The 64,258-nt window shown below is 50.4% G+C and overlaps 1 protein-coding gene across 2 annotated transcripts; it reads right to left on the bottom strand.

Annotated features, from left to right (window-relative positions):
- Window positions 1-7,039: 7,039 nt before the first annotated feature.
- On the bottom strand, window positions 7,040-43,592 carry FSCN1 (fascin actin-bundling protein 1). 2 transcript variants are annotated; one of them, XM_033167218.1, is made up of 5 exons: window positions 42,582-43,592; window positions 12,547-12,703; window positions 10,499-10,623; window positions 8,692-8,859; window positions 7,040-8,091 (listed from the first exon to the last, which is right to left on the bottom strand). In XM_033167218.1, the coding sequence occupies exons 1-5, from the start codon at window positions 43,405-43,407 to the stop codon at window positions 7,889-7,891; spliced, it is 1,479 nt and encodes a 492-aa protein (XP_033023109.1). In that variant the 5' UTR covers window positions 43,408-43,592; the 3' UTR covers window positions 7,040-7,888. The 2 variants fall into 2 exon arrangements, with proteins under 2 accessions (XP_033023109.1, XP_033023110.1); XM_033167219.1 differs by having other exon boundaries at window positions 10,499-10,620.
- Window positions 43,593-64,258: the final 20,666 nt, after the last annotated feature.

Here is a 64,258-nt window from a genome sequence, read left to right as displayed (position 1 = left end):
TTGTTTGTGGTTCTAGGTGGCAAAACATCTGAACAGCCGCTGCAAGAACAAGACTCTGGACAAGGTGGGCCATTGGTCTGATCCAAGAGACTCGTAACTATGAAATCCTGTAGCTTCCTATACGGGAAATGTTCTGGGTTATTTTTGTCCTGATTTCCTCTTGCCATAACCCCTCTGGAGAGCAACAATGCCGGAACAAACTGAAGCAGGAAAAATCTGCCAAGGATGCGCTATCCATGTGCCAATGACATGTTGAAGAAGGTACCCATAATGTAACCATAATAACCAGAGTGTTTGCAGAGTAGTACAGTTCTTCCGATTCCACCCCTAAAGCCCCAACTCCCAGCACTGAAATCTCTCCATGTGGATGCAATCCATGCCATCATTTGGAGGGTTAGATTGTTCTTTCTTACAGGCAAATCTCTTTCTCTCCCTCCCTCACCACGTGGGGAATTCTGGCGCATCCTCCATTGCAAGAATTGGAGAGGAGGGCAGCGGATCTGGCCACTCACCTTGGTTTGCCAGTCTAGGGTAAAGTGCAATAGGTTGTATCATGGCTACGTGCCTTTCCTTCCCTAGGAGGAAAGAGATCTGCCCCCATTAAAGGGATGTGCAGCTGTGTGTGGATGAGTGGCAGGCACGTCCAGCAAGATTAGCTCCAAGGGCAGGAGCACCCGGCATCCCCCCCCCCCCGCCGCCAGCCCTGATCCTCTGCATAATACGGCTGGAGAGAGCTTATTTCAGGGTCTCGCCTCCATCAGCCCTGTTTTGATTTCCATTGGCATCTCTGCCTTATTTCCAAAACCCACCTCTTCTAAGCTGAAGCCAGGCCTCTTGACGTGCCTGTGACAGGTGATGGGGGGGGGGGGGCGCTAAGGGTGTGTGCAAGGGAGCTGCTAGGAAGCAAGACCCCAGCTCACCAGGCTTCTTCAAATAAGCAAAATGACAGTTGCAAACAGATCTGCACATCGGGAGAAATTCGCTGATGAATTTTCATCATTGACAAATGGCCCGCTCTGTTGCTCGTTCCTCTTAACAGGAGTGGCACACATCCCTCCCCCCCCCCAACCATCCTGACATGTCAGTTTTAGCTTGATCTGTTGGTTGCTGGAGCCTCCACTGCTGCAGAAAGCGTTTTTCTTTGTGTGGAGAAAGGCCTGTCTGGGCTAGTGGGTGGGAGGCTTGTCTTCTTTCTTTCTGCCTTTCTCTCCCTGACCTCTTCAAATAAAGGGGGTGGGGGTGGGGGAGGTGAAGGGGAAAAGAGGAGGGAGGACAAGCCAAGCCCCCCCCCCAGCTCCTATTCAGAGCCAAGGTGTCCCCCTCCCTCCCTGCAGCATCAAAGTGTCAGGCGGCCCCTCTCCATGGTCAGAGACCCTTCCCCTCTTCAAGAGAACAGGGGCAGAGTTCAGCTCAACTGCCTTGGAAAAGGGGGTGAGGGGGGGGGCGAGATGCAAACTCCATGAACTGAGCGCAGGGGATACAGGAGAGGTAAAGAGGGCAAAGGCCGCCTCTCTTGCCTGGCCAGGTTTGGGAGATGTGAAAGGAAGCAGCCCTCGCCTTCCATTTTTAACAAAAATCTTGTCTCTCACATTATTTCTGTTATCGACACAACCCAGTTCCCTAGAAACTCCGCATGCCCAACTGCACAAAAACTTGCTTCACACGGCACTTTTATTTTTTGACAACTGCACAAAGTATTTGTCCCGCTGCACATTTAGAATATAAACGCAGTATCTGGGAAGGCTGCCTCAGTTAACCCAGTGGAAGCGCCATCAATGGATTCATGCAGCAGTTGAGATGGTTGGAATTGCTTAAGGAACCAGTTTGTTACTCGCATGAATGGGAGGCTCATGGGGGCAAGCCTGTCTACTCTCAAGCAAGCCCCCATTGAGCTCAGCTGGGTTTGAGCAAAGTTTGTTTTAAGGTTACCCCCGAGACGAGGTTTCCAGCCTCATGCATTTGCAGGTAACACTGAGCCGCTTCGGATCTCACAGTCCTGCTGGCAAAAGGGGTCCAAATGCTTTGCTTAACAACACTGGAGCAGAACAGAGCCTACAGGATTAGCCCCATTACTTCTCTAATCCAGCTTCCTGTTCTCATGGTGGCCAGCCAGATGCAAACCAGGGAGTCCTCCTCTCCCCATCCCACCCCCCTGGTTTCCATCAACTGGGATTCAGCAGCACTGCTGACCAAATGCTTGTTAGCCAGGATGCCTCCAAGGAGGGCGGCTCCCCCCTTACAAAGGCTGGGGGGCCACCCTTTCTCTCAGGCAACAAATCAGAGCAAGGCTGCCCTTTGTTTCCCAGAGGGTGATGGAGAGGCGACCCCCCCCCTTCCTTTTGCCTTCATCTAGCCTTGCTCCGCGGGGAGAAAAAGCAGCAGAGCCCAGAATGGATTCCTGCCACAAATGAAAGAACCTCCAGCAAGTTGCCACTGGCAACAAGGACTGGAGCACCCGCCTGCAGCTTCTTCTTTCCAGACACCTCTGGACCGACTGTTTTCACACACCTGCTGCAGTCTGGAGAACAGCACTGTAGGAGACCCCCCACCCTGGGGAAAATGCATCCGTCCGTGTCTCCCTTTTCACAAGCTGCTGCACACATAATTCCCAACAGGCTGCTCTTGTCACACTCAGTTCTGTGCTGGGACAAATGTAGGGATTCCTCCGGATTCCTGCAGTGTTGGAACTGCCTCGGTGTCGGCCCCCTGGTCCACCTTGCTCAGCATTGCTGAAACTGAGCACCAGCAGTTCTCTGGTGTTTTCCTGAGGCTTCCCTCCTAGGCAGACGTCGGATGGCCATCTGCCAGGGATGCTTTAGTTAGGATTCCCAAATTGCAGGGGGCTGGACTAGATGACCCCCCCCGGGTACCTCCCAACTCTGCAATGCTATGGTTCTGTGGTTCTAAGCATTGCGCCATGCTGTCTTGTGCTCTTCTGCTTTCTGCATGAGGAGCTATTAAAATGATCCACCACATCCCATTGCTGAGACTAGGGCTTCTCCTCACCACCTGCTGGAAGGAGGCAAAACCAGAACAGTAAATCATGCAGAGATGCAGCAGCCAACCTCCTATCTGTGTGTGGATGCTGTAGTTTTACAGAAGACCTTAATCTGAATATTGTTATTTGCTGCACCATAGTACAAGATCCCGCAAGCAGGATCCAAGCACAGAGCAACCCCCCCCCCCCGCAACTGGGATTCAGGAAAATCGCTGCCTCCAACTGTGGAAGCCGAGCAGAGCCATGGTAGCTAGTAATCTGTGTGAATTAGTCCAATCCTCTCCTAAAGCCAGAATCTGTGATCATCCTCTTCTGAGGCCCTTCATGTGCCTCCTCCATGAGAAGTCCAGAGGGTGGCAACACGAGAACGGGGCCTTTTCCATGGTGGCCCTAGGGAGCTTCGGATGGCACCTTCACTATGTATGTTTTTAGGCACTAGATGGAAATGTTCCTCTTCTCCCAGGCCTTTGGGTGATTGACATCTGATGCCCTTTTAAATGTGTTTTTTGGGGGGGAGGGGACGACAACTATTGGTTTGTTTTTATTTTTGCTATGGATTTTGTGGTTTTAATATTGTACATTTTATGTTGTGGACCACCCTGAGATTGGTGGATGAGGAACGGTATACCAATTTAATCAATGAAGAGGATGAAATCTGTTGCTGGAAACCGCAGTAGGGGAGTGCGCTACTGAGCTGTGGTCCCTGCTTCAAGATTTTCCAAAATACCGTATTTTTCGCTCCACAGGACACACCGGACCATAGGGCACACCTCGTTTTTAGAAGAGGAAACAAGGAAAAAAATATTTTTCTGGTTTTCCTCCTCTAAAAGCCATGGTTTTTTTTTGAGGATCAGCTAAAAGTTTTGCAGCTTTTTTTGCAAAGGGGGAAAAGCAAAGAGGGAAAGCCCCGTTTTTATGGAGTTTAACTCACATTTCTGCAGCTGCTAAAGGAAAGGGAGCCATTTCTACAGACAGATAATCTAATCAGCCAGTCCCATGTCGCTGGGGAAACAAACAACCTCCCTCTGCAGCACATTCAACAATGGAGGCCTGGGCAAGGGGGCGGGGCTGAAAGGGAGCCGGGACTCTTATCTCTCTCCCGATCTCTTGCTGATCAGCTGCTGAGCGGGGTCCTTTCAACACCCCCTTTTCTCTTTGTGAAATAAAAAGCATGATCCTCTTTTGGCCCCTGGGCAATTCAGCTCCAGGGACCACCATTCACTCCATAAAACGCACAGATATTTCCCCTTAATTTTTAGGAGGAAAAAAGTGTGTCTTATGGAGCAAAAAATACGGTAGGCACGGTGTTGGCACCTTTAAGAACAGGATGATGGACTTTTGGGGGGGGTGCAGCCCTTTGGCTTGACCCAGCATGCTACTAGTTCTTCTTGGAACAAAGAGGTGAGGGGGGGCTGAGCGCTTCCTCTTGGGGCAGGAGATGCTTATGGGCTGGAGGAGTCCTTGCAGCAGCCAGCAGGATGGGATCCTTTGTGTACATCTTTTAACAAGCAGGCGTGCTTAGTCAAACCACAAACAGGTGGGGTCTGCAATAACCCCCGGAACGCTCTGCCTCTGGTGTTTAGGAGTTCACATCTAATGCTTACGGGGTCAAAATTGCACAAGGGAAGTGATCTGCAGTCTCCGAGGAACTCGGGATTCGGCATTTTTATTGTAGGGAGAAAGGCCCAAACACATCGTAATGTGAACCAAGCATGTTCAGCGCTCACCAACCGAAACGGAAAGCTAGGACAATGGAGCGCTGGGGTTGCTCTTCCACTGCAACAGGATTTGTCCCATGTGAAAGGTGTCTCAAACAGAGCCGGGCTGTGGGTCCATCTCACTCAGTACTGTCTACACCAGCAGTTATTGGACTACAACTCCCATCATCCCTAGCCAGCAAGGTCAGCCTGGGTCAGGGATGATGGGAATTGTAGTCCAAAAGCAGTTGAAGACCCAAGTTTGGGAAACCCTGGTCTGTACTGACCCCCAGCAGCTTTGTAGGATTTCTGAGGTGTGCTTAGTCAAACCAGAAACACTTAAGGCATATATTGGAGGAGTTTTTTGGGCGGGGGGAAGAGAAGAGAAATGACACGTTTTTTGTTCCTTATCTGAATGCAGGTTTTTAATTTTGTCTCCATTTGAAGCTTGTTATACAAATGGCACTTACAAAAAAAATATCAAGGGACAAATATACCAGAACGTGAGTTGTTGTTTTTTCAGAGCCACAACAGCCAAGGAAGGCAGGCAAGGAGGATTCTCGGCTTATAAAAAATCATTACATGGGAGAAGCCAGCTGGGGTTACAAGTTTCAAACAGTCATCCATGAAATAAGGGGTTTTGGGGTTGGGGCGCAGCATGAAGCGTGAAGGCCAGCAAGTGTTGCAAGGATTTTTTCGGGGGGTGGCAGACACTCAGCAACCCCCCCCTGGCAGCCCCCCCCTGGCAGCCCCCCCCCGTTCCCAAAGCTCTGTGTGTTTCCCTTGAGAATTCCCCGGACTTCACCACTCCCGAAATGTCCCGATAAATCCACGCAGAGCTCCTGGGCCATCCCAGAAGTGACCCTCCTTTCCTCGTAAGGCAAATCATTCCAGTTGCTTCAGAATTTAGCACCAAGTGCAGAAAAGGCCCCTGGAGGTGGCAAAGGGTGCGTGGCACGTTTAAGGCGTGTAGCGTCCTCCCGCCTTGAGCAGAAGGAGGGCTGGTGCTTTGAATTTTGGCAACAGGAAAACCCAAGCGGGCTCCAGCCATGGCTGCAGGGGTGCCGATGGTCAGGTGGAGTTCAGTCACAAAGGGAATCTTTCCCTCCCCTCTGCATTGCATGAGAAATTGGGGTGCTGGAACAGGCAGAGGCTGCCCAACCAAAGAGCCACAGCCGGCGCCATCCAGATGTTTTTGGACCACTTGCCCCAGGCAACGTGGTTGAATGACGTTGCGGCAGATGGGAGCTGGGGTGCCAAACCTCTGGAGGGCCCCGGGTTGGCCGACGCCAAGGGAAAGGCGGGGACCACCCCAAAAAAGGCACCCCAGAAGAACAAACCAAGGTACACAAGACTTTTTTCCAAACTCCCGAACAGTTAAGCAACACGCTACAAATGGATTATACAATACTGCAAATCTAGTAGAGACAGTGGAGGTTGGCTCCTCGAAGAGAGCATATATAAATAGACAAGAAACGCGCTGTTTGGTCACCTTGGGTGGCCCCAGGAACCCCGCAAGCAGAGCTGGGGGGCAAGAGGGGGTTCAGAGCAGCCTTGCGGGGAAACCCTGGCACGCGTGGGGCTGTGGGGGGCAGAGAAGAGGTAGCCCCCAAGCCGGGAGAGCGATGCCTCCATTCTGAAAAACCGCTTGAGGAGTGCTTAAGGGGTAGGGCAGAGATTCCAGTTATATTTTTTTTTGGGGGGGGATGTGCTGTGCAAAGGCTGCTAATTTTTTTTTTTTTTTAAAAAAAAGCTGTCTATTCCTGTGAACCGAGAGTGGCAACTCGCTTCCCCCGCCACAGTTGGAAAGCGTAGAGAGCCCCCCTTCTCAAAGACCTCTGCAACGTGGGTGTCACCCCCCCATTTCACCACATTTCCAGGCCTCTTCCTCTCCCCCCCCTCACTCAGCCCAAAGCTCTGCTTCTGCACCCACACAAATACAACTGAGATAAGACTCTCCATGAGGCACAAAGTCCCAGCCAGGAGAGGGTCACTTAGGAAGAGGGAAAGGACACCGCCCGTGACTCTGGGGCCAACCACTCCTTTTCGGGAGGCACAGAGGAGGAAAATAAAGGTCTTTCACGGCCCCCACCCCTATTAGAGGCAAGGAAGAGGGACTGGTGCTGATCAGGTGTGCAGTTTGACATCTATCAGATGCTGTCATGGACAGGCAACAATTTCACAGGTAGCTGTGATCCCTTCTATCATTATTATTTCGAGATACCAAAGACAGAAATATAAAAGAGGGGAAGAAAGGGGCTCTGACAACAACTTGCAGCTCTCAAGGGACGCAGAGAAAGGCAGTGGCACAGCTTGGTCAGTGCGGTTGTTTCAGGCCTCTTTGCTCAAGAGATGCTCCCTGGGCACTTAAGAGCAACGGAGGGCGAGCTCTTCCTCAAGCTCAGCCCCCGATGAGATGAATCACTTAGCAGCTCGCTAATTTTTAAAAATGTGGGCAAAGCTTCTAGTCCTCATTAACTGTACTTAACTCGCTGGCTGAAGTCGGTCTCTAAACTAACCCTCTGACTTATCCCACACACACCATCCATCTCGCTGTCCCCCCTGACACTTCATGGGGGGGGGGGAGACACAAGGTGGCCTCTCTGCCTGAGTAAGGAAAAGGAAGTATTTATGGGAAAGCCAGAGAGGAAAGAGAGACGGACAGATCCTGACCGGCTACAGAAGAAGGGAGACCGCCCCAACCCCCTTTTCAGGCTTATCCACATGGCCAGCATTGAACCAAGAAAGCGGAAACAGCAGAGGGTTCGCTTGCTTCTTGGCTTAGGTCAATTACTAGAATCGCCCCAGATAATTGGCATCAGGGGAGATGCCAACAGAGGGGGTGGCAGGGGCTGCTCTACTTTAGTGGGATTTATTCCCTTTTAAATTCAGAGGACCAGGTTTGGTATTCCGACAAAGCAACACACACACACACACACACCCCGCAAGAAGTGCACCGTTTTCTGCAGGTTAATTCCATTTTTTTTTCCAGTTTCAAAGAGACAAGATCAACCCAAAACTTCTACGGCGGGAGAGAAGCAGCAGGACAGCTGGAGAAGGAAGGGAGCCTCTCTGTTTTAGGAACGGAGGCAACCGAACAGGAAAAAACAACAGAAATTGGCAACTGAAAGTGAAGAGGGGAGACACAGAGAGAGGGAGGGAGGGAGGGAGAGAGGGAAGTGCTAAAGTGCTTTTAATACTCCCAGAGGGTGGAGGGGTCAATTGTGTCGGCAGAGGCTCGGAGGACCCCGGCATGGTCGCCTTTCAAGTATTTCCCGTTCACTCTGATGGCCACCTTGTTGTAGTCGCAGAACTCGAAAAAGAAGTCCACCGGCGTGTCGCTGCTGCTGGAGACGGAGGACTCGTTGCCGACCGTCCAGTACTTCCCAGTGGAATCTGGAAGCAGAGAAGGGAAAGGGGGTCACGCTGCTCTGCGGGGGGAGAACCTCCCTGAAACACAGAGCACCAGGGGGCGCTAACATGGCAGCCCCCCTGCAGAGGGGGCTGGGAGGAAGAACTCCAGTGCCCAGCGGGGCCAAGGGTCAGGTTGCTGGGAGTTGCAGTCCAGCAACATGGTACCAGAGCAGGCACGGCCAAACGTGGCCCTCCAGCTGTCTTGGGACTACAACTCCCAAGCTAACAGGACCAGTGGTCAGGGATGATGGGAATTGTAGTCCCAAAAACAGCTGGAAGGCGAAGGTTGGCCATGCCTGTACCAGACGTACCTTGGGGGACACGGAGAGCTAGAAATGCGGCTCCTCTCTTCAGAAGGAAAACAGACATTCTCGGGGAACATCAATGCAGCCCTGCCTACAGCCCAGAGTTTCCCAAACATGGGTTCTCTAGCTTTTTTGGACTACAAGTCCCATCATCCAAAGCTAGCAGGACAAGTGGTCATGGATGGTGGGAATTGTAGTCCCAATACAGCTGGAGGGCCAAGGGTTAGCAGAACCAAAGCCAAGCTTCCCCCCCCCCCCGGCAGGAGGAGTCCCCTACCTTTGATGTTGTAGGCCCCGTCGTTGAACTCCAGCTGGAAGACATCGTAGGAGGAGCGGTTGGAGTCCAGGGTCCCCGTCACTTTCCGGCAGCCGATGAAGCCATGCTCCCCCCGCAGAACGATGATGGGCCGGTTGATCAGCTTCATGAGGAAGTGCTCCGTCTCACCTGTCCGTCAGGGAAGACAGAAGGAGGGTCATGGGCCGGGAGATGGGTTCGAATCGCAGCCAAGGAGACTCCAGCTAAACAGCAGGAAGGGACTTCCTGGCGGGAAAGGATCTTTGACAGCGGCAAACTCTCCCTCCCTGGAGGTTTTCAAGCAGAGGTTGGATGCTTGAGTTGCGATTCCTACACTGCAGGGGGGGGGGTTGGACTAGATGACCCACAGGGTCCCTTCCAACTCTATAGAGACTGTTGGGAAACTTCAGCTGGCGCAGCATTCAGAGGCCCAGCTCCTGACAGGAACGAGACTTGAGCGCTGGTTTTCGCCTCAAAGGCCTTGCATAGCTTGGGGCCTCAATATGCCTTTTCCCATGAGATCCTACCCAGACGCTTTGACCCTCAGAGGCTCTCTTCCGAGAGAAGTCCAGAGGGTTGTCACCTTCCTTCTAAGCAGCAGCCCCCTCCTTAACAGCCACGATGGGGAGCAGGGCTATGCTGGCAGGCGCTGATGGGATTTGTAGTCCCCAAACAGCTGCAGAGTACCAGGTTGGGGAAGGCCAACTCTTTTGCACACGCAAGGGGGGGTCTCCAGAGAGCCCTGGCAGTCCTAGACCAGACAGACCCTGGTGCGGAGTTAGAGGAAGGAAGAATACCCAGGATCATGGGATTCAGTTCTGCCAAGGAAGCTCTTCCTCTAAGTTTTGCATTCCCCGGCCTTCGATTCTGCTGCTTAGAAATTCCCCGCTTACTGTTATCAAGATACCATTTTTACTCCGGCTTTTTAATCACCTCACACAGCTTCGATACCTTTGCGGATAGAAATATACAAGCTTTTCGTATTCGTATTAGCCTCACCTCCCCACCACTCCGTAAGTACCCAGGGCGCACAGGACAATTTTATATCTCCCTGCAGCTGTCAGATCTCAATCCTGCTACAACATACAATGTTGTCGGATTCTGCACCGCAGCGCTCAAGATCCGACGGACGATGATGACCTGTGCCACAAACTAGATTTAATGAACACTCACATCAGAGTGCTCTCCAAATTGATAGTTGCAGTCTTTTGTATACTAACCTCCTTATCCTCTTTCATATCCGTTTAATGTTCCTATCCCTTCTTTTAGGTTCATATAGTCTTTTAGATATACCTTCTGTTTTAATACTTTTGAGCTTTCCAAAACGTTTTACAGATTCTAAATGACCGCCTGTCCTCCCCCCTCACTTATGCTGGTCTATGACCTCATTAAAGATTTGATTGATACAAGCTTTTTTAAAATAGTAATTAATACAGTACTCAACTGGAAGATCGCAGGGGTTGTAGCTTGAAGGAAAGGGAGAGCGTGCAAGGCTGATGGCGAACCTCATCTGCTTCAAAGGGCTGCGGTTTGAGGCAGGGGAGGGGCACCTGTAGGTGGGGGCTCTTGTTGCTGGGCCCCCAAACCCCTTGGCTCCAAGTTGTGTGGGCCAATGGTCAGGGATGATGGACGTTTGGGGGGGGGTCCAGCCTCATTTGGAGGAGTCCTGCAGGCTCCCCACCTCTGCTCTAAGGCAATAAAGGTGCTGCTCTCGTCTGTCACTCACCCTGGGCATCCCATGGACCTAAGCCCCCCCCCAACGCCCCCCCCAAAGCCAAAGTATCCTTACTGGCTGTTTCCACCGTGGCGGCCAGCTGCCCGTTCTTCTTTGCTGTCACGTATTTGCCGTTTGCCGCTTTCAGGGTGATACGCCGATCGCACCACTCAATGTCAAAGTAACAGTTGGCATTCCTGCTGTGGCAGAGAGAGTGCGTCAGCGTGAGAAGCAACAGCCCGGCCATTAAGGTTTTATTCTTTTGGGGTGGGGAAGTGTCTGCACACATTCCTTGTTTTCCTAGAGTGGACATGCAGGGGGATGTTTGGTCAAGCCAATCGAAAACTTCCTGTTTCCTCCTGGCCTGGAGCACCCTTCCTTTGCATGTGACTAGAGGTGGGCGTGACCCTACCTGTCCAGGTAACAAAAGGACAAGGCACACTGCACACACTCTCTTTTGACTTCCTTTGTCGTTGGAGCAGCTTTTTAGCTAGAAATGCTCTGTTGCTTCCAGCCAAGGACACTGGGATTATCCCCATATGGGATAGATCCACATGTATATACTTTGTAACTAAGTCTGCCTTCAGGGATCCAACTGTGAACTGAATGTGTGAGTAAACTTTTATATACTTTACACAAGATTGTGGCGTGTTTATTCTTTTAAGAGGGATAGAAGGGGACTTACCAGGAACCTAATAGTGAGAGGCTTACACAAGCCTGCAACCAGTTATCCGCTGTGCGTTTAAAAGGGGAATGCGAAGCTCTGCTAAGTAAAGGAACTTGCTAGCGCAAGTTAGGAAGGATATTAATAAACAATATATCCTCTCCTGCCTCCCTGAACATTCCCTCAGGGAGAAGTGGGGTCCCCTGCGCTCTGTGCAGCAATATGGAGCCACCCTCGATCCCCTCAGAGGAAAGCAAGTGGTTGGTCGGCACACGGGCAAGATAGTGTTGGATGGCAGTAGCTGGAATTGTACAAGCCACCTGGACCTTCCCTGGTGATCAGGTTTTCAGACTCAGGTAACAATTCCAAGGAAGCTTAGATTTCTCTTTCCAGAGAGGTAACCCTCATTAGCAGGGACGCGGGTGGCGCTGTGGTCTAAACCACTGAGCCTCTTGGGCTTGTCAATTGGAAGGTCAGCGATTCGAATCCTCGTGACGGGGTGAGCTCCCGTTGCTCGGTCCCTACTCCTGCCAACCTAGCAGTTCAAAAGCACGTCAAAGTGCAAGTAGATAAATAGGTACCGCTCCAGCAGGAAGGTAAACGGCATTTCTGTGCGCTGCTCTTGTTCGCCAGAAGCGGCTTAGTCATGCTGGCCACATGACCTAGAAAAACTGTCTGTGGACAAACGTTAGCTTCCTCGGCCAGTGAAGCGAGATGAGTGCTGCAACCCCAGAGTCGTTCGCGACTGGACCTAACAGGGGTCCCTTTACCTTTACTCCTCATTAGCCTCTCGTAGCAATGACACCAGCAAGAGAGTTTTGTGGCATCTTCAAATACTAACTTATTATGGCATATGTTTTCATGGACTTCGCTTTGCATTTGATGCAGGAGACAGTAATCAAGAAAAGATTATGCCAGAAGGATGATAATTCTCTAAGGTGCCACAAGACTGTGTGTGAGAGAGAAACCCACATTCCCTATCCATAAATTGGGAAAGGGATTGAATTCAAAGGCTCTCCTCGTCCCGTGGTTCGTCTTATGCTCACTGAGACCAGGGCTTTTAGTGTGGTGACACCTGCCCCCTTGGAATGAGCTTCCAGCAAACACCGGGCAGGAACCTAACGTCTTGCTTGAAATTCACCGGCTCACTCAGTCTTTCCTGGAAGAATGATCTGGTTCTGCTGATGCCCTACTCCCCTCTATGGATTTATGATGCATTTCTTATTTGTTTTATTGACATAATGTTGTGGTTGATTTTGTGTTGTTCCCCACTACGATTAATTTTATTTTTAAAAAAGAAAGGGGGCATAGAAATTATGGCACTCAATAAATAAAACAGCAACGACGGCACATCCCAACCTTTTAAAAAAAACCAAAACCTCATATCCTTAACTATTTGCAGGATGACAAGGATGCCCCCAAAGCTCATTCAGTCACATCTGCCTCAAAGAGGACTCACTTGGTGGAGGCAGTGGATTGCACCCCCCCATTGGAGGTCAGGGTCCAGTATTTCCCAGTGTAGGTCCGGAAGGTGCATTTCTTCGTATCTTTGTTGATTTCCAGTTGGAAGGTTTCCTGGTCGCTCTCCTCATCCTGATTGGCAGAAAGGTCCATTCCTGAGAAAGGAGGGAAGGGAGTAAGACAAAAAGAAAGACAAGAAATTTGGAATATATATGAAAAACCAGTGCCCGAATATAAAAACTTGGATCCATTTCTAACATTCTGTATTGGTAAAAAAAAGGGAAGGAAAGACAAAAAGTCGATAAATTCACATGAATTTTGGTTAAATGATTGGATAACGCAGTAACGAGTAAATTAAGCAACCCGGGAGGAGGGCAGGCGGAAGCCTAAGTCAAGTTTACAACTAGGTATTATGATTTATGATTAACTTGGATCGGTTATGATTTATTTATTTAAGTAATGAATTTTGATATTTTATTAATAGATAGCATGATTGAATGAATGAATATGTATGATTTGTTTTGTTCAAATTTCTTTTTGATGTATTATGGTTATGTGTGTGTGTGTGATGTTTGTTTTGTTGTGTATTGTTTTTAATGTATGAATGTTACAATTCTCAATAAAGATTTATTTATTTATTTATTTTTTAAAAAAAGAAAGGCAAGAGAAATGGCCTCCGTCAACCATGAAACATATTGGGAGGCCTAGATCCCTGTACGCTGCTTCTTGTACTGAGTGGAACTGTGCACACTTGCCTCCGAATTGCGGTACACCCAGGCGCAACTATAGCTTGCTGTAAAGACCCTCAGAGCTGGAAGGGACCCCCAAGAGTCATCTAGACCAACCCCCTGCAATGCAGGAATCACAGCTGAAAAATCCCCAACTCAAGCCACTCTGACTCTCGCCAGCTGCTGCAGAGCAAAGAGGATTTCAGAGGAGCCTGGAGCCGCCTAAAGGATGCCTGGCAAAATGAAACCTCAGCTGTTACTTTCAACGTTCCCTTACCACCCACTTTGGGTTGTGTTTGCAGCCAAGCTGACTCAGAGAAGACCTTGTCTGGGAGCACCAGGGGCCTTGAAGTCAAAAGATACATAAAAATTAAGACACCGGCCCAGAGGGGGCCCCATCCCGGAGCGTGAGACTTCAGGCAGTGGCTGCTTCTGGCTTCCCAAAAATGCAAGTCCTTGGTGCAGCCGGGAGTCTTGGAGGTTCTTGTTTGCTGCGAGAGCTAGACATAACAAGCAGGGCTCCCAGGAGAGAGGAGGAAGCCAAGGAAAAATTTGCTTCCTCAGCAGACGCAGGCTCCAAACAAAGCAAAAGAAAATGAGAGAGAGAGAGAGAGAACTGGGCAAGTCTCCACCTCCACACATGCTTTCCAGAGTTGCAATGCAAGCACCCTGTTCTAGAGCACATGCAGTGGAAGACGAGCGTTGGAAAATTCAGCACATAGTTAAAACTGTGGAACTCCCTCCCACAGGAACCAGCCTTCTTGGGGTCACTGGAATTTCTGAGTGAGGAAAAGGGCAACCTCCCCCCCCCACCTGACCAAGGGGTGGGGGGTTGTGCAAGCCACAGGGGAAGAGCTTGGGGTAGTAGTGTGCCCCTGGGCGCCAAGCTGACATCCCCTGCTGTGGAGCCTTCTTGGATTCCACTGGCCCTGGAGCTTTCAAGTACAGGATCCAGTCCCCTCGCATTCCTTGCTGTTACGTCATTGGTGACACAGATTCACATATTGGTTCTTTGCCTCATTCCCACACTGAGCCACCGCACCTCCACAAAACACACGCCTGGAATTAATTTTGGAGCCATTCTGATGCTTTGGCATTTTTCAACATGGAAGTCAGCAAAACCACGAAGTTTCACACAGACACTGAAAGTCCAGAGCCTCGTTTTGAAAGCAGGGAGAAGGCAACGGAACAGGACAGCAACTGTGAAGATCCGTTTTGTGGCTGAGAATGCAACCCTGAAGGAAGTGGAGTCAATGGTGTAGGGTTGCCAGGTAAGGAGCATCCTCGCCCCTGAGATTTTCGGGCCCAAACCTGATACCTAGGAGTGGCTCCAAGTGATGTCACGGGATGGACCCTGGAGACGGAGGTTAATTGGGAGAAGGAAGCAGAGGAGCGCAGATCTCACTGAGTGTTGCGATTCCTGCACTGCAGGGGGTTAGACCAGGCATCCCCAACCTTCGGCCCGCCCGATGTTCTGGCCTACAACTCCCATGATCCCTAGCTAACAGGACCAGTGGTCAGGGATGGTGGGAAATGTAGTCCAAAACATCTGGAAGGCTGAAGGTTGGGGATGCCTGGGTTAGACTAGAGGACTCTAGGGGGGCCTTCCAACTCTGAATCTAAGATTCTACGCTAGAATTTGCAGCCAGCTCCTGATCTGAAGGCTTGCAAGCAGCAATACACAGTCTTCTTGGCAATTTTTAAATTCTTATTTAGGGCTTTCTCACCCACCTGAAGACTTCAGGTCAGAGCTGGAGGTCTGGCAACCCTAAAGAACACAGGAACCTTTTCATCTGCCGAATCAACTGGGGAGAAGCCACTCCCAACCACAGCAGCTGGGCCCCCCCAAACCTGCTCTCCCTGTGGCTGCAGAGACGCAGTCCCCCCCACCCCACCCTGCATGTGGCTCCCCACCCTGTGGACACGAGCTCCTCTCCCATCCCCCAAGGCAGCCCAAAGCTGCCTTTCAAGTTCCGTCTCCACAGCTGGGGCTCATTCACATCTGGGAGCTGGAATTTCTGGGCTGAGTAGGCCAGTCAAAGAATGCAGAAGTCATGTAGAAGGGAGGGAGGGGGGCAGGGGAGAGGCGGATCCTGCCTGGTGTCTCATGTAAATGGGATGAGGGGGGGGGGGTCCACTGCTAGGGGCTCCACGCAACCCGGAACGGATGAGCTTTTCCCAAAAGGGCTTCGGAAAAAAGTGTCACTGCTGAAAACGATGCCCATTGCAGAGATGGGTAAGGAACCAAAGCCTCTCTCTGGATGCCACCTGGGCAAAGCTGGCCATCTGCTCTGCATCTTTCTGCCAGCAAAGCCAGGAGAATTATGTCCCTAGATTTCACTGGGTGGCCACTTAAGACAAAAAGAGCAAACAGATTCACATCTTCTAATTTGCACACAGGGGTGCAAATTTGGGAATAATTACTACCAATTCAGAAAAGAAACATGTTTCGCCCTAGTAGGGTGCCCCACCGGCTCCCCATCATGCTTGCAGCTAGTTCCTATTTGCAAGGCTCGCCCAGGGAGGTCTGCGGTTGAGGACACAGCAGAGTTCTTCTGCGACTGGCCCCCCCCCCGGCCCCTTAAGGCAGATGCGCCTGAACTTGCCTTCTCAACCAAGGGGGTAGCAAGGGGGCTTCTCTTTCTGAAGCCACATGGCTAGACGCCTGGTGCACACTGGAGAGATTTCTCAAGACTGAAAATGCCATAATGACCAGGTGGGGCCCATTTTTGCAAATCCTATTAAAAACCATGGCCAGATTCCACTCGTTTTGCTTCACCAATCAGGTGAACGGCTGAATATTTCCTAAGCGCCCCTGCTGGCAAATTCCCCGTCTGTTTGAAGCATTTTAGTTTAGAGAAAAGGCAAGGACGAGGTGACATGGAAGAACTTTATAGAGTGATGATGCATGGCACAGAGAAAGCGGCACCGGTATTTTCCTCCATCTCCCCTAACACTATTACCGGTAACTCGGACACCCAACAAATCTTCGGGGCTGATAAAGTCCTCCTTCATGCAGGGCAGAGTTAAACTGTGGAACTCCCTGCCACAGGAGGCAGGAATGGTCTCCAACTTGGATTCGCGGATGACTCTGGGGTTGCGGCGCTCATCTTGCTCTATAGGCCGAGGGAGCCGGCGTTTGTCCGCTAACAGCTTCCGGGTCATGTGGCCAGCATGACTAAGCCGCTTCTGGCGAACCAGAGCAGCGCACGGAAATGCTGTTTACCTTCCCGCCGGAGAGGTACCTATTTATCTACTTGCACTTTGACGTGCTTTCGAACTTGACATTCAGAAAATACCTGAAGGCAGCCCTGTTTAGGGAAGTTTTTAATCTGTGACATTTTAATGTATTTTGATATTTGTTGGAGTGGCTTGGGGGACCTAGCCAGATGGGCAGGGTACAAATAAATTTATAAATAACAACAACAACAACAACTGCTAGGTTGGCAGGAGCTGGGACCGAGCAACGGGAGCTCACCCTGCCGCGAGGATTCGAACCGCCAACCTTCCGATCGGCAAGCCCAAGGCTCAGTGGTTTAACCCACAGCGCCACCCGTTAGTGGATTTCCTAAATAGCATCTGGTTGGTCCCTGAGAGAAGGGGATGCTGGATTAGATGGGCCCCTGGCCTGACCTTGCAGGCTCATCTCTTGCTAAGGGGGAAGGAGAGGGGCGTAAGGAGACAATCTGGGATGCAGGAGAGAGGCAGCCAGGAACAGCTTTGGGAAAGGGAAGCCGAGACAAGAGCAGACAGCTGCAATTGGGGGGGGGGAGAGAGAAGACCTGAGCCGTTCCCACAGCACCAAGGCAGCTGCTGGGTTGCCTTGGGAATAAGAGGAAGCCAGAGAGCTTTAAGGAACAGGAAGGTTGCTCCTCGCTGTTCCAGCAAGTAAAGAAAATAGGAGGGCAATATCACTGACTCAACAAGTCTCCATCCTTGACTACTGGTCTGTATGAAGCGGCAAAGCTGCTATGGCTGTGCTGAGCTGTTAACAGCACCCACCCACTGGACACAAAGGGCCGCAGGTGAGCATCTGTCCTGTAAGCAGCCCTGGCATCTGCAGGTAGGGCTGGGGAAGACCAAAGACCCCAGAGAGGTGCCACCAGCCCCCCATGGGAGACCAGGGCTGGGGACCCGGCGGCCGTCCATATGGACGGCAACTCCTATTGTCACCCCTGACCATTGGCCATGCTGACCGCTAGGCAGTGCAACATAATCCAGAAGCCACTATGCTGCTGCTCCTTGGCGGAGAAAATATGGAGCTAGACAGAGCAGCTTCCAATGTTCACCCACATGCAAGAAGATCGTTTATTGTTCTGCGCCTTTCAAGGTTTTTATTTACTGCCCGCCATACTGGTCATCCCAGAGACCAATTTGGCATATGGCCATTTGTCCACCGAGCCGGTACCACCAAGAAATGCCAGATTCTCAGACAACTGACATTGTGTTGTTACACACACACACACACACACACACACACAATTTTACTCTAGAACGGGCACCATAACAATAGCAAGTTTAAGGCCCTTCCCTGGGCACTGTTTATGTGCACAAAATTTGGCCGTTATCCTGTACCGTTGCTTTTTTTAACTGTAAAAAGTCCCACTAGAAAAGGACAGATGATTATACTGGAAAGAACAAGATTACTGGCAAGGTCACATAACCTCCAAGAGAACAAAAGTGCAAGGTAACCTTTTTTTTTTTTTTGCAAATATTATCTGCCAGAGAGCTCAGTAAACCACAGGACTGGCCGCTCCCTTCAATGACCAGGGTTACAGAATTGCAGAGTTGGAAGGGGACCCTGAGGGTCATCTAGTCCAACCCACCGCAATGCAGGAATCTTTTTGCCCAAGGTGGGGGCTCAGACCCACAACCCTGAGATTAAGTCTCGTGCTCTGCAGGCTGAGCTGCCCCAGCTAAACCAGGAGATACAGCCCCCCCCAAAAGAGTCACTTCTTTGTTTTGACTTTCCTGCGCATCGGCTGGTTTCATCTTAGAAAGTGCTTTGAGGGTATATTTCTGCCTCGTTTTATATCTGCCAGAGCAGAGACTCAAAGACTTTCAGAGGGACCCTCGCCTAGGCAAAGGGCCTGAAAACTCCCTCTTCACTCTCCCTACAGAAGAACAGACTGCAGTTCCTTGCTCCCAACTCCACTGTCAAGGCAGGCACCCCTGAGACCTTGGCACGGTGGGGGGGGGCTGTCCCGTTGGCCTGGGGGGGGGGGGAAGAGGCCCTGAACCACTCACAAATCCTCCAGCCCAAACCTTTGGTTTGCCTCCTTATGAACTGCTTTGCAACCCTGCCAGGTACAGCGGAACCTCATTTTTCGAGCGTCTCGGAAGCCGAACATTTCAGAACCCGGATGCCAAAAGGCCGGAAGTAATTGCTTCCGTTTTCGAATGGCTTCCGAGGCGAGTTTTCCCATTTCCCCCATTGAAAAGGACATTCTCCTCTTTATACTGCCTATAGCTCTTTGGGGAGAAAAAGGAAGGATATGAATGCCATGAATATCATTATTGGCAAAAAAAAAAAAAACAATTTCCCTAGCCATAGATAGGACAGGAAAAGGCACTGGAGATTTTTTCTGTTTAGTGCTGTTCAGGGAAGCAGTTTTTGCAACCAAGAATTTAAGGGATGCACCACTTTAGTGAGTAGCTGAGAAATAAGACTCAAGAGTGAGGCGGCAGGGAGAAAGGCTTCAGGACTCGCCAAGAATTTCCCGAGCCCCTGCCCCAAAAGCCAGCCGGGGAGTTGGGTTACATGGATTCATCGGAAAGGAATGCTGCCAGAACTGCTGCGAGCATCCTTTCGAAGGAGGCTGAAACTTGAATCTGTGCAGGAGAGTAAAATAAAAAAATCAGTCAAAAACCAGACTCTGCTGGCTTGCCGGCCTTTCATGGACCAGCAAGTCTGCACTGCTGGCTCTAGGCAACCCAAAAGGACCCCTCGCGGCAGGGTCTAGGGAGGTGAAGCCCCATGGAGGGTTTTTTCCAGGACTGGACACAACTCTTTCATCCAACATCAAGCCAGAGGTTGTGCCCTAAACCCCTAGGGACACAGAGCAAGAACCCAGAAGCTGGTCTCGCCTGGCTTCCTGCAGTGGTCAACCAGGTGCCCCCAAGCAGGACCCAAAAGAAAGGGTTACATCCTGGCTAACGGGTGTCACCAGACCCACGTTTTGCACCTCTGTTTGGGAGCTGCCATCTCCCCCTGCCTCGGAGAGCTTCACACACGTCCTGGCTGCCGCCTCCCCTCAGAAGCCAACGGGGGAGAACCCCAAAATGGCACCTCCCGCCACACGGGGCCTGATCCCCCGATTTTTCTCCTGCGCAAGCTCCGTCATAGTGAGCAAAAGCAGAACTGACTGCTGGAAGATGAGGCAGGGCACAGCTGCTGTTGCGCTCGGATCCTGCTTGCTGGTTTTGAATTGAAGCGTCCGGTTGCTACTGTGAGACCAGACAATGCTGGGCTAGATTCCCACAACCCCCCCCCCCACTTTGGCCTGATCCAGCTGCTGCAGGGCTCCTCTAAATTCCTTGTGATTCCTATGCAGAACCTCCATGGACGGGGCCAGTCTACCTTAGAATAGTGGAGGGGGCAAGTTTGCTTCCCTTTGGGGGCATCTGGCTGGCCACTCGGAGGACAGGAGCCTGGAATAGATGGGCCTGATCCAGCAGGGTTCTTCGTAGGTGTAGCTTCATGGCTAATGCACCCCAGCTGCCTCTGGCTCCAGGATTTTACCAGCAGGCAAACCTGTGCCTGGTGGTGTTTTTGTTCTCATTTTCATTATGTACAAGGTGTGACCGGAAAGTTCGGTGAATGGCCACAGAAATCGGAAAAGTGAGAACTATTCAAACATACACGCCTTACAGGCCTTCAAAGTAGACCCCCTCTGATACAATGCACCGTTGACAACGTTCGTAGAACTGTTGGAAACTTCAGGAGAAGTCCTCTTTTCATACTGCTTTCGGTTCCCTTGCCACTGCAGCTTGGACGTGTGAAATGTTGGGAAAATCTGTGCCCTTTCAGTGCTGATTTCAGCTTTGGAAAAAGAAATCCGGTGGGGCCAGAGAATATGGAGGGTGGGACAACTCAGTAACAATTTCACACAGAACAGGAAATTCTTCCGCCATCATTCGGACGGACAAACGCCGATTCCTCAACAATAACTCACAAACTCTGTCGACATTTGCCACCGTTCTGCTTGTCGACAGTCTGCCAGAATGAGGGTCATCTTCGATGGTTTGCCGCCCTTCGCGGAAACGCTTAAACCACTCATACACCGTCTTTCGAATTACAGCTTCATCTCTGTACACAACTGTGAGGATTTCGTGGATTTCTGATGCCGATTGTACGTCCGAAGATTTCTCGCTGTCCGATTTCCGGCCACACCTTCTATTTTCATATTGCAATTTTACATTGTGAACTGCCCCAAGATCTATGGGCATAGGGTGGAAAACAAATTTAACAGCAATATCAAACACAATTAAGAAACACTCGCTCCCGAGTTTCTCCTCCATTTCCCTTACACAGCAGCATCCCAATTGTTCATACAGCTTCTCTCCCTTCCTTCCTTCCTTCCTTGCCCCGGCAAACCAATTTTGCACATCAGACATTTCACAGCATCACCTCCAGCCTTCCACCTTTCCGTGAGGACGGGAGACTCATTTCCTGTCACTTCCTTTGGAGCACCAGAAAACCAGCAGAAAGGAAGGCAGCCGCCAGCTCCCCCCCACCCCCCCGTGTGCCTCGGGCACTTCAAGAAATGCGTACCGAGAAGCATCAGATTCTGAGGCTCTTAAACATTTAGCAACATCTGCGTATTATTTCTTATTTCACTTGTCACGGAAGGGCATAGGCGCCAAGCCCCAAATATCTGACTGTGCCAGCTTCCAATGTAGGCGTTGCTCAACGCCTTTCAGACATACCACGAGGACTAGCAGCTTGGTTTTAACAAAAGCAGAAACCTTAACGGGGGGAGGGGGCAACACTAGCTCACGCTTCATACAGAAAGGCCCCCGGTTCAGTTCCTGGCAGCTGTGGCCAAAAATGGCTGGGGAGCGGGTGATGGGAAGCCCAGGTAGAGGGCCTTCTCGGGGGTGGCACCCGCCCTGTGGAACGCCCTCCCATCGGATGTCAAGGAAATAAACATCTATCTGACTTTTAGAAGACATCTGAAGGCAACCCTGTTTAGGAATGTTTTTAATGTATGATGTTTTATTCTGTTTTTAATCTGTTGGGAGCCACCCAGGGTGGCTGAGGAAACCCAGCAGTATGGGCGGGGTAATAATAATAATAATAATAATAATAATAATAGACATAAAACCACTTCTGAGATGGGAAAATTAGTCTCATTGGCACAGCCAGAGCCACATTCTGTGCTGCTCCTGCCTGCAATGAAGGGATTATATATATCTGCCATGTCCATTTCTTTCTCGCCTTTCCCAACTAGCCATTCTTCCTCGATGGGAGTCTGAAAAGCGAGAGGTTCCTCGGGGGTCTCTCCAGCCACCAGCCAGAGCTGCTTCAATGCTTCTATCCCCCAGACAAAGAGATTTATGCCCAAGCAGCTGTTTCGGTCGTGATCTCCCAATGGAGTCCCCACCCCAAGCATAACTTGGGCCCAAGCACTTTAATGGCTGCAAAACACAGTTTTGAATCGGACCCAGAAATGGACCGTCACCCAGTGGAGCTCTTGCAATTGGCACACTTCTGTTCTCCCTGAAACCGGCTCCGATCAGCAATCGGACTGCAGCATCCTGGACCTGCCAAAGTTTCCTGACAACTTCCAAAAGGCTGTGCTCCCTTCTAGTCAGCACACCACAAGTGCACATCTGCAAAACACGTTCCTCGTAAGTGATTCACTATTCACTCATGAGTGGGTTTTTTCTTTTCCTCCAAGGAAATTTAAAGTATTTTTTTTTAAAAAAAAATGTACACAGGGAGGTGTCAGATCTTTGCCCTATCTAGCAGTGTGGCATAGTGGTTATTGTTGGACCGAGACCTGTGAGAGACCTGGGTTCGAATCCCCGCTCAGCCATGAAGCTCACCGGGTGTGACCTTGGTGGCTGGTTGCTGCCTCTCAGCCTAACCTACCTCACAGGTTTGTTGCAGGAATAAAATGAGGAGGGGGAGAAGCAGGTACTCCACACCTTGAGCTCCTTAGAAGGAAAGGTGGGATATAAGAATGCAACAAATAAATAAAATTAATAATTGATCAATAGTATTGCCTAGAGACTGGCAGTGGCTCTCTCCGCTGTTTCGGGGGGCAGGGGGGACACTCCTCTCCCTTGCCTGCAGTTTCTGGGGACTCAGCCTGCAGCCCTCTTCCCCTACAGACCTCCTCCAGAGCCATAAGTGCATTGTTTTTATTTCCCCACGATGCCTCTCCAAAGTTGGGTCTCCGGAGCTCATCTGGCGATAACAGCTGAGTCAATTACCCGTCTTTGCCAAGGTCAGGCGGAGCCTCCTGAGAAGGCGGGTGATTTCCCGTCTGGTATCCACGCAAGAGTGGCAATTAAAAAAAGAGAGAGATAAGACACTTAACTTGCCTTTATCAGTTTCTGAAAGGGGTTGAAGGAAGCTGTGGGAAGTGGGATTTGCAGAAAAGGGACAGGCTGGAGCATCGAACAGCAGCGATGGAAGGTACCCCCCCCCAAAGGGTCCTCTAGGATGCTTGTCTGCTGTGTTCATAGCGACACGTGAATTTCAAACCAGAAACCACATTGGGCCGGATCCTGGAGGGAAGGGCTGAGGGCCCAGCTGCTCTCCCCAAAATATCTGTCAAGAGCATCCCTGCCGGATGAGACCGCAACAGCTGGATCACCCTCCTGTGCAAATGGCACACATTGCAGGGGGATGGAGTAGGTGTCCCTGGGGGGTCCCTTTTCCAACACTACAGTTTTATGATTCAAGGTCCAGGCCTGCTCAGTGACTGGACCCCCTTTCTTGGGGACGGCTCAAGCACCTGCCCTGGAGGGCACCAGGTCGGAGGAGGCTGGAAGAAAGGTAGAGCGTCCACACAAGACATGGGAACTGCAGCCGCGATCAGCTTCAAGGCCTAAACTGCGGCTTCTTCTGGCAGTCCGGCTCAGCACCTTCCAAGCTGGGCTCCAGGGAGCAGCAGGAGACTGTCCAGAGTTTTTCAGCAAGAGGAGGATCAGTAGACAAGCTCCGTGGACCAGCTGGTGGGCTATCTTCAACGAAGACCAAGCCACGTGCATGGCAAGGGTCCCCTGGGTCCTTTGTTCGAATGGGAGCAGCAGCAGGATCTCCTAGGTCTGGTATGGAGAAGCAGGCGTCTCAGAAAGGTCTTCCCGACATGCAATGCCACAAACATGCAGAGGGTTTTCAGCAGACCCGGAAAGAGCTCGTGGATACTTTGGCTGCGATTCCTGCATTGCAGGGGAGCTGTACCGGATGACCCTTGGGGGCCACAGTTCTAAGATTCCCCCAGTGTGGACTAGAAAACAAACCCCACAGGGGCGAGATCAGCCAAGGCCTGTGCAGAACTGGAACGGGTCTCTCGGGAACGCGACTCGCAAGAGCAACAAGCCCTCTGGGCTCAGAGCTCTCCAGCTCTCCGCTTTGCTCCTAGGTCCAAATCGGCGCCCCAGATTTCCTCCTGAGTACAGCTCCTCTCAGGGGCAAGCCGTGACAAGTCTCTGGCAGCAAGGAGTGGCAAATGGCTCCGTGGGGCCATATAATCATATCCTGGAGGGAGCAAGAGGACGCAATCGTGCATTTGCATTCCATGGGGAACAGGACAAATTACAAGCCCAGCTGAGGAAGCCCTGCTGGTTACTCCTCAAAGCAAGGAGCACACAGGAGAGAAAACAAACTCAGCCGCCTCTCCGGAGTCAAACCGGCTCCAGGTTCCCAAAAGTCAATGAAGCAGGAACTTAAACCTCATGCATTTTTATATACAGTGAGAAGAGACCCCCTTGTCTGGTCACTCCTAAAGAAACCAGCCCTTGGACTGGAGCAACAGTCTTGCAGGTGCAAATGGAGAAAGATGGCACAGATTATTTAGATCTGTTCCAATCTGGGTTCAGGCCTCCCTGTGTGACCGAGTTGATTTTGGCCGCCCCTAACAGACCTCTGCAGAAAGCGGGGGGGGGGGGGAGTGCAACCTGTCTCCTGCTTCTCTGTAGCTTTCAATACCACTGACGATGGTGTCCTCCTGGAGCAGTTCTGTGGGTTGGGAGTTGGGGGCTCTGCGCTTCTGGCCCTACCTATGCAGCAAGCTATCAGCCATTTGCGACCAAGTGAGGATGCCAGGATGACACCCGACATCTCCACCACCTGGAGATTCATGCCAGGGGATCCTTGGATCTTGCCTGTTTCCCCCACACGAACAACACACCCTGCAGAATTCTGTATGTGAAATTTTATCTGCCCAATCAGAACGAATTTCAGGAACCAAAAAGCTGCATGGAAAAATACGACTTTCGAGCCGTCTGGCCCCAAAATGGCAACTAGGCGTTCCGTTTTGCCAACTGTAACCTTGGTTTAAGAAGCCATTTGGTGCCTAGCTTATATATCTAGGTTTGTAAAACTGTGCCTATGGGACAAAATCTAGAGAACTTTCAAAGATCTTTTGTTTCACCAAAGGCTCCCAAGACAGACTACTCTTTCGCCTTGGGTCAGCTTGCAGGGTTTTAAGGATTTCCAACAGTTGGTTGGTAACTATGTGGTGGAAGCAACTGCAATTCTGAGAAAATCCCGAGCGATTCCCCTGGGCCTGCCAGCCCCCAGGTCCTCCAGCGAAGCCGGCTGCTTCCCCTTTTTCCCAAGGCCTCGCATTCCAGCTCAGTTCACCCTTGTCAAGAGTGTCGGCGGCCCCTGCAGGGCTGGCATCTCCACCGATGCCAGCATCGAGCCAGCTGCGCGGTCAGGTGGATAATATGATAATTCACAAGGCTCATTCCCAGATTTGCGGCTCAGCCGAAATTAACCGGACAACAGCTTGTGGCCTGCTTGCCACCTGCCACTCACCAGGAGCCGTGAGAACAGCAGTGGCAGGAAATGGGGTTCTAGTCCAAGTTGGGCACATGGTGATTTTAAAAACACACACACACACACACATACAGAGAGAGAGAGAGAGAGACTGACTTCCCCCATCACATGCTTTTAAGAGACAAAGATTTTTAAGACATGCAGCTCACAGCTGCCACCCTTCATAGGTCAAGGATGGGGAGTATGTGCCCTCTAGCTATGCACAACATAGGAAGAGCCTGCAGGATCAGGCCCATGGCCCACCTAGTCCAACATCTTGATCTCTAAGTGGCTGAAGGATGGCAAAGCAGGAACTAGGATTCGGACACAAGAGCACTCTCTCCCTTCCTGTGGTTTCTAGCAAACTGAACTACAACACCCATCATCCTTGACCACACAAGCGAGGGATGATGGGCTCTTGAGTCCAACAGCCTCTGGAGGCCTCTGTTCCTGCCTTCCTCGTCCAAGCCACAGTCCTGCCATCTTGCTCAAGCAAAGTCCCCAGTGCAAGCAAGTAGTCTGTGCCGGCTGGCCTCTTCTGCATCCTGTTAGAGTAGCCAAACGAGGGCGTTTGGGGTCCTCCAGCTGACGGGCAGCCAGAAAATTAAGCAAACTCACTGGCACATGAGATGGAAGGTGGCTTTCAAAGTGGGGTTAAGGCACGGAAGAGGGAGGTGGGTGCCAGTGCCACCCTGGGCTGAAAGGAACCTCCCCTGTTCAGAGCTAGCATGCTTCTGAATTCCACCTTCAGGGAACATATGTACCTGGCTGCAGGATCAGACCAAGGACCCCTCTAGCCCAGCTCCCCTATTCTCACAGCAGCCAGGCAGGCTCCTATTATGGAAACCCCCACAGGCAGGGTTCCAGCAAGAGTTCTTGGGGCTGCCTTGGGGCACCCAGTTGGCCATGGCGGGGGTGGGTACAGGATGCTGGCTAGGTGGTCTGATCCTGCTGCGGGGCTGCTCTTGTACCCTTCCATCTGCTTAGCATAGAATGGAGGTCTTGGGCAACCTGACAAGACCCCAGACAAATGTAAGGCAGGGAGAAGCAGCTGCACAAATTCAAGATGGGGGACGCCTGGCTTATTAACAGTACATGTGAAAAGGATCTGGGGGTCTGGGTGGACTACAAATTTAACATGAGCCCGCAGTGTGATGCAGCAGCAAAAAGAGCTAATGCAATTCTAGGCTGCATCGACAGGAGTCTAGTGTCCAAATCAAGAGAAGTCCAGGCACCACTCTAATAAACCACACCTGGAACACTGTGTCCACCTCTGGGCACCACAATTTAAGAAGGATATTGACAAGTTGGAAGGTATGCAGAGGAGGGTGAACAAGATGATCAAGGGTCTGGAAACTAAGCCTGATGAGGAATGGTTGAGGGAATTGGGTATGTTTAGCCTGTAAAAAAGGAGACTGAGAGGAGATATGATAGCCACCTTCAAATATCTAAAGGGCTGTCAGATGTTTTCTCCTGCTCTGGAACCAATAGCTTCCAATGACAAGAAAGGAGATTTCAGCTCAATATCACAAAGAACTTTCTGACAATAGAGCAGACTCCCTTGAGGGGTTGTGGGCTCCCCTTCCTCGCAGGTTTTTAAGCAGCGGTTGCATGGCGGTCTGTCGTGGATGCTGCAGCTGAGATTCCTGCATTGCAGGGGGCTGGGCTGGACGGCCCTTCCAACTCTACCGTTCCGATTCTAAGACTCACCTTTCCACATTTTGCAAAGGGGTCGAGGTGTGTTCCTGTAGCTCCCCTGTAGCTTCAGGGGAAAGGGCTGGGTGGTTGCAGAGTCACGCTCAGCTGCGCCGGGTGGAAACCGGCCGGTGCGGAAAGAGGGGGGAACATGCAACACCCTCTGCATCACGGAGGATCAGAGGAAGGCTGAATGGGGAGGGGGGAGAGGAAGGGAGCCGCTTTGGGGGAGAGCCCTGCTCCACACAGGAAGAGCTGGGGAGGGGAGGGCGGGGGGCAGAGGGAGGTGAACATCTGGCAAACGGACTCAGACAGGAACGCAGCCAAGGCTTTCCACCTCAGGGGATCACACAGGAGAAGGTGCCTTGCTGGAGCAACCCCCCCCCCCCAACAGCCAGCAAGGAAGGAAAGCCAACCTTACGAGTTAACACTTTCGTCTCAACCAGAAACGGCAAGCAGCGCCCACAGACTCCCATAAACCCAGAGAGCTGGAATCGTGGCACAAAGTTTCTGTTTCTGGTCCCTTGCAGCTTTTTTTTTTAATGTTTTAAATAGTTCCTCTAAACTGCATTTACTGATAATCAAAACAAAATCGAAAATTCTTTCTAGTAGCACCTTAGAGACCAACTGAGTTTGTTCCTGGTATGAGCTTTCGTGTGCATGCACACTTCTTCAGATACACTGAAACAGAAGTCACCAGATCCTTAAATACAGTGGGGGAGTGGGGAGGGGTATTACTCAGAAGGGTGGTGGGAATGGGTGATAGGCTGATAAGTGTGGAAAACCTGTTGACGACTCTAAACGGCTGCAATTAGTCTTGCAGGGGAAGGCAAGGGGTGAGATGGCTAAAGATGGCTTTGTTATGTATAATGAGATAAGAATCCAATGTCTTTGTTCAAACCAGGTTTCTCCATGGTTTTAAGTTTGGTGATTAGTTGCAATTCAGCCACTTCTCTTTCCAGTCTATTTCTGAAATTTCTTTGTATTAAGACAGCTACTTTGAGATCTTTTATAGAATGTCCTGGGAGATTGAAGTGTTCTCCTACTGGTTTCTCTGTCTTGTGATTCCTGATATCAGATTTATGTCCATTTATCCTTTGGCGTAGGGTTTGGCCTGTTTGTCCAATATAGAGAGCTGAAGGGCACTGTTGGCATTTGATTGCATACACAATGTTGGAAGATGAGCAATTAAATAGTCCTGAGATGGTGTGTTTGATGTTGTTGGGACCAGTAATGGTGTTATCCGGGTTTATGTGGCAGCAAAGTTGGCATCTGGGTTTATTGCAGGCTCTGGTACCAGTGTCCATGTTGAGTCCTGTTTTTGAATTATTGTGGGTGAGGAGCTGTTTGAGATTGGGTGGCTGTTTGTATGCGATGAAGGGTCTTCCTCCCAGAGCTTGAGAAAGAGAACTGTCATTGTCTAGGAGAGGTTGTAGATCTCTGATGATGCGTTGTACTGTTTTAACTTGGGAGCTGTATGTGATGACTAGTGGTGTTCTGTTATTTTCTTTTTTGGGTCTGTCTTGCAGCAAGTTCTCTCTGGGTATCAGTCTGGCTCTGTCGATCTGTTGTTTAACTTCATCAGGTGGATATTTTAGTTCTAAAAAGGTTTGCTGTAGATCTCTTAGGTGAGAGTCTCTGTCTGTAGAGTTGGAACAGATGCGGCTGTAACGTAGGGCCTGGCTATATACAATGGATTGTTTGGTATGTTTGGGATGGTAGCTAGAAGCATGTAGATATGTTTGTCGGTCAGTTGGTTTACGGTATAAGGTGGTGTCTATGTGTCCATCCTGTATTTTTATAGTAGTGTCCAAAAAGTGTATTTCTTGCATAGATTGGTTCATAGTTAGGTTGATGGTGGGGTGAAAGTCATTGAATGTCTTGTGGAAGGTGTCCAGGGTCTGTTGACCATGTGTCCAGATAATAAAAATATCATCAATGTAACGCAGGTACAAGAGAGGTTTGAGTGGGTAGGAGTTTAGGAAACGTTGTTCTAAATCTGCCATGAAGATGTTGGCATACTGTGGGGCCATGCGGGTGCCCATTGCTGTGCCGTTGATCTGAAGGAACAGGTCCTCACCAAATTTGAAGTTGTTGTGGGTAAGGACAAAATGACAGAGTTTCGTAGCAAAGTCTGCTGTGGTTTTATCTGAAATGGTGTTCCTTATATGGACTCTGTTCTGAAACCATATGCCATCAGTGCTCCCAGCTACGTACGTGACACCACAGATTTTCTGAGAAAAATACAATCTTTGAATAACCTTCCTAACAATACTATTCTAGTCACTATGGATGTGGAATCTCTGTATACCAACATCCCACACAACGATGGTTTACAAGCTATAAGGATTCCTTCAGATCAACGGCACAGCAATGTTTTGTTCTGGGTTAATTTATTTGAGGTTTTAATGTGTTGTGCCAGTAGAGTGCAACCTGGGTTTAAGGTTTAAGGTGGCATTTGGCGATTAACTTCTTATATATCTGAGTTTCTAACGCTGCGCAGGAGGAGCCTCAAAGTTTTCAGAAGTACCTGTCCTCTATTTCTTTTTTAAAAAATCCCAAGGAGAGGAAGAACTCCCCAAACAGCCCACTGAGAACAGAGCATCCTCAATTGCCACAAAAATCTCCTCCAGACTGTTCTCAGGGCTAATTTTGAATGGAAGCTCTCCATCCTGCAACCCTGTTGGCAGAACCGAGTTTGTCTTCCCTTGTTGCTGAAAGCTAGGAGGCGGTTCTGGGCCCCAAAGAGAGCCAGTTTAGAGGGCACCCACCCCACATGCCCTCCTGCCGAGTCAGCCCTCGCTCCGCACACCCATTGACACCAGCATCCTTCCCAGAGCCACCAGCCTTGAATGGCAGCCAGCTACTGTCACTGAATCTCCTCCCAGCATGCTGAGCAGTCTCCCCGCTTCCTGTGGGGAGGAGCAGCCCACCCCAGAGCTGCGACCCCCCCCCCGGAACCTGTTTCGCTTTTCTCCCCCAAAGTCCATCCTTCTTCCATCCTAAGTGGCGTCCCATTAAAGGGGAGGGGGCCTGACCGTAATGAGGGGCAGATGCTCCAAGGACCTTCGCCATCTGCCAGGCTCCGCTACTAATTAGGAGAGGCGATGGGCAAGTGTCTCATCATCCCCTTTTCTGCTCCAGACAAAGGCCACCCACCAACAGCGTCCTTTGGAACCACACTGGGGGACGGAGGGCGAAGAAACGGCATGCATGCTCCGCCGATGTTCGGATGTGCGCATCGGAGACACAATTGCACGTGTGTCCCTATGTGTGTGTGTTGTGTTCTTCCTAGCTAGCCCCTCCAAATGGTCCACCACCTCCCCCACAACCCTGGATCATATTAGGGCTTTGATCTGCTGAAAAGGCATGGTATCCACACACACACACACACACACACACACACACACACAGTTCTTTTTGCAATGCTTGATATTTCTGAAAGGCGAGGAAGAACCTCAGGGTAATCCAACGCAGCTGGAAGCAGGATCCCAGCAAAAATCCATCTCATTCCTATTACTCTGCGCCACAAACAATGGAATAAAGGGTCCGTGCATTACATGACATGGAATTAATTTGCAGGGTTCGGGGGGGGGCAAGGAAAGTGAGCCCCGCCTGTGCTAGCAACCATCCGACGGCACATTAATGGAAAATCTGTAAGGAAACCAGAGGGTCCTTAATCATTCCGAAGTTCACGTTCCAATGTGCATCGCCCTCCCCAGGCAGGCAGACACACAGAACTGCAGTCTAAATAAAGCCCACCAATATGGCAACAGACCAGCCTTTCTGGATTAAGATCAGGAACCCATCATCTCACTCCCAGCAGCAGCCAATCAGAGGCTTAAGGCTCTCCCGAACCCCTTTGTCCCGACCGTGCGAAAGACAAAGAGAACGCCGTTGTTTTAGGACAAAAATGCAAAAAGAGAGAGAAGCCAATGCGCTGCTGAAGTGCAGACCTCGAAAACCTCCAGCTTCGGAATGCAATTGCACCCTGAAAACTACGTATCTGCAATTGCAAGATGCAATTTTTGTGTGGATTGCAAGACTGCCTCTCTGCACACATATTTCTTCTGCGACTTTCCATCCATCACCTGCCAGGACATCTCATCTACTTCAAGAGGATGAAAAGATCCATCCTTTCCTCACCAGCTGAGACATCATCTGCATGGAATTCCCTCTCACCTAGGGCACTTTCATGCCAAAAAGAATCCCAGGGCATGCTTATCTCCCTGCCCCCAGTCCAAGGAACCACAACCACTAAAATAAGGGGCGTGCTGTGAAATCCAAATGGTTATGGTACGTCTACACTAGCCAGAGAGCTGAAATGAGGTGGCTGTGTATAATTCGGTTTCGGTGTGGCCACACCCACTCTGGCCTTTTGGTCCTGTCACCACCACTGATGAAGATCACAGTGCTCATCTCACATTGAGAAGTGGGACCAGCAGGCACAGAATGGAACAACAAAATTAAAAAATCCTTCACCTCTTATGTATGCAGAACGAAATCTCGATTTTCCAGTACTCAGAGTGTAACCATTTGAATATTAGTCATTCCATCACCAATGGATTGGGCACTGCTTCCCAGAGGCACAAAATTAAGGTTACCAGATTTTTTTCAAAACAAAACAAAATAAAAAATTCCTTCCAGTAGCACCTTAGAGACCAACTAAGTTTGTTCTTGGTATGAGATTTCAGTGAATCCGGGGACACTTTTCAACTTCAATGGATTTTGTATGGGGACTGATTTGTAAATCCAGGAACTGTCCCCAGGAAATGGGGGTGTCTGGTAACCTTACACAAAAGGCTTCCCAAAGTGGGCAGGATCACACCCCAGGGGGGGTCACATAAGGGGGGGTGCTAAGAGGGTGCTGTATCCTCCCCCCAAAGCACTGATCACTTATTTAAAATTGACCAGACTAGAACCTAGAGCAAAACACCTCTCAACCTCGTATTTTAAAATTTTACGGCGGTATACAAATATTTTTAAAACGAATATTGGCAATAGTTGGTGTCATGGATCGAGTTCCTTCAATTTCATTGAACTAAATACTTTCAACTGGATTTTGAACAAGTGTGCAATTAACTGCCTTGAGTTTTATTGCAAACCGCGATATTGAATAATGCTTTTTTAGAGTTCGGGGCACTGGGGATAAATTCGTGGATCCAAGGGGGCAATGCTCCCCCCCCCCAGTTCAGGAACAGCTGGATTAGAGAGAAGCACAATGCACAGCCCCACTAGCGACAAGAGAGGTGAGCATGGATGTTCGGGCAGGAGAGTTGTCATGTTTGCCTTCAATCAAACTGCGGAACAAAATTATCCCCCCCCCCCCGCTTGTGGGAAGGGAGGAGGGAAACCCAGTGAGAAGAAGAAATGGGTCCCAGCTGCAAGCTCAGAGCACAAGCCGCCACTGTTGATTCACTGCTGGGTAAGATGAGCTGGAGGGAAACAACCTCCCTGGTTTCTGAGAGGGGGGGGGAGCAGAGATTGCATTGCAAGGAATTGCTAGCTGCTATTTCGGATATCGCTTTTGTCTTGCCATTTCTCCTACCTACCTTTGGGAGGAAAGGGGAGGGGGGAGGACAAAGGAATCCATCCTCAAATCACAACAGGAAAAGGGGGGAAGAGAGAAGGGGGGTGCAGGCAGCGGTCAGGGTAGCCGATCCTCCTCCTCCTCCTCCCCATCACAGAGCCTCCAGGCAAATGGCTGAAAGGAGGAAGCAGGTCAGGATGCTTGCTCCAGAGAGCAAAGATTCACCCAAGTTTAGAAGCAAGTTTTGGGGTGGGGTGGGGGAGAGGAGAGGAGAGGAAGGCCACACTTTATGGTCCTCGGATATTTACAACAGGCAACAGGGAGAGGGACAGCTCAGGACAAACAGCCTGACCTCCTTGTGCCACCTCCTCCTCTTGCATAGGGCAAGGGTCAGCAAACTTTTTCAGCAGGGGGCCAGACTATATTTTTTTTGGGGGGGGAATGAACGAATTCCTATGCCCCACAAATAACGCAGAGATGATTTTACATGAGCAGAATGTGTGCTTTTATTTAAAAACACACAGATTCCCGGACCGTCCGCAGGCTGGATTTAGAAGGCGATTGGGCCGCATCCTGCCCCCGGGCCTTAGTTTCGCTACCCATGGCATACAGGATTTATTTTAATAAAGGAGGCGGGGGACATGGTGGCATGGGGAGGGTGTCAGGGAAATTCAACCAACTGCACCCATCACAGTCCAAGTCAGATTCACACACGCATACGCAGCCTGGTTCACGAGGGACAGAAAAGTCTCTCATTCATGCCTATCGGGGTCCATGAGACAGCGGCCAAATATTTGACATTCTCGCCCCAAACCTTCTTCCCATCAGGGAAGCTTCAGTTGTGGCTCCTGCATGGCAGGGGGTTGGACTAGATGACTCTTGGGGGTCCCCTCCAACTCTACAGTTCTATGGCCCCATTATTCTCCCATCAGCCTCACACACCGCTCAGCTGGAGAACAACCCCCTCCCGTGTCATGAGAGGCCGGGTGCCATCATAGGGTGGGAAGGTGAAAGATTTTTTTTAAAAATTCTTTCCAGTAGCACCTTAGAGGCCAACTAAGTTTGTTCTTGGTATGAGCTTTTGTGTGCATGCATGCAGAGGTATCTGAAGAAGTGTGCATGCACACGAAAGCTCATACCAAGAACAAACTTAGTTGGCCTCTAAGGTGCTACTGGAAAGATTTTTTTTGTTTTGCTTTGACTATGAAAAGAACCACCTTGCATTTGGCAAGACAGACAGCCAGACACTCTTTGCCTAGCCTGCCTCGCCGGGTTGTTTGTGAGGCCAATGGGGAGGGCAAGAACTATGCACACCACCTTGAGCTCCTTGGAAGAAAAAGTGGGAGAGAAATGCAATAAATATAGAGAGACCAATCCTTTCATACCTTGCATCCAAAGCTAACCATTGCCGGTGCCTGTCTATCTGGGGCGCGGAGAGTATTCCAAAGCTACTGGTAGCCCAGACTTGGTCCAAATGAAAGGGCCCATCTAGAACCAATGTCCCATCTACTCCAGCATCCTAATCTCACCCTGGCCAACCAGATGCCTCTTTGAACATAGGATTTGAACTGCAAGGGTCTCCTCTCCCCTCCTTTGGTTTCCAGAAACTTGAATGCAAAAAGCATGGCTGTCTCCAACTGGGGGTGTACAGCATAGTCATTATGGTTAGCAGCCGTTGACAGCCCTCCTCCTCCTCCAACAGAATGGGGGGGGGTAGAAGAATGCCGCCCCCTTTTGCATCTGCAAAGAGGTTTGTCAAGCAGCTCACAGAAGGCACAGAGCTGAGAACAGCCACGTTTCTCCGCCCAGTCAAACCCACCAACCTCTCCCTCTCTTCCCCGCCCCATCCTCCATCACATCTGGTTTTCCAAAGTGACAAAGGACTGAAACAGGAGCCTCGTCTCCCGCCCCACCAAGCCCCCCCCCCCGCAACTAAGCTCCGAAATCGCCTCTCTTCCCACCATCACAATCCAGCCCTTGTTCTCCCAACCTCCCTCCTCTCCCTCCCGCCAGGCAAATATTTAACATCTGCCAGAATCGAGAGCCCAACAGCTCTCGTCAAGAGGGCGGAGGGCAAATGGGTGGCGTCGAGGCAGCCGCCCGACATGGCCTCTGGTTGGCAAAAAGCCCTGCAAGGAAAAACGTAACCGGAGGGAAACTGCAGCAGCATTTTTTATTATTAAAAAAATAAAACCACACCCCAATTCTGCCAATCGCTTTGCTAGCCCAGAAAGCTTGTAAGCCAGGCCACTGCTGAAGAAATGACTTTCACCTGTGTGCTTGTCCACAAAGGCCATCCGTATTGCACAATGCAGCTTAAATCTGCGCCACTGATGCATCAACAAAGATGGCTGCTGAGGGCCCCTTTTTCTAAAGGTCTGTGGCCCTCCGGGTGTTCCCTTCAGGTGTTCCTCACAGTGGAACCCCAAGTGTGGAACGGAATCAAAGCTACTCTTGCATAAAGTAGCTGGCGATGCTTGGAAATTTTATGAAACCTTTAAAAAAAATATTTCGGTCTGCCATCTTGTTTCAAAATGGCACCCGGAGGTATCCAAATGTACACCAAAAACCCGCTCTCCGATCTTGGGAACTGCCACACAAGATCGGGTGGCAATATCTTCAAAGGCATCCCATTCAGTTTGGAAGGGTTCGGTCTGCCATCTTGTTTCAAAATGGCAACCCAAGGTGTCCAAAAATGCACACCGGCATCTGTTCTTCCAGCCAATGGCATCCAAATACAGACAAAAAACTGGCTCCTCCATCTTGAGAACCTTTGTGCTAAATTTGGTGATGGCATCTCAATAAGCGCCCAGGTGCATAGAGAACAGAGAGGCAAACCATTCTCCAAAACAGAGGTTGGCAAGCTAAGGCCCATGGGCCGGAAGCAGCCCATGAGGGTTGCTTAACCAGCCCATGAGCTGCCCCCGAACAGAGCCGCCCACTTGACAAGTCCCTGCTTGCTGCGCTAAACCAGCACAGCATGGCGCGGGGACTCTTCCTCAGCTGCGGAAACTGCTTCTGCGCATGCCCAGACACCAGAAATCGCTTCTGCGCAGACGTGATTTCCGGCGTTGCGCTGCGCCGGCCCGGCCCACGGAGGATCTCCGCGGGAGTGATCCAGCCCATTCCTTCAAACCACATTGCCAGTTTAAATCACAGCAGCTAACCCCCCCCCCCCCACAATAATACCTACACACCACAAGTAAAGGAATGCCCCGAGATCAATGCAAACAGCTCAGTCTTGGCGCTGAAATTGTAAGTGCCAACACCACACATGCTTCCAAGGAGAGGGCGTTCTACAGGCAGGATACCACCCTTTGCCCTCCCCTCCCCAGGCTGCTCATTGGCTACCAGTCCCATCACTATATAGAGCCCTAAACAGCTTAGGATCCGGCTTCCCATCCTAGTGCCTCTTGCTGCCCCTATCCTGCCTGTGACCTAGGAAAGGGCCACTGCACAAAGGCAGAGCAACTGCTTGGCCTGCAGAATGTTCTGCATTCAATCTCAAGGTAAAACCCTTGTCTGGAAGCCTGGACTCAGGGCTGGCAAGGCTGATCTCATAGGTCCCAAGGGTGATCTAGTGCAAACCCCAGCGCAGGGCAGCTTTCTCTGAGATTTGAGTGTGCCAGGAGGGCCCTTTGGGCTGTACCAAACAAAGCCTGGGCGGATATGGTGGGGTAGAATACAAAACTGGACCGTGAATTTGAGAGGAAGTGATTTAAGCTCGGTAGCAAAGCAACTGCCTTGCCTGCAGAACGTCCCAGGTTCAACCCTGCTGGCATCTCCTGGGAGGATTGGGAGAGACTCCCTGCCTGAAATTCTGGAGAGCTGCTGCCGGTCAGTGCAGACACAACTGAGCTAGGTGAATGCAACGGCCCGACTCAGTCTCAGGCAGCTTCCTATGGTCCTAGGTGCTTTCAATATTTCTGTGGTGGTTTGGCTTTACATTTTGTGACTCACCCAGGGATCACCGTGTGGCAAAGGACACCGGGCGTGCATTTTACAATCCTTGGCTCGCCCACTGACTGGTCTCGTCTCCTGGCACAGGCAGGGCAGGACACAGAGAGACCTGCCTACAGATATTTGGCTCCTGCTTTTAAGGCTTTCCAGCCCTATGCCCAACACCTGGTATTTGGCCTGGAACTGAACAGCCAGCAAACAGGGAACCAACGGACCTCCTTTAGACTCTTGGTGTTAAGCACACAATTCCATCCAGCTTTGAAACAGTTAATGATCCGGCAGCTGTAATTTGCACTAATTGCAGCTTCTGGGTAATTTTCAAGGGCAGCTCCATTTGCAGTCACCAGGGCCTGAGTCACCAGGGCCAGGCTATCCTTGCCGAAAGGACTCCACTCCCATCCGCCCCAGTCCACGTGGCCAGTGGTCAAGAGGGCCAGGGTTACTGGGGAATCTTCTGCGCCCCGGCAAGTGAGGAGATAAGGAGGCTTTCAAGTTTGTTTGCGAGGGTTTAGCGTGGAGGAAGCCGGAAAAATAAATCGGGCAAAGGCTGGATACTGCTTGCTTTTTCTTTGATAGGGTTCCTACTTCACCCGAACACTTTAAAGCAGGGGTCAGCAAACTTTTTCAGCAGGGGGCCGGTCCACTGTCCCTCAGGCCCTGTGGGGGGCCGGACTATAGTTTGAAAAAAAAAATGAACAAATTCCTATGCCCCACAAATAACCCATCTGAGATGCATTTTAAATAAAAGGACACATTCTACTCATGTAAAAACACGCTGATTTCCAGACTGTCCATGGGCTGGATTTAGAAGGCGATTGGGCCACATCCGGCCCACGGGCCTTAGTTTGGTTATTTGTGGGGCATAGGAATTGTTCATTATTATTTTTTCAAAATACAGTCCAGCCCCCCACAAGGTCTGAGGTACAGTGGACCGGACCCCTGCTAAAAAGGTTTGCTGACTCCTGGTGTACAGCAAAGGGACAGGGCGCCAGAGTTCACCCCATTAAGAGATGGCGGACACCCCTCCTTTGGGATTCTCGGGACAACCTCAGAAGCCCCGCGGAACTCAGCACCTTGCACCATTTAGAGCATGTCTTACAGGAACCTTGCAAGGTAGGCCAGTGTTACCTCCGGATTGCAGGATGGGGCTGAGACTGAAGAAGCGGTTTGCCTGCAGTCGTCTCCTGAACCCGAGGCCGTTGCTCGATCTGAGAGATCCCCGCTGCAGCCTGCTCTGGGAAGGGGCTCTCACCACATCTCTCTTCATGTGATAATCCGATAGCAGGCTAGCACTGATGCATCAAGGCAAACATCTGCCATGTACAGAATCTTGCATTCTTCTATTCTCCCCTTATTCTGAGTAGTTTATGGAGTCCTCTACAAGGCACTCCCCCTTCTATCCTCCCAAGAGCCCTGTGAGGTAGGCTAGGCTGAAAGACAGGGATGCTTTGTGGCTAAGGGAGGATTTGAACCTATGTCCCCCCCAGTCCTAGACTTAACCGCCGCACCCCCCTGGCCCAGCCAAGGTTATCTGTAATTTTTAAGACCTCTCCAGCAAAATCCTTTCTTTTTCGTTCAAAGGGTACCCAGGGCTGTTCCGAAGCAGCAGGCAGCCACCATCAATCTTGCATGTTCCTGCACACACACGAACACTTTCTGCAGCCAGCCAGGCTGTGGCCCCCTAAATCCCCAGGGGCTCTGTTCTCTTCCCCCCCCCACCCTTGTGCAAGGACTCTGACCCGGCTGCAGGCATGCAAACCCAGAGACAAAGTGGGGGGGGGGGCGGAGGACAGGCTTGGCATGCAGCTGAGTCAGCCGAAGGGCCGGCCAGCAGGCGCAAAGCTCCCTTTGTGCTACTTCAATGTAGGTCAGCTAAGAAGTCGGCCACTCAGCTCAGATTTTCAGCTAAAACCCATTCACAGAACTGTGTCAGTTTCAGGCCCCAGCGAGGCTGGGGAATTGCGGAGAGGCCAAAGGACTCACAGCACACATGGGGCAGATCCACCCTATGCCTCTGAAGTACATTCAGTGCATGTGGTTTTGCCCCCAAGGAATCCTGGGAACTGCAGTTCCAGCCGCACGGAGCTACCCTTTCAAACTACAGCTCCCAGGATTCTTTGGAACAAAGTCGTGCACTTTAAGTGTGCACTCACTCACTATGGCTTGCATATATACTGCATTCTGCACTACACTCCGCCTGCCCCTCTGCACCCCCCCAAAAAAATCAGTTATGGACCCATGCCACAATTCTCCAGGAGGTTATGGGGTGGGGGTGGGGGGGAAATGATGTTGCTGTTTGGGTTACAGAATCCAGCTTCCTTCGCCCTTTTAAAAATCAAGTTCCTAGGCCTCATGATTCATACATGTTGCAGAATTCAGATTGCCCGAACGCAGAATTTTAAGTATGCATGAGTAAGTTTGCATGCACACGAAAGCTCATACCAAGAACAAACTTACGTTGGTCTCTAAGGTGCTACTGGAAGGAATTTTTTTTATTTTTCATTTTGTTTTGACTATGGCAGACCAACACAGCTACCTACCTGTAACTAGACTAAGGGTTTGCTTCACTTTTCAACCCAGCCCAGCAGTGGCCAATGCAAAAACCAAACAAAATGCAACTGCTAAGACCCTCTCATGGCTCCTTCCACCATAAAGACAGGCGGTTTAATGAGATTCTGTCATTCTTTTTAAAGTGGGGGGGGGGTGAATTGCTTCCAGAACTTAATCACTGGCTTTCTAAAAAAGAAAGGAAGGGGAGGAGGGGTGCAAGCTCTGATGGAAGGTTTTCTTGGCGGAATTAGCCGCCTTTGATCTCCTCTTGAGTCAGCTTTTTAAAGGGAAAATGAGCCAGAGGTTTCTAGGTTTAGGAAAACCCAGACAGCAGCGATGCAATTAGTCAAAAGGCAAAAAGGAAAAAGATCTGTGATGCCCCAAGGCAGACCATCCATAGCCACAACTGCCTACCCCAAATTTAGAACTAAGAAAGAGGCGGGGTTTGCTCTCTTCTTCAGAGAAGCCATGGGACTTGGGGGTGGGGGTGGGAAGAGAATTTTTGACCTTTTGGTGCCTTTGGACACATCCCAGAACAGGAAATCAGACACAGCATGAATTTGAAGGGAGGGGGCATTTCTATCAGAGGTCAGTGAAAGACCCCCCCCCTCCCTCCATGTTGCTCCTTGTGAAAAAGAGATGCTACAAACCCAGCAGGCAGCAGGGGGCGGGGGGGGGAAGGAAACACACTTTGGAGGGTTGACGATAAAGCTAGGATAAAAAGATAAAGGGACCCCTTGACCATTAGGTCCAGTTGTGTCCGACTCTGGGGTTGCGGCGCTCATCTCACCTTACTGGCCGAGGGAGCCGGCGTACAGCTTCCGGGTCATGTGGCCAGCATGACTAAGCCGCTTCTGGCGAACCAGAGCAGTGCGCGGAAACGCCATTTACCTTCCCGCCGGAGCGGTACCTATTTATCTACTTGAACTTTTGACGTGCTTTCGAACTGCTAGGTGGGCAGGAGCTGGGACCGAGCAACGGGAGCTCACCCCGTCATTGCAGGGATTCGAACCACCGACCTTCTGATCGGCAAGCCCTAGGCTCAGTGGTTTAACCCACAGCGCCACCCGCGCCCCAAATAAAGCTAGGATACAGCTGCACAAAACAGGGTGCTGGAAAGAAGCAGAGAGAGGGAGGGGGAAAACACATTTGGAAAAGGAGATCAGGAGGACTATTGGCTTGCGTTGCGATCAAACTCAACCCCCCCCCCCGCCGCCAAAAAAACCACATCTGTCCCATGAGGCCGTCTGCTGCGGTTTCCCCCCACCCACAAGTCATGCACTGAAGAGGGTGTCCATGCTTTGTGTCCAATGCACCTGAGAACCAACCCAGCACCACCAACACAAAAGTCCCTTCGATTTAGGAATATGATCTGGCAGCGCTATGCGGGTGGGAGGAACATATTCTCTCTCCCCCCCCCCATTTAGTTAATTGGAACAGGACTGCTGAGGAAGAGGCAGACGGCAGGCCTGGAGTGGGGGTGGGTAAAGAGAGGGAGGAGGGGGTAAAAGCATGGGGAGAGGGGGCAGCATGCAGGGAGAAGAGGCAGGAAGAGTGATGCTGCCGGCTGGGGACCACGTGCCTGGGGAGGATGCGGGTGGGGCGGGGACCTGTGACCAAGCGCGCATGTGCGCAGACTTGCTTGCTCACTCCAGCTGCTCACAGTCCAGATGCTGCTTTGCTTCCCTGCATTGCACAAGATTAATACAGCCAGTTGGTGGTGGTGGGGGGCAGTGGGACGAGGATCTGGGAGAGAACAGGGTACCAATCTCCCCCCCCCCTTCGGGGTCTGCCACTGCCTCTCAGCATAACCTACCTCACAGGGTTGTTGTGTGGGGGGGGGTTCAACAAAAAGCAGGGAAGATCTCTGTACAACACCAACCACCTTGAGCTACTCGGGAGGAAAAGGTGGGCTACAAACACAGTCAATAACTAGTAATATTATCGGGATTATTACGTTTTTCCTGCTGTTGTCAACTTGAAAGGATGTGCCCCCTCCCCTCATTGTGCACAGAGATGCTTCCATGCCAGCAGGTATACCTGCTTTTTGGGGGGTTCCGATCCTGCAACTACTATGCCCCCCAACTTAAATTGATGAGACATGGAAGGTGGGGGAGAGAAAGCTAAGAAGGGGGGGGGCTACCTGCAGAATGACTCTGCTGAGCAGAAGCTGGAGAGCCCTGTGCTTCCCCTCCCCTCCTAGTTGCTGGGGAGGGGCAGTGGCAGCCCATCTCCATTGTTAAAGAGGGGGGGGCTTCAAGACCAGCCCATCTGGAGGAGGACCCTAACCAGCAAAGGCCTTTTATTTCCACAGCCTATGTTCTTACTGGGCTACAGACTAGTCGCAAGGCCTCTGCTCTGGAAGGGGGGGGTAGGTCCTGCTTGGGTCCCTGTTGGGCTTCGCATCTGGCCAGCCACTGAGAGAGCAGGATGAGTCCCCTTTGGCCTGATTGAGCAGGACACTTCAGATGTTCTCATAGAACCTCCAGGTCCAGGAGCAGTCTATCTACATTCCTATGCTCTATGGGGTATTTTGGCCACTGTGGTGTGGGACAAGGTGGGCCTGATCCACCAGGCTCTTCCTCGGTTCGTCACAGGAAGAAGACGGGTTGGTGAAGGAGACAAAGCAATTCTGTATTTTGGGGTGGGGGGTTGTGCCCATCTTGCAATGTCCTTTTCAGTGAGCACGGAAGAAGCCAGGATCTCCCCCCTCACTGTTCCCTTCCGCTCCCCGCTTCCCATTCACAAAGGGCTTGGTTTGGATCAAAGAAATTTCGGATGTGCAGGGAGGAGGCCCCCCTCCCACCGCTCAGGGGAGGCCCAACCTCACACTTCGTGGTGTGCCACGTTTTTGGGAAAAGGATTTCCTGCCCATCCCATCGCACAGGGGGGAAATCCTGCAACAAGATCCCCTTTGCTGCCACCCCCCCCCCGGCAGCAAAACGCAACGCCCCCTCCGCCTGGGGGAACCAAGTTCCATTTCCCTCGCCGCTCCCCACCAAGGACCGCTCCGCCCATGCGCTCACCATTTGAGGGCCTAATCCCGCAATTTCCACGTCTGAATTGCCCCCCTCCAGCAAAAAAAAAAAAGTGGGGGAAGCTCCTTAGAAACAATTTCTTGCAAAGAGAGGCGCTCCGGCCACGAGGCATTAAGTGTACCGGCATCTGGATAGCGCAAAGTTATGCACGCGTGGATTTACGCACGTGTGAATCAGCATAAGCGGAGTGGGGAAAGGGAGACAATGACGCCTAAAGGAACACGCTTCCCACCTCCAGCCGCGAGCGAAATAACGAACGTGGGATCCTGCCCCCTCCCGGCACGTGTGAATCAGCATATACGCGGGGGAAACAAAGGAGCCCAAGCCGCCCATGGGAACGTGTTCTTCCCTTCCCGCGAGGGAAAGCACAACCCCGGGGCCCGCCACCTACACGTGTGAAATAACGCACGTGTGAATCAGCATATATGCGGGAAAGCAGAGGAGGGTAGTCAACCGGGCTGGCCAAGGGAACGTGTCTGCCGCACCCGGAGCCCGCCCGCCCGCTGCACGTGTGAACGGCCTCGGCTGCCTCACCTTGCCGGATGGAGACGTTCCTGTCGTTGGCGGCGCGCAGCACGACCTGGGGGCTGCTCTGCTCGAGCACGAAGAGCTCGTCCTTGCCCACCTTGGCGCTCTTGCCGGCCTTGAGGGTGCCGCTGGGGCCCGAGGGCGCCAGGTACTTGCCGTCGGCGTCGCGGAAGGCCACCTTGCCGGCGCGGAACTCCAGCGTGAAGCCCGCGTCGGGCTCGGGCCGCGCCACCAGCTGCCCGTCGCGGCGCAGGAAGCGGTGGTCGGCCGTCTGCAGGCTGTAGCGCTGCTCCTGGAAGACGAGCGTGACCAGCGCGTCGAGGCCCCACGGCACGTCGCGGTCCACGGCGATCTCGTCGCGGGCCGCCGCCAGGTGCGCGTAGCGCTTGCGCGTCACGCTGAAGATGTTCACCTGCGGGTGCAGCGCCAGGTGCACGCTCCACTTCTCGGCCGCCGAGATGCTCTGCGCGAAGCACGACAGGCGGTCCTCGGTGCCGCCGAAGAAGCGACGGTGCGGCTCCGACTGCAGCGACCAGCGCCCGTCGTCGTGCGCCAGGATGACGAAGCGGCAGTCGGCCGAGGCGGGCGCCTCGCTGTCGCAGCTCACGTGGCCGTCCTTGTCGGCCGCCAGGTAGCGGCCCAGGTGGCTGCGCAGGTACACGGCCGTCGAGTCCTCGGCCGCCTGCTCCAGCGTCCAGATCTGCTTCTTCTTCAGGCTGGGCGCCGACGCGTTGAGCTTGAAGCCGAACGCCTCGGCCGTCAGGTACTTGTTGCCGCAGTTGATGAGGCCGAATTGGATCTGGAGCGACTCCGAAGTGCCGTTGGCCGTCATGGCGGGGCGCGCAGGGGAAACGGCGTCGGTCGGGAGGCTGGCTGGCTGGCGGGGCCCCTTCCTCGGCTTGCCTTTGTCTGGCTGGCTGGCGGACCAGCTGCTGCTGCTGCCCCCCCTTTTCTCCTCGCCTGGCCTCGCCTTCCCCCTGCCCGATTCACAAAGGCCGATTCACAAAGCCCAGCTGCCGCTGCTGCCACCCTCGCCGCCGCCGCCTCTCTCTAGCGCGCGGGTGATGTCAGGTCCCTTCTTTAATAAGAGACGGAGAGAAAAGGCGACCCCGCCTCCGAGGCGCCTCAGACGAGAGGGGGTGGAGTCCGCGCACGGAGGGGGCCTCATCCGGAGCTGCCGGGCCCTTTTCCACCCACAATGCAAAAGGCTGACCCACCCCCCACCCCCCAGCAAAGAGGAAAGCAGCCGCACACGCGCGCACCCCCCCTCTCCTTCCGCGCGCGCCCATCCCCAGCGCATCTGGGCGCCTTCCCTTTGGGGCGCGGGGAGCTGCGTCTGCTGCAGACCCGAAGCTGCGCAAAGGGCGATGGTGGCCGGGAGCTGCTTTCCCGGGAGTAAGTCCCGCTTGGAGGCACCGAGGCTTGCTTCTGAGTAGGAGCGTGCCTCTGCCTGGGCACGCTGTTACCTGGGAGTAAGCCGCGTGGGAAACGAGGGGGCTTTTTAGGGAGGGAGATGTCTAGGAAAGAGACCATTTCGAAGCACATCAGAATGAAGCCCGCGTCTGCTTTCCTGGGGGAGAGCACACCCCCAGCGTTTTTTTAGGCTTAGGCTATCGAAGCGCGCACGGGCTTGCTGCAGTCTCGCTTACAGTATATATATTAAATGACTGCAGTTGCGCAGTGCAATCCTACGCAGAACTAGTCAGAGGCAGAGCCCACCATTTGCAGGCAGAAGGGGAGGGGGCCTCTGGTTCTTCAGCACCTCCCTAAAGCCCATGGTCAGCCATCACATCATCCTCCACCCAGCTTCCCACCCCAGGAGATGGAGACCAGGAATGGGCACCCTTTGGTTCTCCGGATGTTGCTGCACTACATCTCCCATCGGCACCAGAGGGACCCCCCCACCTGGTGTAGCTCATACTACATACTACTCATATCATACTTCGCCAGTCAGAAGGTTGGCGGTTCGAATCTCCGCGACGGGGTGAGCTCCCGTTGCTCTGTCCCAGCTCCTGCCGCCTAGCAGTTCAAAAGCACGCCAGTGCAAGTAGATAAATCGGTACCGCTGTGGCAGGAAGGTAAATGGCATTTCTGTGCGCTCTGGCTTCCGTCACGGTGCTCCGTAGCGCCAGAAGCGGTTTAGTCATGCTGGCTACATGAACCGGAAAGCTGTCTGTGGACAAATGCTGGCTCCCCCATAGTCTCCTTTGACTGGACTTAACCGTCCAGGGGTCCCTTACAGTGGTGTTGTAATTTTTCCTTACAACAGTGGCATGAGGTCTCATCCTGAGCTCCTGAGTCTCCTTGTTTTCAATGGAACTGACTGGTATTTGTGGGGGCTGGGAAGCCTGTCAAGGCCCTCTGGGGGGGACAGAACTACAGCTCCCATCAGCTCAGTCATTTGAGGAGGAGTCACTTAATCCAAATGTGGGTTCGAGCCCCACATTGGGCAAAAAATAATAATAATCCTGCATTGCAGGGGGCTGGACTAGAGAACCTTCATGGTTCCTTCCAGCAGTACGATTCTATGATCCCTGACTGTTAGTCATCATCCTTGGTCCACAGCCTATTAACCATCCTCCAGTCCTCTGGGACAGCAGTGAGCAAGTAAGTAAATAAGATAAGATAGATCAGGCCAGTGACCCATCTAGTCCAGCATCCTGTTCTCAAAGCGGCCGCAGGATTGAGCACGTGAGCAACCCTTCCCCCTCCTGCAGTTTCCAGCAACTGGGATGCAGAAACATTGCTGCCTCCAGTATGCCAAAACCATAGAACACCGGTCCTGAAAGACCTTCATTGGCTCCCAGTCTGTTTCCAAGCACAATTCAAAGTGTTGGTGCTGACCTTGAAAGCCCTAAACGGCCTTGGCCCAGTAGACCTGAAGGAGTGTCTCCACCCCCATCGTTTAGCCCAGTCACTGAGGTCCAGCTCTGAAGGCCTTCTGGCGGTTCCCTCCCTGCGAGAAGTGAAGTTACAAGGAACCAGGCAGGGGGCCTTCTCGGTGGTGGCGCCCTCCCATCAGATGTCAAGGAAATAAACAACTATCTGACTTTTAGAAGACACCTGAAGGCAGACCTGTTTAGGGAAGTTTTTAATGTTTGATGCTTTGTCGTGTTTTTAATATTCTGTTGGGAGCTGCCCAGAGTAGCTGGTGGGGTATAAATATATTATTATTATTATTATTATTATTATTATTATTATTATTATTAAGCGTAGTCACTGGTCAGTAGCCACCAATAGCCCCCTTCTAGGTGACACTCCTCCAGGAATTTGGAGAGGGCTACCACCCCCCTCCCTTTCCTTCTTTAGACTAAACATACCCATTTAGGAAAACAGAAGCTGCCTTATAGAAGTGTGCAAGCATCGGTCCACACTGACCTGCAGCAGCTCTCCAGGATTTCAGACTCAGCCCTTCATGGAGATGCCCAAGAAAGTATATGGGGCCTTTAAGCATCCCTTTTCCTAAGTCTCCTTTTTCTGGACCCCTGAGCACCTTGGTGGCCCTCCCCTGGGCCCGTCTCACTCAGTTTGCCTCCACCTTTGTGAACCTGGACTGTCCCGAACCTGACAACAGTCTTGGCTCCGGATTCTGTCAAGAGACACCAGGCATTGATGCCCAAACCAGACTCCTGGTCTTGATTCCTGGCTCCTTGTGAGGGGAGATCAAGAGGGTCAATGTGTTGCTTTGAAGCACAATACACTTTCTTATCTGCAGGCTTGAATGTTGTGTTCTGCCAGAGCACTTTAAACAAACGCACACCCCGCACACAGCTGCTTGAGCTTTCAACACCATAACAAGCATCATCTGGTGCTTCTTGCAGATGGAGGTGCTGTTAAAGGCACAGGAGCAGTTGGCAACTCTGGCCAGGGACGCAGGAACGAGAGAGTTTTGATTCTCCTGGCTCGCTCCGGGCCTCTCTCTGACTCCACATGGCCGTGTTCACAGGACATCCTTTGTTTTAGCTTTGTTTATCCTCCCTCTCAACCCCTCTTTTGCAAATAAAATCTTAATTGGACTAGGATGGCTGCCAGGAGTGGATGGAATAAATCCAATGGATTTGGAGGACAGACATTGGAAATTTGACTGCATTTTTTGTCAGTAGAAGACGAGAAAGTCACCCTCCAGCTCTCCTCATGAGTAGGAAGACTAGTTGGCTTCGTGAGGCCTTGGAGCTGCTCCTCAGACATCCTCCAAGGCCTGCGAGTGGTCAAGCATCTATGGGGGGAGCAGAAGAGTCATTGGCCACGTAATATCATACCAAAATGGAGTTGTAGACTTGGAAAGGGTCCTGAGGGTCATCTAGACCAACCCGCTGCAATGCATGAATCTCTGGCACCCATCCCCTCCAGCATTTGTGAGAAATCAGTACTTTAGTGTAGCAGCACCTACACTTTGGAACTCCCTGCCTGTTGACGCTGTCACTATCCCTTTTAGCACATGCTGATAACATTTTTGTTCAGACAAGTCCACCCAGGTGCTTAGAAATTCAATGCAGGTTTTAATCTGTTCTTAGTCTTCCGTTACTTTAACCTTTCAAATGTCTTAAATTCCTGCTAATTTTTTTCTTGCTAATTTTCTTGCTTTATCTTTTCATGTAAACTGCTGTGATGGTTTGTTTTTCTTTACAGTGAAGCGATGTCTACCTTTTATGAAATAAAACAAGGTAAATAATTTTGATTTGGGATCTGTATTGTTATTTTATTTTGTGTGTGGGGGGGTGTAGTCAGGAATCGTGGCGCATTCAGCACCCTCTTTTGTCAAAATGCCTGGGAGCTGCTGCTGGAGTGAATGGGAAAAGGTTCAATTTGCTTCTCATGTACAAATTAATATATGTGCAGGGACTACTCAGGGAAGGGTATTGACAGCTGAACAATGCTCAGCCTACCCTTCCGGCGTGCTAATTGGCTGCATGCATTAATTGGCAGAAGGGGGTCTGAATGAACATGTGCGTTGCGAGTTTGCTACGTCCCATTCTGGATGTGTCAATGGCAAAATGGAAATATGTTAATCTATATCAAAGTAGCATTGGGAGGGCTGAATGAGGTCAGGATATATTTTGAGGAGTAGAATTATCACTGAAATGAAATCCATGTTTTTTTTTTATTAGTAGTAGTAGTATTTATCAAATTTGTATATCATTGTATATTATTATTAGTAGTAGTAAAGTAAACGTAAAGGGACCCCTGATCGTTAGGTCCAGTTGCGGGTGACTCTGGGGTTGCGGCACTCATCTCACTTTACTGGCCGAGGGAGCCGGTGTACAGCTTCCGGGTCATGTGGCCAGCATGACTAAGCCACTTCTGGCGAACCAGAGCAGCGCACGGAAACGCCGTTTACCTTCCCGCCGGAGCGGTACCTATTTATCTACTTGCACTTTTGACGTACTTTCGAACTGCTAGGTGGCCAGGAGCTGGGACCGAGCAATGGGAGCTCACCCCATCGCGGGGATTCGAACTGCTGGCCTTCTGATCAGCAATCCCTAGACTCAGTATTTATCAAATTTGTATATCGCCCTTCATCTGAAGCTCCCAGGTCGGTTCACAGCAGGAAAATACAAAACAAGAACACAAAATATATAATAAAGACAAGAACAAACCAGCTCTTCCTACCACAAACATACCGTATTTAAAAAGCCATAGAATGTTAATCAGCTGAACTCCTGGTCGGAGAGAAATGTTTCTGCCTGGTGCCTGTTGTTGTTGTTGTTCAGTCGTTCAGTCGTGTCCGACTCTTCATGACCCCATGGACCAGAGCACGCCAGGCACCCCATCCTCCACTGCCTCCCCCAGTTTGGTCAGACTCATGCTTCAAGAACCCTGTCCAACCATCTCATCCTCTGTCGTCCCCTTCTCCTTGTGCCCTCCATCTTTCCCAACATCAGGGTCTTTTCTAGGGATTCTTCTCTTCTCATGAGGTGGCCAAAGTACTGGAGCCTCAACTTCAGGATCTGCCCTTCCAGTGAGCACTCAGGGCTGATTTCTTTAAGGATGGATATGTTTGATCTTTAGGTCTGGTGCCTAAAGATATGCAATGAAGACGCCAGGACACCCTCCTCAAAGTTTGTTTCCTTTATCTGAAGGAAAATACGCAGTTGTCCTTGATTAGCAACTGGAGTGTGACTGGTCTGAATCATGGCAGTTTTCCCACTGATAACAGTGGGGGGGGGTCATAGGATTTGCAGTGTGTCTCAAGCGTATCTGGGTGTGCATGTACACGGCTGAATGTCCACTCCCACCTCGGGCGCACCATCTTCTGAGGACTGGCCAACCTTCAACGTTGCCCAGGGCCGTCTTACCCATAGGCGCTAGGGGTGTGGGGCACCCGGGCGCCGGGCTCTCAGGGGCACCAGGCCGAGAGTCCAGGGCCTGAGAGTTGAGTCTGGGGAAGAGCCCGCCTGTCTGTCTGAGCGCCGCAGTGGGCTCTTCTGCTGTGGGCGGCTCTGCATCGCGAGTTCGGGGGCGAGCAAACCAGCGAGACGCTGAGGCGGCCGGCTGCCTCCTCCCTCCTGCGTGCCTGGGACTGGGCAACCTGGGGGGGGGGCACCGAGCGGATCTTTGCACCCTAGCGCCGAATATGCTTAAGACAACCCTGACGTTGCCCTTGAGCTGAAAAAAGTGAGCCGCTTCTTACCTGGGATTCCAACTTTACAATTCTATGATTCTAAAAGATACAGGATGCCATCTTGCTTGAGCAAGAAGAAGAAGAAGAAGAGTTTGGATTTGATATCCCGCTTTATCACTACCCTAAGGAGTCTCAAAGCGGCTCACATTCTCCTTTCCCTTCCTCCCCCACAACAAACACTCTGTGAGGTGAGTGGGGCTGAGAGACTTCAGAGAAGTGGGACTAGCCCAAGGTCACCCAGCAGCTGCATGGGGAGGAGCGGAGACTCGAACCCGGTTCCCCAGATTACAAGTCTACCGCTCTTAACCACTACACCACACTGGCTCTCAAAAACAAACCCACCTGCAAGTTGATCCTGCAAGTCGAATTCCACCACCTCAGTCTAGCAGCCCATTTTGCTGTTTGTTTGTTTGTTTGTTTCATAAAATACAGCTTGGTTGCAGGAAAAACCCCTCAAAGCGGTTTACCGAAAGCTAAAAGCAATAAAATGATCAGTAAAAAAATTACAGTCACAATGTAAAACGTACAGAAAGGTAAAGCCACAATAGAATATACTGAAACTCAAAGCATCTGGGAAATAAATAAATAAATAAATAAATAAATAAATAAATAAATAAATAAATAAATAATTTATTACTTATACCCCGCCCATCTGACCAGGTTTCCCCAGCCACTCTGGGCGGCTCCCAACAGAATATGAAAAACACAATAAAACATCAAACATTTAAAACTTCCCTAAACAGAGCTGCCTTGTCTTCCGCAAGCACTGAAAAGAAAAAAGTGAAGGTGTCTGCCTGATATCAACAGGCAGGGAGTTCCAAAGTGTTGGCGCTGCTGCCACACTTAATTTTAATTGCATTGATTTCCCTTCTTTCCTCCAAGGAGCTCCAGGTGACGGAACAGCATTCTACTTCCCATTTAACCCTCACAACAACCCTGTGAGGTAGATTAGGCTGAGAGACTTGCGGCCGGCCAAGGTGATCCCCCTGTGAGCTTCCTGGCTGAGTGGAGATTTGAATCCTGGTTTCTATCAGGTCCTAGAGACCAACAGGAACTAATTCCCCGAATGAACTAAATGTGGATTTCTTAACAAATCCCTAATCATATATATATTTGGTATGTGCATGCAGTGAAGCCCTGTGCCTGCCTGCTCATAAGTCGACTGCACTGAATTCAGGAACCGCTTATTCCTAGTCAAAACAAAATAAAAAATAAAAAAATCCTTCCCTTTTATTTTTCATTTTTCATTTTGTTTTGACTGTGGCAGACCAACACGGCTACCTACCTGTAACCCGCTTATTCCTAGGTAAGTGTGCTTCGGATTGCAGCCTTTTAACAGATTTTGATAGCTGTCTCGCCCATCAACAGGACAGGGAAAGAGAGATAACTCTATCGGCAGCTGACAGATAATTCCCAGCAGTCTCATCAGATGAAAATTCTTGGGATCCTTTAGAGGGAACCACAACAATGGAAGTGGTTTAAAAACAGACAGATGCCTGTTTGCGCTGGAGGTGCCCCGATGGGTAGTCAAAAGAGACAGGCTGCTGTGCACACCCAAATATTTGCTTTATTTCCTTCCGTTTATCTTCCTTATTTACTTATTCTTAAAACATTCCATGCCCACCTTTAATTTCAAAGCAATTCCAGAGTGGATTGCATTTTTTAAAAACAACAGCAACACACAACCCAAATCCACACACATACTTCACTTGCCAGGGGGGGGAATAGCCATTTGTACTGCCTCTCAAAACCGCCATGCTTTCTAACCCATATATCCCACACTCCACCAATTTCTTACACAAGAAAGACTGACTCTCTGTCGTCCGATCTGGATTACCCGGTAAGGATAATTCAGCACGAGCACATGGACCAAATTGTAGCTTTCAAGTCAACCTATTCCATGCCTCTCCAAACAGCTAAAATTGAAGGGTTTCTTTTCATTATATTTAGATTCCAACACTAGCCAGGCAAAGAGAGGTCTGAAATAAATAAACGATCTCTAAAACTGCCCAAATTGTGGTACTGATAGATGGAGAAACTCGCCAATCATTTGTCCAGGCTAACAAATACCCCTTGTATTATCGGCTCATAGCTGCAAAACCCTATGTTGCATTTATTTAACATTTATTTCGTAAAATCCGTACACCGCTTGATGGGTTGTTGTTTTTTAAGCAGTTTACAAAGATATTAGAACAATAAAATGATCAGTTAAAAACAACTATTTAAAACATTTTTAAAAAAATCTCAGGAATAAACGGAAAACAGATTAGAATACGCATCAACATTCTATGTATCTGAGTAGGCTTTCCTAAACGAAAATGTTTTTAGCAGGTGCTGAAAAGAGTACATTGAAAGCCCCTGCCTGATGTCAATAGGCAGGGAGTTCCAAAGTGTAGGGATTGAATTCTTACAAATGCGGAACGGAGATGATGTGGCAGCTGTAACAATGATCCTTCTAGTACAACAGTGTTGTAGGTCTTGTGTTGAGCAGGAGGGGGGTTTGGGTGGCCGCCGACCAACTCCCTTCCGACTCTCCAGCGTGACACTTTTATGACACGTTTCAGCTTTCCCTCACACAGTGTTGTAAATCAATAGGCCTACACAACACAGAGAAAGTGAATTTCCTGAGAATAATAAAATCATGGAATTCAGAGCCGGGTTTCTGTATGAAACATACTGAAGGTAATGGGGCCCTTGATTTGTCCAGCTGTCGTTTGTCAACAACAAATTGCCGCTGTTTTTTTGTGTTGAATACATGCAATATGGTAATTGATGGACCTAATAGGTATCTAAAGCCATTTGCACATAAAAAAATATGTATTTTATCAAAGTAATTGTGGAACTGAAATACAATTAAGAAGAAATACCTTAATAGTGAAATACAATTAAGAAGAGGTATATTAATTATAATGAAATAATTATTAAGCTCTATCTTAAAATGATTTTTTATTCATAACAAACTTAATAATGGAAACACATTGGCATTTGGCAAGAACAGAAGTTCCTTTAGAAACACGGTTTACAAAGACTCATCATCTAGTCTCTAGAACAGGGGTCCCCAACCTATGGCCCGGGGGCTGGATGCGGCCCAATCGCCTTCTAAATGCGGCCCGCGGACGGTCCGGGAATCAGCATGTTTTCACATGAGTAGAATGTGTCCACACAAGATCTGAGGGACAGTGGACCGGCCCCCTGCTGAAAAAGTTTGCTATAACATGAAATAATAATTGTAGGTTTTATTTTATTTCTTTTTTAATCTTATATTTTGGAAATGTACATCCAGTGGTTTTTTTCCTTTAATTTTTTTTGGGGCCCCCCAAGAGAGTGGGGCCCTAAGCTAGAGCTTGTTTAGCTTATATGTAAATCTGGCACAGGCTGTGGGGGACCATGGGGGTCTCATCCAACCCCCTGCAATGCAAGAATCCCAGCTTTGCCTGTGGATCTTCCCTTTCCACAACCCCTTGCTAGTTAATGGGGCCTCCTGCCCCCCAAAAGTTTCCCCAAGCCAGAGCCCCCTGAAACCCGCCGCGAAACAGCAGCATCCAAAGTGGAGCTGAGAAACCTCCTCCTCCTCCTCCTCCTCCTCCTCCTCTTCTTTCTCGCTGCCTCTGCACATCACAAAATCTAGCCAAGGCCACTTGCTGTGATCTATAGAGGTGGCCTTGTCCAAACTCCGGCTGCTGGCTGAAAGGAAGCCTCCCTCCCCTCCCATGTCTCTCCCCTCCCCGCAACCCCACTTTTTATCTCAGGTTCCACCTGGATGGCCCTTTGTCGTCTCTGGTGAAAGGAGACCTTTTGTCAGTTCTGCACCCAGCCTCCTCCTCGCCTGCGGCGGCCGGTCTCTCCTCCCACCAGCCCCAGCTGTTCCAGAAAATGCAAAAGTTGGAAAGGAAGAAGGGCTTGAGGAACGGGTGCACCCGGGACCCTTCTCTGCAGTGAGGTCATTTCAGACTCATAGGGTGGCCAGACGTCCAGGTAGGCAGGTGGAAGGTGTGGATCTCCAGGTGGACAAGAGGGCTGGTAATGGTTTGGGGGGGATGTTGGTCCTCATGATTTCTGTCTGAGTCCCTTCTAATTCCTAGGGTCCTGGGTCCAGCAAGGGTTAAAAACCAATGGAACCAGGTTTGGCACCACAGTTCAAGAAGGATACTGACAAGCTGGAACGTGTCCAGAAGAGGGCAACCAAAATGGTCAAAGGCCTGGAAACGATGCCTTATGAGGAACGGCTTAGGGAGCTGGGTATGTTTAGCCTGGAGAAGAGAAGGTTAAGGGGTGATATGATAGCCATGTTCAAATATATAAAAGGGTGTCATATAGAGGAGGGTGAAAGGTTGTTTTCTGCTGCTCCAGAGAAGAAGAAGAAGAAGAAGAGTTTGGATTTGATATCCCGCTTTTCACTACCCGAAGGAGTCTCAAAGCGGCTAACATTCTCCTTTCCCTTCCTCCCCCACAACAAACACTCTGTGAGGTGAGTGGGGCTGAGAGACTTCAGAGAAGTGTGACTAGCCCAAGGTCACCCAGCAGCTGCATGTGGAGGAGTGCAGACACGAACCCGGTTCCCCAGATTACGAGTCTGCCGCTCTTAACCACTACACCAAACTGTCCACCAAGCGGACACGGGGCAATGGATTCAAACAACAAGAAAAAAGATTCCACCTAAATATTAGGAAGAACTTCCTGACAGTGAGAGCTGTTCGGCAGTGGCATTTGCTACCAAGGAGTGTGGTGGAGTCTCCTTCTTTGGAGGTCTTGAAGCGGAGGCTTGACAGCCATCTGTCAGGAATGCTTTGATGGTGTTTCCTGCTTGGCAGGGGGTTGGACTGGATGGCCCTTGTGGTCTCTTCCAACTCTAGGATTCTGTGATTCTATGATTCATTGTGCGGGAATAGCTGTAGCAACCACCCAAGTACCACCATTAATATCACAAAATAAGTTGCTCTGTGCCAGAGGGCAAATGGGTGGCCCTCATTGGGCTGTTATGCTAGAGAGACAATAGCCAGGGCAGTTGTGCGTGAGCTGAGCTGGAAACAGGCTGCAGGCAGATAAACATCTGAAGGCAGCCCTGCTTAGGGAAGTTTTTAATGTTTGATGTTTTATTGTGTTTTTAATATCCTGTTGGAAGCAGCCCAGAGTGGCTGGGGAGGCCCGGCCAGATGCGCAGGATATAAGTAATAAATTATTATTATTATTATTATTATTATTATTAAGCAGAAGTGAAAGCCATATTTAGTTCATGCTTGATGCCAAGGCTGGGACTAGGGGAGAAGCAATACTTTTTGGGGTGTTAATCCTCTGAGCCCCTCCATCTTGGGCTCAGGTTGCATCTATGTGTAAATAAAATCATATATCATAAAGACGGGATGCATGTGGCTCTGTGGGCTTGTCAATCAGGAGGTCATTGGTTCAAATCCCCGCAATGACGGGGTGAGCTCCCATTGCTTGGTCCCAGCTCCTGCCCACCTAGCAGTTCGAAAGCACGTCAAAGTGCAAGTAGATAAATAGGTACCGCTCCGGCGGGAAGGTAAACAGCGTTTCCGTGCCCTGCTCTGGTTTGCCAGAAGCGGCTTAGTCATGCTGCCCACATGACCCGGAAGCTGTATGCCGGCTTCCTCTGCCAGTAACGCGAGATGAGATCCACAACCCCAGAGTCGGACACAACTGGACCTAATGGTCAGGGGTCCCTTTACCTTTTTATCATACCACAGTCTCCGCTGTCCCTCATTCTGAGGAAACCAAACCCTCGGTAGGCTCCTGGAACCCCTGGACTCACTGCTTTGGAGATTGGGGTGGAGTAACCAAATTGCAGGTTGGGGGTGTCATTCTGGATGATGCCCTGAGCCCCTTCCAATTCTTGGGGGTTTTGTACTCAGTGAAGGTGAGGCTCTAATAGAGGATTCTATTGCTGGACTAGTCAAATGAGTTTCTTTGTAGGACGGTGGCCTTTGCTGGCCTTAAGCGGCCTCCTCAGCACCCCAAAAGAATGAGCAGGGTTGCAAGAGCTGCCCCTAAGTGATGGGGCCCTCCAGGCGAATGGGTGGGCCTGTCTTCCCTCCCTCTTCACCTAGCTTCTAGGTAGCAGAACAAGAGCCCAAATGACGTGTGTAAGATGGGCTGGAAACAGGCTGGAAGCTGCAGACATAGGGACTCGCTTGCTCTGTGCTGGATCCAAACAGTACCTGATGAGGATGAGGATGAGGATGATAATTTATTATTTATACCCTGCCAATCTGGCTGGGTTTCCCCAGCCATTCTGGGTGGCTCCCCACAGAATATTAATAATAAAAAACAATAAAACATCAAACATTAAAAACTTCCCTAAACAGGGCTGCCTTTAGATGTCTTCTGAAAGTAGGACAGTTGTTTATTTCCTTGACATCTGGTGGGAGGGCGCCACCACCGAGAAGGCCCTCTGCCTGGTTCCCTGTAGTTTTGCTTCTCGCAGTGAGGGAACCGACAGAAGGCCCTCGGAGCTGGACCTCAGTGTCCGGGCTGGACGATGGGGGTGGAGACGCTCCTTCAGGTATACTGGACCGAGGCCGTTTAGGGCTTGAAAGGTCAGCACCAACACTTTGAATTGTGCTCCGAAATGTACTGGGAGACATGGTAGCTCTTTAAGGACCAGTGTTATGTGATCTCGGCGACCGCTCCCAGTCACCAGTCTAGCTGCTGCATTCTGGATTAGTTGTAGTTTCCGAGGCACCTTCAAAGGTAGCCCCACATAGAGCGCATTGCAGTAGTCCAAGCGGGAGATAAACAGAGCATGCACCACTCCGGTGAGACAGTCTAAGGGCAGGGAGGGTCTCAGCCTGCATACCAGATGGAGCTGGTAGACAGCCGCCCTGGACACAAAATTAACCTGCACCTCCATGGACAGCTGTGAGTCCAAAATGACTCCCAGGCTGCGCACCTAGTCCTTCAGAGGCACAGTTACCCCATTCAGGACCAGGGAGTCCCCCACAGCCACCCGCCCCCTGTCCCCCCCAAAAGTACTTCTGTCTTGTCAGGATTCAACCTCAATCTGTTAGCCACCATCCATCCTCCAACCGCCTCCAGACACTCACACAGGACCTTCACCGCCTTCACTGGTTCTGATTTGAAAGAGAGGTAGAGCTGGGTATCATCCGCCTTTTGGGGTGTTAATGCTGCCTGGCCCTCCATCCTATGCTCAGGCTGTTATCTCTGTGAAAATGAGCCATATATCCTGAAGACACCACAGTCTCCGCTGACCTTTATTCCAAGGACATCAAACCCTGAATAGAAGCCCTGGATTCTCTCACTGCTAGGAGATTGTGGTGGCAGGGAGCAATAATAAAAAATTAAGAAGGCTGTGTGTGCAGCTTCCAAGCTTCAGCCCGCCCACAGCTGGTTGCAAATTAAAGAACAGGCATTGGGGGGGGGCTGCCCTTCACCTGCGCCTGCCCTGAGGTCTCACCTTTGGGCTCTGAAATCTCAGGGTCCGGGATGCTCCTTACCTGGCAACCCTTCTGGCCCAGGAATGAAGGATGTGGCAATGCTTGTGTTTGACCTCACTTCCCACTACTGCAGACCCATGTTGCCAAACGTATCACCCATTCATGGGATAAAGCTTCCCTGCCCTTTGCAGTAAAGGCACTCTGCACATGCTCCAAAGCACTGTTGCTCTCAAAAGCGCTCTCTCAGGGGATCCCAGTATCTGAGTGCTGCGGTAACTTGGGGGGGGGGGTCCCACGATTATCTGCCATGCTGTCCTCTTTTTGGGATCTCCTATGGTTTTCCCAGTAGTAATGTATGGAAGTGAGAGCTGGACCATAAAGAAGACTGGACGCCGAAGAATTGATGCTTTTGAATTATGGTGCTGGAGGAGACTCTTGAGAGTCCCGTGGACTACAACAAGATCAAACTTATCCATCCTTAAAGAAATCAGCCCTGAGTGCTCACTGGAAGGACAGATCCTGAAGTTGAGGCTCCAATACTTTGGCCACCTCATGAGAAGAGAAGACTCCCTGGAAAAGACCCTGATGTTGGGAAAGATGGAGGGCACAAGGAGAAGGGGACGACAGAGGATGAGATGGTTGGACAGTGTTCTCGAAGCGACTGGCAAGAGTTTGGCCAAACTGCGAGAGGCAGTGAAGGATGGGGTGCCTGGCGTGCTCTGGTCCATGGGGTCACGAAGAGGCGGACACGACTGAACAACAACAACAAAAATTTGGGTTATGGGAGGAACCCCTTTTAGGCTGCCATCCTTTGTGGCACTTTCCTGGGAGGGAGTCAACGGGGGCCTGCTTTTGAGTAGGCGCAAATCGGCCTATCCTTTCCTCTCCTTTTCTCTAGTTGTTGGGATGCAGATATTGCAGGGGAATTCCCCCCCCCCCCGTGACAAAAACAGCCTCAAACAGGGAGCCAATCCAGCCAGGGCTGCAGAACAAAAAGGCTTTTATGGGCCACTCTGCACGTGTGATGTCCTGAAGTGACTTGATATCCCCGGAGGAATTTCAGGCTATTAAGGTTCCTCCGCATTTGCTTATAAGCCTGTGAACTGAAACCAGAGCACCCCCTTCCTGCCGCTGTAGCCGGATGGCTCCCTCCAAAGGGGGGGGCGTTTTGCAAGGAGAGCCCCAGAGGCAACAAGAAGGCTTTAGCGGTGGGTTTGTCCTGCTAATTCTCCATGATGCGTCTCCAATGTTAAGAGTTTCGTGCGCCTGGAGGGGAACTGGTGCTATGGCACAGCAAAAGCAGGTTGAAAAGAACCCCGGGGCATTTGCGTTGTGGAAAAGTGCGGGGATTTCAGCAGGGGGCTAGGGAGGTGTGCCAAGTGAAAAGGAATCGCTGCTTCCTCCCCAAAGACTTTTGCAGGCGCAAATGACTTTTAAGAATAGCTCTCCTTCCACCCTGCAATGTAATCATACTTTCCCATGGTTTGATCTGACAGCTGCACAGCAAAGGGACTCGCCTTGTAGCCAGTTTCTTGAATCAAATACATCTTTCCAGAAAGTTGCTTTACTATATTGTAACTGGATTGCCGTACTATCCACAAACATTGAAGACTCCAAGAGCGCTGTCCCTGAGAAGGGAAGCCGTGTTCGTCTGCCATAGTCGAAACAAAATAAAAAAATTCTTTCCAGTAGCACCTTAGAGACCAACTGAGTTTGTTCTTGGTATGAGCTTTCGTGTGCGTGCATGCACACTTCTTCAGATACCTCTGCATGCATGCACACGAAAGCTCATACCAAGAACAAACTCAGTTGGTCTCTAAGGTGCTACTGGAAAGAATTTTTTATTTTGTTCTGAGAAGGGAGTCTCAGCTGTGCTACTGAACCCCAACAAGACTTTGATTCATGGCATAGATGGGACTTTCATAAGCAAAGTAGAAGAGGGATCGAGTTCTGATTCTGAAGAGACATAAATTAACTATGGTGTGATTCCAATCAGGAAGAAGTAGGAAAGGTATTGCTTTTAATATTAGTACTAAAAACTATGTAAGTATTAAGTAACTAATACCCTTTCTCACGGACCCAGGTGGTGCTGTGGGTTAAACCACAGAGTCTAGGGCTTGCCGATCAGAAGTTCGGTGGTTCGAATCCCTGCGACGGGGTGAGCTCCTGTTGTTCGGTCCCAGCTCCTGCCCACCTAGCAGTTCGAAAGCACATCAAAGTGCAAGTAGATAAATAGGTACCGCTCAGGCGGGAAGGTAAACGGCATTTCCGTGTGCTGCTCTGGTTTGCCAGAAAGCGGCTTTGTCATGCTGGCCACATGACCCGGAAGCTGTCTGCGGACAAACACCGGCTCCCTTGGCCTATAGAGAGAGATGAACGCCGCAACCCCAGAGTCGGACACGACTGGACCTAATGGTCAGGGGTCCCTTTACCTTTTTACCCTTTCTAACCACATACATTTCAGGAATCCAAATAGTGATGTGTAATGGAAATCTCTCTCTCTCTCTCTCTCTCCTCTGTGTGTGTGTGAGATATATATATATATATATATATATATATATATATATATATATATATATATATAGCAATGGAAAGTTTTTAACAGAGCCTGAGCAGGGAAGAATTACTACAAACTGAATCTGATAAGGTCTTCTTATCACCTGCATGTAGCTTTTCCAGAGCCCCAAACTTTTAAATGTGGTACAGAATTATTTTGTAAGGCTCTCCCCCCACCTGCTAAATATTTCTGCTCTCCTTCTGCAACCCACGGCTTCCCTTCTGCCTGCCTGGGCATCCTGGCTCCTGTAACATCTGCGGGATGATGTTGTGCAAAACAGGAACGAGCTGAGAGGCCCAGATGGTTTCCCTCCAGGAAGTGCTTCTGTCAAAGGGAAACAACATTTCTGCTGCACTCCAAAGGATATATATATATATATATATATATATATATATATATTCTCTCCAATTTGTTTTTACGGGGCGGTTTTATTACCATGAGCCTTCATCCTGCTTCCATCCCAATTTCCTTGTGGGATATTTATACAGCTTCACATTCTTAGCTCATCCCATGCTTCCCAATGGAATTCCCCATCACTTTCCTAACTGCAAAAGGTGTGCTGCTGCTGCTGCTGCTTTTAAGTGGGTTCATTGTGCTAGGGGGGCAGATAACTTTTTTTTTTTTTTTCATTTCATGCTTGATTTTGGAAAAAACCAACAACCCTTCAAAGCGCTTTGCGAAAAGAATAAAACAATAAAATGCTTTGTAAAGTTACAGGTAGGTAGCCGTGTTGGTCTGCCATAGTCAAAACAAAATAAAATAAAAAAAATCCTTCCAGTAGCACCTTAGAGACCAACTAAGTTTGTTCTTGGTATGAGCTTTTGTGTGCATGCATGCAGAGGTATGTGGAGAAGTGTGCTTTCTAAAAACATTGAAGACAACTATTAAACTTTATATGAGGCCCTTCTTTGTGTGCCTCCTCCACGAGAGGTCTGGAGGGAGGCAACATGAGAAAGGGCCTTTTCTGTGGTGGCTCCCTATTTGTGGAATTTTCTCCCCAGGGACGCTTGCCTGGTGCCTTCATTGCGTTTGGAACCAAGTGAAAACACCTCTCTCCTCCCAGGCCTTTGACGCAAAACAATCTTTGTGTAGGGAGGTTATTATTATTTTGTTAGTTATTATGTTACGTTTCTTTGTGTTTTTATACTGTCATCCTCGGGTGAAGGGTGGTGTAGAAATTGTAATAAATAAAAATATTAATAGTAGTTCCCAAACTTTTTCGGGCCTCTGCCTTCTTGGTTCCATAAACTCATCCCCAGTGCTCCCCATCCTACGCTATAAAAAACATTCAGAATTGTAGTTACAGGTGGGTAGCCATGTTGGTCTGCCATAGTCAAAAAATAATAAAAAATAATAATAAAATTCCTTCCAGTAGCACCTTAGAGGCCAACTAAGTTTGTTCTTGGTATGAGCTTTCGTGTGCATGCACACTTCTTCAGATACATGAGTTTAAGTTGCCCCTCTTCTTTAGTCAGGACCTCGCTCATTTTCCATTTTGGGGCTTACAAAACATGGGCCGCAGTCAGGGCCGGTGCGTCCATTTAGGCAAACTAGGCAGTTGCCTAGGGCACCAAAATGGAGGGGGCGCTGGCCAGCCTGCCACCCGCCCCCGCCGCTGCCCTGTGCCGCTCTGCCAGCGGCAGAGTGGCGGGGAGGGGGAGCAGCCAGAAATCAGGCTTCTCCGCAGGGTCGGTGCTAGGGATTGGCCGGGGGGGGGGCGCCAGAAGGTGATCTTGCCTAGGGCGCAAAAAAACCCTAGCACCAGTCCTGGCCGCAGTAGCGGCAGACATAAATAACCTTTTTTTGACACCTGGGCATTTCCGTCTGAATTATCCCCAACAAAAAGGACTCTGTGTTGTTGTTTTTTTGGAAAAGTAATTTAAAACATTCCCCTCCATACATTATAAATCATTTCCCAATGCTTTTTTTTACACTTTTACAGGTCCAACACCACATATGGGGTGAACAACTCTACAGTTCTACGATGCTAAGATTCTCTGTCCAGCTAAGCTCCATACGTCCCACACTGACTGGCAGCGACTCTCCCCAAGTCTCAGGTAGAAAGAAGGCCCTTCCCAGCCCTGCTTGGAGATGCTGCTGGGACTTAACCTTCTGCATCTGAAGCAGGTGTCCTAGGGAAGAGTCCATACATGGTTCCACACACACACACACACACACACACACACCCAGTATTGCTTGGCTCCAGGAGAGAAATCCTTTGTTTGCCTCTGGGGCGGATTCGCGGGCGCCTTTGTGCCTCGAGGCTGCCATCTAGCGGTGTGAGATAAGAAATATCAACAACCTCAGATATGCAGAAGACACAACTTTGATGGCAGAAAGAAAGTGAGGAGGAATTAAAGAACCTCTTAAGCGACTGGACGGACTTAAGTGTCAGGGGTCCTTTACCTTTCTAATGTGGGTGAAAGAGGAGAGCACAAAATATGGTCTGAAGCTCAACATCAAGAAAACTAAGATCATGGCCACTGGTCCCATCACCTCCTGGCAAATAGAAGGGGAAGAAATGGAGGCAGGGAGAGATTTCACTTTCTTGGGTTCCATGATCACTGCAGATGGTGACAGCAGTCACGAAATTAGAAGATGCCTGCTTCTTGGGAGAAAAGCAATGACAAACCTAGACAGCATCTTAAAAAGCAAAGACATCACCTTGCCGACAAAGGTCCGTATAGTTAAAGCTATGGTTTTCCCAGTAGTAATGTACGGAAGTGAGAGCTGGACCATCAAGAAGGCTGATCGCCGAAGAATTGATGCTTTTGAATTATGGTGCTGGAGGAGACTCTTGAGAGTCCCATGGACTGCAAGAAGATCAAACCTATCCATTCTCAAGGAAATCAGCCCTGAGTGCTCACTGGAAGGGCAGATCCTGAAGCTGAGGCTCCAGTACTTTGGCCACCTCATGAGAAGAGAAGACTCCCTGGAAAAGATCCTGATGTTGGGAAAGATGGAGGGCACAAGGAGAAGGGGACGACAGAGAGGGGGGAGCAAACAGAGGCAGGAGAGGAAACCATGTTAGAGCACTGTCTCCTCGAAATACAAATATCTTCCGGATAAATTGCCCATACAATGGGACCTTGGGAAAGAGGTGATAAGGCAGCTTGGGGTGACAGTGAACCATGATGGAAGAGGGAATGAAGGAGCACACATGGTTTGGAAGTGTTACGAAATTATAGGGGGGGGATCACCTAAGCAATGTCTCCTCCCGAGTAAACTCATTGGGGTATGGAATGATGCCCTTAAGGGAACCGATCTCTCTGCCATGATCCAGTAGGCAGGGAAATGCCTCAGCAGGTAATCTCTGGGTGCTTCAGGAAGCCACTGGGCTAATATCCCTCAACCGGAATCCCTTTGTTCTCTCCCAGATAAGTGCTCAAGGTATCCTTGCCAATACTTAACACCATTCACACTTCTCAGGGCTATCTCCCTGATATTGCTCCATTTCCCCCATATGTTAATCTTGTTTTTCCTATATGTTAATCATGTATAACCCTCCCCTTCCGTGATGTAGTGATGATGTTTTAGTGATGTAGTAATGATGTTTCCAAACTGTATTCTGGGATATGGTAGGAGTTTTTAAAAGTTCTTGTAACGCTGCTCTGGGTCTGCAGTTTTGACTCTAACCTATTGCGCAATAATAAACCCTGTCTTGTCCTTGCTCCAGTGGCTGGACTTCTTTTATTTAACTCCGCAGAAACCAGTGGGCTTACCCCCAAGGGCCAGGTGCCTGGGCAGTTCCACACCTGGGATTTTAGGTAACAGGAAGTCACCAGCCACCTCTCAGGCTATTACGACCTCCTGTCTTTTATTGGAGAGGTCTATGCACGATCTCTGTGCCAAATCCACTGCAGGAGTCTGCTGGACTGCTGCTCAGCTCGCTCCTGGGGCCCAAGAGACAGGTCCTGGTAGCTGATCCATTTGCTACCCCCCCCTCCTCGCATGGTGGTAGTGACACTCAGCTGCCGTTGATGGGAAAAGGCCACGGGAACCAGTTCTCCCCTTGCCAGGCTGGTGGGAGAAAATGAGTGCTCTGAACGCGTTCCAGAGACATTTTGTTCTGGATGAACAAAGGGAGGCTGCCCGGGAAAGTCCTGACATGCTCCTTAAGTCGGGAAAATTAAAATATAGAACCAGCCAAGTAGATTTCACTGCAGTATAGGTCCATGGGAAAGTAGATCTCTTTCTGTTTCAGAAGCCGTTCCAGAGCCCGGCATGTGGGTTCTGGAACCGAATGCCCCAGGATTACTGGTGCTGAGCCCTGTCTGTTAGGAGGATAAAGTTCTGCCTTTTCTGAAACAAACAAAAAAAAAAAATTCCCAGATTTGAACATGGCCTCTGCTGCAAATCCACTAGGTGGCCTCTTGGCCTCAGTGCACCCAACTAGCCTCGTTCAGAACAAGAGTCCCCCACCCCCCAAAAAACCGAGAACATGGCTGTGAAGTTGATGACAACACTTTGACACAGCAATATTCCCATGGATGTTTGAGCAGGGGATTAACTGCAGATGTGGGGGGGGGGAGAAGCTGGATGTGGTTCACAAAACAAGAAAGATCTAAAGAAGATTCAGGATGCAGCTATTAAAATCTGGGATAAATGCAGTGAAATGTTGTTGCCAAGCATATTCCATTTGGCTCTGATAATTAATAGTCGTGCATTCGGAGGGGGGGGGGGAAGCACTCGACTGATGACACTAACGGTTCAATTTCTCGTCGCTGCCAAATGAGCCTCTCCAGTTTGGGGAAGGACCCAAGATGCTCTTGCAGATGATCAAGCTGGGATAGAAGGGATCGGGCGATCCCTGAGGAACCCTGGACCAAAGTTGTTCGGGGATTTGTAAATGTATGCAAGGATCTTGAACCCGGCTCGGTAGTAAACCAGCTGGAGCTTCTGAACCAGGCCCCAGGGCAGCCCCACACAGAGCGCATTGCAGTAGTCCAGCGCACGGACAACAAACTTGATCAGAGATGTCCTATAACACCCTTGTTCTATGTTTAAATGTTCCGTATAACAGTTGAAGACTAAAGCACATCAGTTGCCAATAATGCAGGGGGTCTTTGGTGCCTTGGAGGTCTGATACATC

The sequence above is a fragment of the Lacerta agilis genome, chromosome 13 (assembly GCF_009819535.1).
Source record: "Lacerta agilis isolate rLacAgi1 chromosome 13, rLacAgi1.pri, whole genome shotgun sequence".
Classification (NCBI taxonomy): Eukaryota; Metazoa; Chordata; class Lepidosauria; order Squamata; family Lacertidae; genus Lacerta; species Lacerta agilis.
The sequence above is the reverse complement of the archived record's forward strand: the minus strand, read 5'-3'. Positions and strand labels throughout refer to the sequence as shown.

Excerpts from the sequence above, each read along its gene's own strand:
- FSCN1 (XM_033167218.1), bottom strand. The coding sequence starts at position 43,407 with ATGACGGCCAACGGCACTTCGGAGTCGCTCCAGATCCAATTCGGCCTC. Across the intron at positions 12,704-42,581 it reads GAACGTCTCCATCCGGCAAG|GAATGGACCTTTCTGCCAAT; the intron begins GTGAGGCAGCCG and ends CTCCTTTCTCAG. Across the intron at positions 8,092-8,691 it reads CGGGGCCTACAACATCAAAG|ATTCCACTGGGAAGTACTGG; the intron begins GTAGGGGACTCC and ends CTCTGCTTCCAG.